Below are 72,089 nucleotides of genomic sequence, written 5' to 3'. Positions count from 1 at the left end.
GGTTATCAACCCAGGTTATATGTTGGGCATTATGACCCGTCCGGCGGTAAACCGCCAGGACACTTTAAACTTGATGTATGCAGAAACTGGTTGAATAAAGCATAATTATAAATCATCGGTGTTTATTAACCCGGCTTGGCTTTAAAACGATAAGTCGCCAGTGGATGGTGAGAAATTATCAGGTGTTTATTAACCCGGCCTAGCTTTAAGACGATAAGTCGCCAGTGTATGATGAGAAATTATCCGGTGTTTGTTAACCCGGCCTGGCTTGGGACTATAAGTCGCCAGTATATATTTGGATTGCGTCATTGGAATCATGCGCTCATAAATCATTGGATTATCTTATTCGAATCTTCAAATAGCCTACATGGCTGATTTTTATTATGGTTATCAATAACCAGTATTATGATTAAGGTTTTCAAAGTCACTTTAGCGCAATGGCTATTATATTATCAATGGATATGATTTATTCTACAATTGAAGGAATAGTCTCGAGTCGCTGCAGGCTTACGACCCGGCACTTGGGGGCTACATTATTCAAGTTGAGATTATATCAAATATGTAAGTCTCATGTCGCTGCAAGCATGCACCATGACACTTGGGGGCTAATGCAAAGTCATTTTTTGCTCACCTTATTGAAGACCCGACTCATCACTTTATAATGAGCCGGCCCTTGGGGGCTACCAATTGCTCCTGTCAACAATTCAAGGTACACAAGTCTTACTCCTTTATATTTAAGGGTCCACTACTCAGTTGGTAAAGCACAAAGCTCTTAACCTTGTGGACGTGGGTTCGAGCCCCATGGAGAGGATTACATCGTATGATATTATTGTCAATGAAGTATATATAAAGTCCCAGCTCAATATTATCTTACTGAGCCGGCCCTTGGGGGCTACACGTTGTTATTCAAGTCTACATGATCATATTTATAAAGTCCTTGCTCATTATTGCATAATGACCCGGCCCTTGGGGGTTACACAGGTTGAAAGTTTTTTATGAGTATAAGGCAAATTACAAGTCCCAGGTTACTGCAAGCATGACAACCCGGCACTTGGGGGCTACATAATATGGAATATTCAGTTGTGACTAATGACTGAGATGAACCATCTGGATTTCTTCAAGGTTGCAACATTTATATTGAAGCAAGTCTTAAGTCATCACTTTGTTCTGCTCAAGACTTGGGGGCTACAGCGTCATCAATAATCATGAACCGGCGTTGGCAACAATCATGAACCGGCGTTGGCAACAATCATGACCCGGAATTTTCAGTTTTTATAACCCGACAAAGGTGGTAATCATAAACCGGCAAGTTCTACATCTTCAAGCCGACTGAATATCAGTTGAATATTTGAAGACCAATATTTTTTAAAGTCAGCGCATTGAAGGCCGGGTCAAATGGATTCTTTGTTTACAATATTTTTTCTACAAGCAAAATGATTATGAAGCTGGTCTACTGACCCGGATTTTCTAGAAGGAGGAAATGACAAGGACTTAAGGATGATCAGGTGCCGGCTTACAAAATATTTAACCTGGAGCACAACCTGTCAAATTTGTTCTTGTGTTTGTTTTACAGGATCAGTTTAACATGGATAAATCCAAATTAAACTAGAGGCTAATGTCGGGGATATACCCCGCGGTATGAACCGGCCGGAAATATGACCCAGCCGGGCTTGGCGATTCACTAGCGACCCGCCCTGACCAGACGGTTTACAAGAACATTATGACGCACTGGTAACCCGGCAGGCGGCGGACGGATGACAAGGCCCAAGGCCCAAAAGGCCAGTTTATGTTAATGGTGGGCCGGTTTAAGAGGAAAGGCATGAGGAATATTTACCTTACAAGGAGTTAAGATCCGGACTTGTCCGGTTTGTATTAGAAGGTAGACTAGTCCTAATCCTAATAGGACTCCACATGTAACCCGCCCCTTCAACTTATATAAGGAGGGGCAGGGCTCCCCAAGAAGGGACAAGCAAGAAGAAACAATCTTAGGGCTAGACATGACTGGGAGAGCAGGTTTATGGCGAATCCCTCATGAGCATAATGAGACCTAGCCACAAACAACATGTAGGGTTGTTACCGGATGATGTTTCCCGGGGCCCACGACAGTGGCGCTCAGTGTCGAGGGGAGCATGGCAAGCGAGCCCCTTGAATCAGGCTAGCAATCGGGTCGGGTTTCACCGGGCTGACCTCTACCAAACCCATGCACGAATAGCCAATCAGGTCAACCCACGACCCTACCCTTGGGTCTGATGGACGACCCATGCGCCCACCCAACGGGTGACCCGACCCATTTGGGCACCCATCAGGTCCATGAAACATTTCCATTTTTTACTCTGCCTAGCATGTAACAAGTTCAAACAAAATCGGTCACTACCTGCTAGCTTTATAGTCATGCCGATGCTTCCTTCCTCAGTAGTTAGCCGAGGTGGTACTAAACATTACAAGGCAATGGTGCCCTGTCGGGCCAATTGTTGGACTACTTTTGAGCCTACAAAGGACTATGAAAATTGTGCACATAAATGGGCTTATTACTAGCTGGGCGTTGCTCAACCCCATGAATTTTTCAGTAGTATATTAGCAATGGTTGTTGGATGTTCGTGACATGCTAATATATGTATTGTATTTAGATAAAAGACCATATGTAATACATGATAAGTATTTTATTTCTAAATAGTAATATTAATCGGGCGACACATCGGGTAACCCACAGGTATAAACTTGTGCCCATACCCTACCCATGACTAATTGGGTTACCCATCAGTGAAGATGACGAGCATGATTGGTTTGATGCCAAAAAATAGCATGCCAAAAGTTGGCCAGTGCTTGGTTGGTTACCATGTTTACTTGCCAACCTGACAAGAAGTTGCCAATTTTTGGCAACTTCTGATATTGCCAATTGTTGACTTGTCAAGTATTTACAATGCCAAATATTGGCATCAAACCAATTATTCTCGACGACCCATACCCTACCCATTCAGGTCGGGTGCCCATCGGCGCGGCCGCCCATGGGCCGAATTGCCGGGTTGACCCTTGAGATGGTGGATGCGCGCCCAGGGGTCGGATGACGGCCTTGAGATGGTGGATGGGCACGTGGGGAGCCGATCGTGATGGGAAACCTTGACATCGGTGAGTGACCTAGCACGACGCGGCGGCAGTGGCTTCCTGGGCAGAGGTGGCCGCCGAGGAGACGCCGGCGGTGCGCAGGGAGGACAGGTTGTCCTGATTTTCCTTTTAACCGCGGGTCGTCTGGATTGGGGGAAGAAGGGTAGGGTAGTGCAATTTTTCCTGGATTTTCAGAAAATCATTTTCCGGATTGGGAAACAAGGGTCGGGTCATGCAAAAAAATTATCTGGATCTTTTGTGAATCATTCGCTAATAGCACTTATGGATGGCAATGGTGCATAATTGTTTTTCTAGATCTTCAGCAAATTGATTTCCGGATTAGGGAACAAGAGTCGAGTCGGGCAGCTTTTTTTAACCTTGATCTTTAGTGAATCATTTTCTACCACTTATGGATTGTGTTTTCCGGATCTTTAGCAAATCGTTTTCCAGATTGGGGGACAAGCGTCGGGTCAGGCAGCTCTTTTTTCCGGATCTTTAGCAAATCATTTTCTACCACTTATGGATGGCAGCGGTGGGTAATTGTTTGCAACTTCAGGGGCAAGGAAGGTCAGGACGGACCGACAAAAACATGAATCCCTTTATCAGTGTTCAAGAAAGTGTTGTTAAGCGACGCTTAAGCGCTGAGCAATGAAAAAATGCTTTCGCTTTGGCCCTAATTGGTAGATTAAGCGTATTTAAAATTTTTGGCTAGAATTTGGCTATTTTTGAAATGCTTCTGCTTAGCTGTTTGCGCAATTATGGCAGTATGTTAGTTATCTTATTATTAGGGTTTGTGTCGTGGAATAGTCATGGCAAATGCCCTTGTGAAAGGACTTAGTCGTGGAGCCATCGCAACTAGGAAGCTTAAAGGGGTTAAAACGGGACAAAGGACACGAGGGTTATACCGGTTCGGCCCCTTACGGTGAAGGTAAAAGCCTACTCCAGTTGAGGTGGAATTACTAGGGTTTCGATGACCAGGGAGCGAATCCGCTATGCCTGGCTACCGATTTGATGTTACCTCTCCTGAACCGCCGCTGGGTCGTCCCTTTATATAGAGAGGTTAACGCCCAGTGGCTCTCAGAGTCCCGGCCGGCTCATAAACAGTGTCCGGCTCAGACTCTTAACTATTCTTGCCTTACAATACAAGTCATGCCATAACGGCGGTTTATCACTACGGGCCTCAAGTCACCTATGGGCCGGAGGCCCTTACTGAACCGCCATCTTCAACCTATCCTTAGGCTTCTGAATGATGAGTTGTCGCAACGTAACCCGGCCCATCCTAGGCGGGTTACACCAGTAGCTATATCCCCAACATTAGGCCCCAGATTGATTTGAACCGGTTCATGTCAATCTTCAATACCTTAAGAAAAATCTTCTGGCTTCTGTTTGCGCAAAGGTTATAACCCGCCATGACGTCATCTCCTGGACTCTTGGTAACCCGCCGTGACGTCATCCACCATTAATGCACGTTCTGCTCAACGTATCTCAATGGATCCTTATCTTAATAACTGTCCCGAAAACCGAGGCGCCTTTGTAGCTGGATAATCATGCTTTCAGCCTCCTCGTTTCTCGCGCCCACTTATCAGCCTTCCCTTATAAATAGGCCCGACCGGGTCCTTTCTCATTCTTCCCTTTCCATCGTCTTCCTCCTCTCAACACCTCAGAACCCGAGCTCCGCCGCCGCCGCCGCGCATCTCGTCTTCCTCAGCCTCGGCCGCTGCATCAACCTGAGCTAGTCTAGAGAACGGCGGCGACTCTCCGCAGTGAATCTGCAACTGTAAGTCTTCCTCTTCTCGAACGTCAGATCCGCATTAGGTTTCTGCGTTTCTTCTGTGTTCTTCGTAGTTCATCTCGGTTTCTTCATAGTTCTTCCATCTCGGTTTCTTTTGATCCGAAAAGCAGTACAGAACTCCTGCAGTAGTTGTTTCGCGTCCTTTTTTCATACTAGCAGACCCCTTTCACTTGCAAAAAGACCTCATTGGAGCTCATGAACTCATCTGTGCCAGTTTTTAGTTCTAGAAAGTTTTCTTTCTTGCACGACCGTTTGATCCAAAATAATAGCTCCAGTTTGTGAAACTTGTTTGTGCAACACTTAGGCAAAAACTGCATCTGTCAGCCATGACAGCTCTTATCGCCGGCTTATAAAGGCAATGCACAATGAATAGTCCGGGTTACTCATAGTGGATTTGAATAACTTAATTGTTCATGATGCCCATGGCGGTTTAAACAATCTGACACAATTAGCCATATATCATTAGGCCCCTTCGTAAGCCGCCACCTTGAATATGAATTGAAATATTTTCGCCGGCTTAAAGTTGAACCGGAAATTTTATTTTGTCATAGGCTTTCATCATTCACAATGCCGCCCAAGGCACCCATTACATGCTACTGGGTTAGATCCAACGTCACTGATAGCACCTTAGCTGATTTCGTGAAAACGGGTTACCTGCCAAAGAAAGAGGTCATGTCCTATCGTGCTCCTGACCCGTCAAAAGAGAGACCTCAACCCAAGGATGGGGAAGTTGTCATATTTACCGATCACATGAACCGGGGCTTTGCTCCTCCCGGCTCAAAATTCTTCAGAGATGTCCTGCACTTTTTTGACCTGCGACCTTAAGACATTGGACCCAATTCCGTGTCAAACATCTGCAACTTCCAAGTGTTCTGTGAGGTGTACCTTGGAGAAGAACCCAGCTTGCTACTCTTTAGAGAGTTATTCTATCTGAACCGCCAAAATGAATGTGCCCATGGGCCCAGCTTGGAGCTTGGCGGAATCTCAATCCAGCGACGTAGAGACTGTCTCTTCCCTTCTGCTGAGCCGCCAAGCCACCCGAAATATTGGAACCAGACATGGTTCTATTGCCAAGACACTTCTCCGGCTAACGAGAACCCTCTGCCCGGCTTCCGCACCCTACGTCTGGAGTCAAATCACCCCTTACCAGATAAATTATCTGCGGCTGAACGTCAAACACTTACCCCCACCATAAACAAAATCAAAGCTCTTCTGGGGAACGGCCTAAACGGCATTGATTTGGTCCGGGTTTGGATTGCCTGGCGGGTGATTCCTTTAAGCCGCCACCCCGGCTTGATGTGCGATTACACGGGCCAGAAGGATGATCCTCTTCGGCACAGTCCTGACGACTTACCTGAGGACATCATTGATGACATGACCAAGTCTCTTCTGAACGAGAGCCTGGCAGATTGCGGGAGAACATGCTTAAGTCCTTTCTGCAAGGCTAACCCGGCCCCAGCGGTAAACTATTGACCTGAACACCTCACCTTCCATACTAACGATTTCGTCTTAATTCAAAAACCTTTGTTGTCTTTTACAAGCTAATGATAAATTTTGGAAAGTCAAATATGACCATGCTGCTGCAAAGAAAGCCAGAAAGGCCAAGAAAGCCGCCAGGAAAGCCGCTGCCCGTAAGAAGGGGAATAAACCTAGCGCCTCGGACCTGCTTCATCTGGAGGATACCACCGAGTCAGAGGTAGCTCTTGACTCTTTAGGCTCCTTTTTTAACCATCTTATTGACACGAATTATCAGCAGGAGGACACCGGAGCGAGTCATGAAGTGATTGAAGAGGTAACTATAATTTCCTCCGACTCCGAGCCTTTGCCGAGACAGAAAATCCGAAGGGTAACCCGGAAAGTAAGATTTTCACATCCTTTAGCTTATCAAGATCCTCAATTTCTTTTGAAGCGACAGATTCATGAGAGTCGGAGGCAGACCCGGTCCAGCAAAGATGCAGACCTCTCCTCCGGCTTACCCGATGCATCAAGGAAGCGCCGGACTGAGGTTATCTTCGACTTATATTCTTTGCACCCTTTGGCGGGCTTCACTCGTCAACCACTCAATTCTTCTGACTCAAACTACCAGGAAACTTCACCTTCCTCCGGCGACTCAATGCAGTCCAGCATGCCGGCTTTCAAAACCGCTCCCGGGTAATGATGATCAGTTTATTTTGTGCTTATCTTACTCGTTTTTGTACTAACCCTTTGACTTTCAGTGTACAAGTAAAGCCCAGCAAGAGGACAAAGAGAAGTAAGCCAGTCGAAGACCCGAGCTTGGCTGAGCCGGAACTCAGAACGGCTGCTCCTGACGCTTCTACTCGTGAGCCGCCAGCTGTACCAGCTCCTGATGCTTCTGCTTATGAGCCGCCGGCTGCACCAGCTCCTGATGCCGCCACTACTCCATCTATTGAACAAGTTATGGAAGGTTCTGAGAACCCGGAGATCCCCAGCCCGGCTCATCCAGATGATCCGGACGTTGAAATCACCCGGACTGAGTTTGTCGAACCGGGAAGACCTACCGTGCTGGCTAAGTGCTCTGCCAAGGAAGAACTTCTGAAACACCACAGGGCCAAGCTAGACATCACTGATTATGCTCATCTGAGCATTGAAGACATTGTCTCTGGCTATGTGAATCAAGTGCACAACAGTCGGGATCTGGAAATTGACATGGTGAAACAAATACAGCAAAAATCTGAGGTATGACTCTCTTGCTTACTCCCTAGTTATCCTTACCATGTCAGCCCCCAAGTCTATTACTTATGATGAAATATGTTGTAGACTTAACACCAGTTTAGTAATCACGTGTGGTAACCAAGTATTTGAGCAGCTATGCATTAGCCCCCAAGTGCCAAGTATCTTTGCCTGCAAAGTGCTTGGGACTTATTTCCATGAACCGCCACTGTAAATAGAGCTCTTTAACATACATTAGCCCCCAAGTGCCAAGTATCTTTGCTTGCAAAGTGCTTGGGACTTAATGTTGCATTATGATAACCCTACCGGTAAACCGGAATTTATGCAGGCTGCCATTAAGCAATTTGAATCGGAGATCTCTGATTTAAAGAACCGCCTGAAAACTCAAGAAAATGAAACCCAAAAGGCCAACTCCAAGTTTGAATTCAGTGTATCTGCACAAGAGAAGCTGAAGAAGAAGTTTGAAGCAGAGAGAAAAGCCTGGGCGGATGAAAAGACTGCTTTGCTCAGCCGGGCCGAACAAGCGGAGGCCACTCTTACTGAAACAACCGCCGAGCTATCCGGCTTAAAACACCATGTATCTCAGATGGTCTCCGCAATCTTTGGTAAGTTACTCTGTAAGTGTTAGCTAGTTTACATCTTTTCCAATAAGCTTACCTGACTTTGTAATGCAGGCCCCCGGAGTTCCAATCTCAATCAAAACATGCTGACAAAGCTGAAGGCTGTTTATACCCTGGTGGAACAACTCTACACCGGGTCACAACGTGCTTTAGCCGCCGTGGCTCTATCAAATGAAGTTCCCACTCATCTGGCGGATGTGTTAAGGCGGCTTGCAGTGCTACCTCAACGCTTCCAAGAATTGAGACGAGCTTCTGCAAGAGCCGGAGCCATAGCCGCTCTGAGCCGGGCCAAGGCGTTTCTACCGGAGCTAGACCCGGCCGACATCGCCCTTGGGTATCCCAGTTTGAAGGAGGACGACACCCCATTTGACTAGAAGGACTTCGCCGCTTGCGTGAAGAGCATACGCCATGTGGCCACTCTGATTGGTAATGACATAGATCTTTCCAAATATCAACCGGGCTATGACGCGGAGAATCAGAGGATCCCAACACCACGCTATGAAGCAATCAGCCTGATTCCTCCCACTCGTAAGCATACCTTCGCCCCTGAAGTTGACCCGGCCGGGTTAATTGATGATGAAGCTCAATTTGAAGCCTTGAGTGGCATTGACTGGAAATCATCAACCTTCCAGGACATGGAAACAGCCGGAGGAGCGGAGAGGAATGACCCGGAAGCCTCAGGCCCGACACACCTTTAACCCTTCAAGCAGCTCATACTTACATCTTGATGAAACAATGCTTCATTATTCGAACTCGGGGAGTTATGTAATAGAGTAGGAAAATACTTGATTTTGTCGTGCCATTGCGCACGTGTGGCGCTCAACACTGTTTAAACTGCCCTCTTATATTCTGCCGGGTTATGCTTGATCCTCTGTTTTCCTTATGTTTAAAGAGCTGTCCTTAATTGTCCTGCATAGAAAACAAATCACAAGTCCCTTGGCGGCTTACCGCATGGAGGGTCATATATATATAACCCGGAGTATGCATCAAAAAATCATAATAAATCAGTTCTTTAATTGTATCTTTGAGACAACCATAACAGCCTATCTATGATTCTTCCAGTACACTTCCGGTTTATATAACCCAAATAATGAAGGTGAAAACTCAACTCTGTAATATGATGCTTATTATGTGCAATCAACTTTATTGATCAAAGTTAAGCCGGTGGAACAGAAACCACCCGTGAATACCTAAAATATGATCAAAAGAACTTGTTTGCAAAAAAGAAACTTCAAAAATTTGGAGGCTTCTGATTCGAATACGATCAGAGAACCGTTCCAAAGGGGTTAAGCTAAGATTCGAATACGATCATACAGCCCCCAGTGGCTTTGGCGTTGCCGATCAAGAGGGTACTGACAGCTATGTTCTCTTTGGTTCGAATACGACCTATGTTTGAACAGGAAGCCCCCAAATGACCTTGAGAGTTGTTTAGCGATGCTGATTCGAATACGATCCACGTTGGTTCCCAAAGGGGGTTTGAGCTATGATTCAAATATGATCAAGAAACTCCCCAGTGAGCTCGGCAGTGTGCCAATCAAAAGGGTATCGACAGCTATGTTCTCTTTGGTTCAAATACGACCTATGTTTGAACAGGAAGCCCCCTAGTGATCATAATTTTTAGCGGCTAGATTCGAATACAATCGTAAGCCGGATCAGCCCCCAAGTGACCATGTGAGACTATAATAGAAATAGCAATGACACATTTACCTTTGAGGGGAAAAAAGGACAGAGGTCCTGCTTTATTATTTATCATAATATATACATTGTCACGGAAGTATGTACATTATAAGAGCCGGTGGCTCAAGTGTAATAAGGCTGAAGCTGAGCTATATTCCACGGCCGGCGGGTCTCCTCCTCCGACTTAAGTGAATCTTTGTGCTCTCAAACATCGATGAGGTAGTATGACCCGTTGTGCAAGTTCTTGCTGACCACAAAGGGCCCTTCCCAAGGTGGGGATAACTTGTGTGCATCTGTTTGATCCTGGATGAGCCGGAGCACCAAGTCACCTTCCTGAAAGGTTCTGGACTTAACCCGGCGGCTGTGATAGCGGCGCAGGTCTTGTTGGTAAATCGCCGAGCGAGCTGCTACTATATCACGCTGTTCATCCAACAAGTCAAGAGCATCCTGACGCGCTTGTTCATTGTCCGTCTCAACATAAGCCGCCACACGAGGCGAGTCATGACGGATGTCGCTAGGGAGAACCGCCTCGGCTCCGTAAACCATGAAGAAAGGCGTATAACCCGTAGATCTATTAGGAGTAGTATTGATACTCCATATCACAGAGGGTAACTCCTCCACCCAACAACCCGGCGTCCGCTGCAAAGGGACCAAAAGCCGGGGCTTGATACCTTTCAAGATTTCCTGATTAGCTCTCTCAGCTTGACCATTGGATTGGGGGTGAGCCACTGATGATACATCAAGTCGAATATGCTCTCGTTGACAAAATTCTTCCATGGCGCCTTTAGACAGATTGGTACCATTGTCGGTTATAATGCTGTGTGGAAAACCAAAGCGAAATATCACCTTTTTCATGAACTGCACCGCCGTGGCCGCATCACACTTACTAACTGGTTCTGCCTCAACCCACTTTGTGAACTTGTCAACCGCCACCAAGAGGTGGGTCTTCTTATCCTTGGACCTTTTGAAAGGTCCAACCATATCAAGCCCCCAGACTGCAAACGGCCAAGTGATTGGAATCATCCTCAACTCTTGAGCCGGCACGTGAGCACGTCTTGAGAACTTCTGACAACCGTCACATTTACTGACTAAATCCTCTGCATCAGCATGAGCCGTCAGCCAATAAAAACCGTGACGAAAAGCTTTGGCCACAAGGGATTTTGAGCCGACATGATGGCCACAATCCCCCTCGTGAATCTCTCGTAAAATTTCTTGCCCTTCCTCAGGGGAAACACAACGCTGAAAAGCCCCAGTGACACTGCGATGATGCAACTCGCCATTGGCAATTATCATTGACTTAGACCGCCGGGTTATTTGTCTGGCCAAAATTTCATCCTCAGGCAATTCTCCCCGGGTCATGTAAGCCAAGTATGGCACTGTCCAATCTGGGATAACATGAAGAGCCGCCACCAACTGTGCTTCAGGGTCTAGAACAGCCAAGTCTTCCTCTGTAGGTAACTTGACAGAAGGGTTATGCAGAATATCCAAGAAAATATTAGGCTGCACCGGCTTTCGCTGAGAGCCCAGCCGGCTTAAGGCATCAGCCGCCTCGTTCTTTCTACAGTCAATGTGCTCTACTTGGTAACCCTGAAAATGTCCGGCAATGGCATCAACTTCACGGCGATAAGCTGCCATGAGGGGGTCCTTGGAATCCCACTTGCCTGATACTTGTTGGGCCACCAAATCTGAGTCGCCAAAGCACCTTACCCGGCTTAAGCTCATCTCCTTGGCCATCCGAAGACCATGGAGCAAGGCCTCATACTCAGCTGCATTGTTAGTACAGGGAAACATCAACTGTAGGACATAACAAAATTTGTCACCTCGAGGGGAAGCTAACACGACTCTAGCCCCCGAGCCCTCCAATTGCCTGGACCCGTCGAAGTGAATAGTCCAGTATGTATTATCTGGTTTCTCTTCAGGCATCTGCAGCTCTGTCCAATCATTGATGAAATCTACCAATGCTTGTGATTTGATAGCCGTGCGTGGCACATACTTTAGACCATGAGGCCCAAGTTCAATGGCCCACTTAGCAACTCTTCCTGTGGCTTCTTTGTTTTGGATGATATCTCCTAAAGGAGAAGAACTAACCACAGTGATAGGGTGGCCCTGGAAATATTGCTTAAGCTTCCGGCTTGCCATGAACACCCCATAAACAAGCTTCTGCCAATGTGGATACCGTTGCTTGGACTCAATGAGTACTTCGCTGACGTAGTAAACCGGCCGCTGAACCGGATGTTCCTTACCCGCCTCCTTGCGCTCCACCACGACGGCCACACTGACGGCTCGTGTGTTAGCGGCTACATACAACAATAAGGGCTCCTTATCGACAGGAGCAGCAAGAACTGGCGGCTCAGCTAACTGTCTTTTCAAATCCTCAAAAGCAGCATTAGCAGCATCACTCCAGACAAAGTCATCTGTTTTCTTCATCATCTGATATAGTGGTATGGCCTTTTCGCCCAACCGGCTTATAAACCGACTCAAAGCAGCGATGCGACCCGCCAGACGCTGGACGTCATTTATGCACGCCGGCTTAGCCAGAGAGGTGATTGCCTTGATCTTCTCCGGGTTAGCTTCAATGCCTCTGTGAGAAACCAGAAAACCCAAGAGCTTGCCTGCAGGAACACCAAACACACACTTGGCCGGATTAAGCATCATCTTGTAGACCCGGAGATTACCAAAGGTCTCCCTCAGATCGTCTATCAAGGTCTCCTTCTCTCTGGATTTTACCACAATATCATCCACATAGGCATGAACGTTGCGCCCAATCTGATTATGAAGACAATTCTGTACACACCGCTGGTAAGTCTCCTGGGCGCTCTTGAGCCCAAACGGCATAGACACATAACAGAAGGCTCCAAAAGGGGTAATGAACGCCGTCTTCTCTTGGTCCTTAACTGCCATTTTGATCTGATGGTATCCAGAGTAAGCATCCAAAAAACTTAAACGCTCACAACCCGCCGTAGCATCAATAATTTGATCAATACGGGGGAGAGCAAAAGGATCAGCCGGACAAGCCTTGTTTAAATCCGTATAATCCACACACATACGCCAGGTGCCGTTCTTCTTGAGCACGAGCACCGGGTTAGCTAGCCATTCTGGATGAAAGACTTCAACAATGAACCCGGCCGCCAAGAGCCGGGCTACTTCCTCACCAATGGCTTTCCACCTCTCCTCATTAAACCGCCGGAGAAATTGCTTGATTGGCTTAAATTTCGGATCAATATTAAGAGTGTGCTCAGCGAGTTCTCTCAGTACACCCGGCATGTCGGAAGGTTGCCATGCAAAGATGTCCCGGTTCTCACGGATGAATTCGATGAGCGCGCTTTCCTATTTAGGATCCAGATTGGCACTGATGCTGAACTGCTTAGATGAGTCGCCTGGCACAAAGTCAATAAGCTTAGTCTCATCGGCCGACTTAAATTTCATTACCGGCTCATGCTCCGTGGTCGGCTTTTTCAAAGACGTCATATCTGCCGGGTCAACATTATCCTTGTAAAACTTTAATTCATCTGTCGCACAAACAGATTCAGCGTAAGTCGCGTCACCTTCCTCGCACTCCAAGGCTATCTTTCGGCTGCCATGAACCGTAATGGTCCCATTGTGACCCGGCATCTTGAGCTGCAAATATACGTAACACGGCCGTGCCATGAACTTGGCATACGCCGGCCGCCCAAATAAAGCATGGTACGGGCTTCTTATTTTGACCACCTCAAAGGTCAGTTTTTCCGCCCTGTAGTTGTACTCATCCCCAAAGGCTACTTCCAGCTCGATCTTACCAACTGGTACACCGACTTACCAGGCACCACACCATGGAAAACAGTATTGGACTGGTTGAGGTTTTTATCAGTTAATCCCATACGACGGAAGGTCTCATAATAGAGGATGTTGATGCTACTGCCTCCGTCCATGAGTACCTTAGTGAATTTATACACACCAACTTGAGGAGCCACCACCAAGGCCAGGTGACCTGGATTATCAACCCGGGGAGGGTGATCTTCCCTACTCCATACAATCGGCTGCTCAGACCATCGCAAGTAACGTGGAACTGCCGGCTCAACAGCGTTCACAGCCCTCTTATGAAGCTTCTGGTCTCGCTTGCACAACTGGTAGTAAACACATGATACTGTCCCCTGTTGAGCTGCTTTGGATGGGTCTGGTAACCCCCCTGCTGCTGCTGATTACCCTGGCCAGATTGCTGGTTAAAACCATCGTGATTACCTTGAGAATTCTGAAAATTGGAATTTGAACCGCCGCCCGGGCCATGAAAGCCGCCGCCACCTGAGCCGCCGCCCTGCCCATTGTTACCGTTGAACATGTTGGAATTCTTGAAGGCTTTCATGATCGCGCAGTCTTTCCATAGATGAGTGGCCGGCTTCTCCCTAGAGCCATGCCTTGGGCAGGGCTCATTTAACAATTGCTCAAGCGTCGGGCCTGACCCGCCAGACCGGGGAGGCTATCTCCCCTTACGTCGATGATTGTTACCCTGCGTGTTGGTGTTGGCCACAAACTCCATACCATCATCGGCCTTACGCTTATTACCTCCCTGACTCGCCGGGTTATGCTGAGGGCCCTTGCCGTTGCCATTCTTCCTTCCCTTCCCTGTTTTTTCCTCATCAGACGCCGGATCCTTGGTACTATCAGAGTCGGCGTACTTGACCAGAGCCGCCATCAGCGTACCCATATCATTGCAATCGCGCTTGAGCCGCCCAAGTTTCATCTTCAGGGGTGCAAAATGACAATTTTGCTCCAACATCAAAACCGTAGAGCCGGCATCGATCTTATCAGACGAGTGTATTATTTCTTTGACCCGGCGTACCCAATGGGTTGTAGACTCGCCCTCTTGCTGCTTGCAGTTAGTCAAATCCACAATTGACATAGATTGCCTACATGTATCTTTGAAGTTTTGGATGAACCGGGCTTTCAGCTCTGCCCACGACCCGATGGAGTTAGGTGGTAGTCCCTTCAACCAAGTGCGGGCAGTCCCATCCAACATCATGGTGAAGTATTTGGCCATTGCCTCTTCGCTGACCTCCAGCAACTCCATAGCCATCTCGTAGCTTTCAATCCATGCTCCGGGCTGTAAATCAGTCGTGTAATTAGGTACCTTCCTAGGTCCTTTGAAATCCTTGGGCAGACGTTCGTTTCGGGGAGCCGGCACCAGACAAGGGAGACCTCCGGTCCTCGTAGCTATGCCTGCCTCGATAGAAGCCGTCGGATAAACCCGGAGGGGTTGGTAAGCCGTCAGCTGAGCCGCCTGCTCCGCCTCTTGACGTGCTCTGTCTTGGTCTACCGCGTTAAAGGCTCCATTATGCGACGGGCCATGGCCAGCTGGCAAGTCACGGCGTCGGACGTTGCTTGAGCCGGTCGCTGAAACCATGTGTCGGCTATAACTTGGGCTCCGGCTTGGGCGAGGGGTTGAATGAATCATGTCTCGGCTATATGAATATGCCTCCTGTTGTGCCAGAGCCGTCTGAAGAAGTTCTCTGACCCTGCGGGTTTCGACCGCCGTTGGAGAGTCGCCCTCGACTGGGAGAGCCGCCAGTCGCGCCGCTGCAGCGACCATGTTTTCCAACGGATTAGAATAATGACCCGGTGGTATTGGCACGTATTGAGGTGGGGCAGTATTCACACGGGGAGGCCCCATCACTTGCGGCTGAACCGGCGTTCCAGCCCCGGGTGCCGTGATTTCTGGTGGGTTACTAGGCCCTGCACCGGGCATGCTGAAGAGGTTTCGAGGATCATAAACCAGAGGGAGCCGAGATTGAGCCTTCTGATGCCTCCTTCTCATGATCTCATTGGATGCGTTCTGATCCATCGTGAGCCGGAAAGACTGCGCCTGAATCAGTTGAGTCTGGGCGTCCAGAGCCGCCCGTTCTACAGCCATCCTGATTCCTGCCGCTGCCAGATCTTCCTTGGCTCGTGCTATATCCAGCTTTAACTGTGCCACCTCCGCATCATGTTGAGCTTGATCCGCTGGGACGACCGTGGCGGTTAGCAGGGCAGTCATCTTATCCGTGAGATCCATCAGCACCTGAGCCGGCGAGTGCGCAGGGCCTCCTGCCCCAGCGGCGGGGTTTTGAACAGGTTGCGTGCCGGCCATGAAGATACCAACCCGGCTTGGCGGCTCAAAAGGGTCCGGAATACTGTCGCCATTGGAACAACCCCTGAGCCTGCCGTCTTGAAGTTGATACAACGAGTCCGTCTCACCTGTGGATGATTCCTCATCAGAGCAGATGGCCGTCTCATCGCTAGATCTAAATCCTTCAGAGAGTTCTCCGTGGATGCATCCCACGAAAGCACGTTTCAAGGCGGGCAGAGTCCGGGCGGTTCTCGCACGCTGAGCCGTCTCGATGAGGTCGGTGCCGATGTCCGGCTCAGGGCCCGGCTCGCCGATCTTGCCAATGAAAATGTGGATTCCGCCGAAGGGGACCCGGTACCCGTACTCGATTGAGCCGGCGTCGGGGCCCCAGCCTGCGTTGTTGATGTAGAGCTTGCCGCGACGACTCTTGGTCATCCGGCCCACGGCGTATCCCTTGAGCCCTTCGAAGCTGCCCTTCAAGAACTCAAATCCACCGTGCGCTGGCCCCACGGTGGGCGCCAACTGTCGTGGAATAGTCACGGCAGATGCCCTTGTGAAAGGACTTAGTCGTGGAGCCATCACAACTAGGAAGCTTAAAGGGGTTAAAACAGGACAAAGAACACGAGGGTTATACTGGTTCGGCCCCTTACGGTGAAGGTAAAAGCCTACTCCAGTTGAGGTGGAATTACTAGGGTTTCGATGACCAGGGAGCGAATCCGCTATGCCTGGCTACCAATTTGATGTTACCTCTCCTGAACCGCCGCTGGGTCGTCCCTTTATATAGAGAGGTTAACGCCCAGCGGCTCTCAGAGTCCCTGCCGGCTCATAAACAGTGTCCGGCTCGGACTCTTAACTATTCTTGCCTTACAATACAAGTCATGCCATAACGGCGGTTTATCACTACGGGCCTCAAGTCACCTATGGGCCGGAGGCCCTTACTGAACCGCCATCTTCAACCTATCCTTGGGCTTCTGAATGATGAGTTGTCGCAACGTAACCCGGCCCATCCTGGGCGGGTTACACCAGTAGCTATATCACCAACAGTTTGTATGGGAGCTTTTCCTTCAAATTCTGGCCAAATCATGGCTATGTGATCTGCACTTGGCTATGTCTATTTGAACTGAACTGCATTTTAGTTGTCATTTTTCTTAATGTGTGAACCTGATGTGTATTTGCTATGCTGTGAAGTATATTTTAGATGCTACTTCAACTACCCATGCGCCATGTTTCCTATTTTCCTGTGCATACTATTCAAAACAGTCAAATTCTGGCCAAGTTTGAAAAAACGCTCAAGCGCGCTTTAGCGAGTTGTTTTCCGGATTGGAGTACGAGGGTCGGGTCGGGCAGTTTTTTCTGGATCTTTAGCGAAACATTTTCTTCCACTTATGGGTGGCAGTGGCGAGTAATTGTTTTTTAAATCTTTAGCAAAACATTTCCCTGATTGGGGAAGAAGGGTCAGGTCAGGCAACTCTCTTTTTTGGATGTTTATCGAAACATTTTTACCACTTATGGATGGCAGTGGTGGGTAATTGTTTGAAACTTCAGGGGCAAAGTCAGGAAGAACGGGCAGAAGCACGAATATGTTTATCAGTGTTCAAGAAAGTGTTGTGGTAGTGAAGTATATTATGGTCATTTGTGTTGTGGTAGAGACATTTTCTTTTATTAGGGTCAGGACGGACGTGCAGAAGCACGAACCACAGATCCATAAACTTATGATTATTTGTGTTGTGGTAGAGGCACTTTCTCTTATTAGGGTCATTTTCATTATTTCTATTTGTGGCGTTGGCACAATGACATGCTACAAACACCCATCATGAGCTTCATCGAGTGCGACGGCATGCTTCGACGACCGCATTGATGCTTTCAGGTGTGCTGCGAGGGCTGCAACGATGGCACCATGACATGCTTCTAATGCCCGTGCGTTGCTTTGACGGCCGCGACGATGGCGCGGCGACACGCTTCGAATGCCCGTGTGGTGCTTCCGCGACCGCGATGCTGCTATGATGGCATGGATCAACAGCCATGGTGATGCTATGATGCAACGTTGTCTTTTGAAAACCGCGGTGATGCTACTACGGAGGCCCGACTGCATCGACAATGCTGCGACAACGTGTTTGATGGTCATGGCAGTGTTGAGACAACGTGCATGACTACTTCAATGATGTTGCAACGGCCACGGCGATGGCGGCTCGTCTGCTCTGGTGATGGCGCATTGGCATGTTCAAAGGCGGCTGTCGTGGTACTAAGACTGACAGTAGAATAGGGGGGGTAGTATGGAGAGGCAAGATCCTAGCTATGGCGAAGTTGTACACACGAGTTTTACGAGTTCAGGCCCTTCTCAGCAGAAGTAACCCCTACGTCTCGGAGCCCGGAGGCGGTCGACTGGATTATGCGTATGTGTGTTTACAGGGGTGCGAACCTTTGTGCATGTGGAGGGGGTGGCTTATATAGAGTGCGTCAGGATCCCAGCCAGCCCACGTTACAAGGGATTTAAGGTACATCAAGAGGGGGGCGTTACTGGTAACGCTAGTAATAAAGAAACATAAAGCTATGATGTAATGTCCGACCGTTGCAGTGCGGAGTGGTTTAGATCTTCTGGCGGTCGAGTGACAGTCTCCATGGCCGAGTGACTTCGAGTCTTCCGAGTGGAATGCCTTATGGTCGAGTGGATGATGACTCCTCTTCGATTGCTTCTGGTTTTAGGGTGAAGTCCTAGGGGAGGGTGTCTAGGTCAGGCCTATGACCCTACCCTAGGTACATGGCTTCATCATTAGCCCCCGAATGGTTCAGGGTTCGAGTGGAGAAGGAGTTGATAATCTTTCCGACTCAACTTTTGCGCTTTGGAAATGCCTTGTCCTGGGATTAAATGAACAATCATGATGACTTCAACTTCTTGTTCAGTCGCCTTGATCCATTCTTGGTTTTGTCGAGTGAACTTTCGTTGTTAAGCTTCGAGTGTTGATATGGAGAAAATCTTCCGTCTGACAGGTTGTTCTGCTGTCAGCGAATCTCGCGGGATTCGAATTTTTGGGAAGCGCGTGGGGCGGAGGAGGTCGCAGCAATCGGGCTGGATAAGGTAGGGCTGCCTTGATTTCCATGCCGCCTTTTTCGCCATGTATCGCTCGCGCGACTGTTGCGGGATTTGATAAGATCGCCCGGGTCCACAAGTCAGTCACTCGGAAGCAACCTCATATAAGGCGTCGGTCCGGGGTTTTTGAACAGTGCGCACCCATTCTTCCTCTTCTTCTCTGTTCTCTCCATCGCATCCGCTCCTGCCCCGGCGCCGCTGCTCCATTCGAGCTTTGTCCGCTGCGATGGGGAAGGAGAAGACGGTGGCATTGGAGCGCGCGAAGAAGGCGACGGCGAAGGCGAAGGGGAAGAAGTCCAGCCGGGGCGGATCTTCCTCGAGGTCCGGTCTGCCACGCGGCTGGATCCAGGGAGATTGGATCCGGTCGACGATTCACCAGGACGGCATCGACGATCTGGCCAAGGAGGGATTGATTCCCCACGGATCCGCGCGGCTCCCGGCGGACGAGACTGAGCCCCGACCGCAGGAGGGTGAGTGTGTCCTCCTCACCACCCACGTCGACCGCGGGTTTTCTTTGCCTCCCCATCCTTTTTCCGAGCTTTCTTGAACTTCTTTGGGGCACAACTTCACCACTTTTCCCCCAACACCATCGTGTATCTTGCTGCTTTCATGTCTCTGTGTGAAAATTTCTTGGGTTGTCGACCACACTGGGGCCTCTTCAAGCACATTTTCACGTGTTGCTCCCAGTCGGTCAAAAAGGCCAATCCGAGTGACGAGAAGACAAAAGTGATCCAGATGTGTGGGGGTCTTGGAATTCAAATGAGGGGTAAGAGCTCTTTCCCAGCCATAATCCTTCCCGAGTCAGTCCGAGGGTGGCAGTCGACCTGGTTTTACTGCAAAGACTAGCCGACTACAGGACAGTCGACCGGACTTCCTCCCTTTTCTATGGCTCGTGTGGAGAAGCCCTCCGCCTTGAAAGTGACCCCGGAGGAGAAAGCGGAGGTGAAGGTGCTGGTTGAGCGACTGGTCTACCTCATTCGTGAGGGCGTGACCGGTATGGATCTGCTGGAAGTCTTCCTCAGATGACGTATTCAGCCACTTCAGGCCCGTGACCATCCGATGTGGATGTATTTGGGCATTGAAGATTCCACTCGGGTGCATCCAGAAGAAGTCGACGAGGATACGGTGGAGAAGTGGTTGAGGGGTATCACTGGCAACAAAGATAACCCCAGGGGGCCAGGAGAATCCCTCCACTCCACCAATCCTATGAACCAGACAAGGTCCAACTCTGAATTATCGAGTGTTATCTTGATTTATCATGCAACTGTTTATGGTCCACCGACTGACTTTGTCTTGCTTGTTTTCTTCTAGGCCCTTACTGAGATGTATTCGATGCCCAACAAAGAGCAGGAGTAGGACCCGGAAGGGGAGGCAAGCGAAGGTGAAAGCGGCGAGTGGCATTCTGACAGTGAAGGGGACGAGGAGAGCGACGACCCGAGTGATGAAGAAGAGATCGACTCACCTCCCCGCAGGGAAAGGCGATCCAAGCTCACCCACGATCCCGCAAGCGCCCGCGACAAGGCAACCGCTCCGACTGGGCAGTCGTCAAAACATCCTCGGACGTCTTCTCCGGCGCCGACTGAAAAGGCTCCGAAACAATCCAAGGTCGTACCGCAGAAGACCCGAAAGGCGCTGCCCAGAATCAAAATCGACATCCCTGTCGCCTCTGCGTAAGTGTCTTGTCTTCAGTTTTACCCGGAATTCTGTGTTGTCTATTTTTCCTTGGTTTGACCGATCGAATCTTGAAACTAGCAGTGCCGCTACCTCTAGGACATCTTCTTATAAAAACGAGGATGAGGACATGGAAGATGCGGTCACCTCCAACCCAGGTATAATCTTTGTGATCTTGTCTTTGCTTTGTCGATTGAACTGCGATATAACCAATCGAAGATGATCTTTTGGCGACTAATCTTTTTACAGCTCCTCTCAACGTCATTGACCTCCTCGACGACGACGACGACGAGCCACAGAGGCCCTTGGGAGAAGAAACAGGAAAAACGTCCGCTGGCAAGACGCCTCAGTCGACGCCGGTGGCGGAACCGGTAATTCAGGACACCGGCGATGCCAATCGGACTTCCGTCTCCTTCTCCATACCGCTGTCGAGTGCTCAGCCTTCAGCGTCAGCCGCGCAGACTCCCGCCGATCCACCATCACTTTTTGCTGCACATCACGTCCCAGAGGACCAGGTGGGTGCTGCAAAAGAGGCTATCCGCCAGGCAGGCATTATGATGGAGAAGATGAAGATGGTGCGGGAAGCCAGCCATGCTGCTTATGATGCCAGCTCCGCTCTCCAGAGCAACGTCCAGGTTAGCAGATTGTCGACTGACTCTTTTGGCTTGTTCTGTTAGGATATGGTACCTGAAAACTTTCTTTCAAAGAATCTTTTCATCTGTCTGCGCTTCGCATCTGTACACCCACTGGGTGTTTTGATTTGCCTCTAAGCAAACTCGCACTTTGAGCTGACTATGTTGTTGTCGATTGAATCTTTGAACCAGTGGGGGCACGCTGAGTGCACCCACTGTTGGGGAACGTAGTAATTTCAAAAAAAATCCTACGCACACGCAAGATCATGGTGATGCATAGCAACGAGAGGGGAGAGTGTTGTCCACGTACCCTCGTAGACCGAAAGCGGAAGCGTTAACACAACGCGGTTGATGTAGTCGTACGTCTTCACGATCCGACCGATCAAGTACTAAACGCACGGCACCTCCGAGTTCAGCACACGTTCAGCTCGATGACGTCCCTCGAACTCCGATCCAGCCGAGTTTTGAGGGAGAGTTTCGTCAGCACGACGGCGTAGTGACAATGATGACGTTCTACCGACGCAGGGCTTCGCCTAAGCACCGCTACAATATTATCGAGGTGTAATATGGTGGAGGGGGGCACCGCACACGGCTAAGAGATCAATGATCAATTGTTGTCACTATGGGGTGCCCCCTGCCCCCGTAGATAAAGGAGCAAGGGGGAAGGCGGCCGGCCAAGGAGGAGGGCGCGCCAAGGGGGGGGGTCCTACTCCCACCGGGAGTAGGACTCCTCCTTTCCTTGTTGGAGTAGGAGAAGGAAAGGGAGAAGGAGAAGGAAGGAAGGGGGCGCCCCCCTCCCTAGTCCAATTCGGACTAGTCCATGGGGAGGGGTGCGGCCACCCTTTGGGGCCTTTCTCTCCTTTCCCGTATGGCCCATTAAGGCCCAATACGAATTCCCGTAACTCTCCGGTACTCCGAAAAATACCCGAATCACTCGGAACCTTTCCGAAGTCCGAATATAGTCGTCCAATATATCGATCTTTACGTCTCGGCCATTTCGAGACTCCTCGTCATGTCCCTGACCTCATCCGGGACTCCGAACTCCTTCGGTACATCAAAACACATAAACTCATAATTTAACCGTCATCTAACTTTAAGCGTGCGGACCCTACGGGTTCCAGAACTATGTAGACATGACCGAGACACGTCTCCGGTCAATAACCAATAGCGGAACCTGGATGCTCATATTGGCTCCCACATATTCTACGAAGATCTTTATCGGTCAAACCGCATAACAACATACGTTGTTCCCTTTGTCACTAGTATGTTACTTGCCCGAGATTCGATCGTCGGTATCTCAATACCTAGTTCAATCTCGTTACCGGCAAGTCTCTTTACTCGTTCCGTAATACATCATCCCGCAACTAACTCATTAGTTACAATGCTTGCAAGGCTTATAGTGATGTGCATTACTGAGTGGGCCCAGAGATACCTCTCCGACAATCGGAGTGACAAATCCTAATCTCGAAATACGCCAACCCAACAAGTACCTTTGGAAGCACCTGTAGAGCACCTTTATAATCACCCAGCTATGTTGTGACGTTTGGTAGCACACAAAGTGTTCTCCGGTAAACGGGAGTTGCATAATCTCATAGTCATAGGAACATGTATAAGTCATGAAGAAAGCAATAGCAACATACTAAACGGTCGAGTGCTAAGCTAACGGAATGGGTCAAGTCAATCACATCATTCTCCTAATGATGTGATCCCATTAATCAAATGACAACTCATGTCTATGGCTAGGAAACATAACCATCTTTGATCAACGAGCTAGTCAAGTAGAGGCATACTAGTGACACTCTGTTTGTCTATGTATTCACACATGTATCATGTTTCCGGTTAATACAATTCTATCATTAATAATAAACATTTATCATGATATAAGGAAATAAATAATAACTTTATTATTGCCTCTAGGGCATATTTCCTTCAGTCTCCCACTTGCACTAGAGTCAATAATCTAGTTCACATCGCCATGTGATTTAACATCAATAGTTCACATCACCATGTGATTAACACCCATAGTTCACATCGTCATGTGATCAACACCCAAAGGGTTTACTAGAGTCAGTAATCTAGTTCACATCGCTATGTGATTAACACCCAAAGAGTACTAAGGTGTGATCATGTTTTGCTTGTGAGATAATTTGTCAACGGGTCTGTCACATTCAGATCCGTAAGTATTTTGCAAATTTCTATGTCTACAATGCTCTGCACGGAGCTACTCAAGCTAATTGCTCCCACTTTCAATATGTATCTAGACCGAGACTTAGAATCATCTAGATTAGTGTCAAAACTTGCATCGACATAACCCTTTACGATGAACCTTTTGTCACTTCCATAATCGAGAAACATATCCTTATTCCACTAAGGATAATTTTGACCGCTGTCCAGTGATCTACTCCTAGATCACTATTGTACTCCCTTGCCAAAATCAGTGTAGGGTATACAATAGATCTAGTACACAGCATGGCATACTTTATAGAACCTATGGTCGAGGCATAGGGAATGACTTTCATTCTTTTTCTATCTTCTGCCGTGGTCGGGCTTTGAGTCTTACTCAATTTCACACCTTGTAACACGGGCAAGAAACTCTTTCTTTGAGTGTTCCATTTTGAACCACTTCAAAATCTTGTTAAGGAATGTACTCATTGAAAAAACTTATCAAGCGTCTTGATCTATCTCTATAGATCTTGATGCTCAATATGTAAGCAGCTTCACCGAGGTCTTTCTTTGAAAAACTCCTTTCAAACACTCCTTTATGATTTGCAGAATAATTCTACATTATTTCCGATCAACAATATGTCATTCACATATACTTATCAGAAATGTTGTAGTGCTCCCACTCACTTTCTTGTAAATACAGGCTTCACCGCAAGTCTGTATAAAACTATATCCTTTGATCAACTTATCAAAGCGTATATTCCAACTCCGAGATGCTTGCACCAGTCCATAGATGGATCGCTGGAGCTTGCATATTTTTTTAGCACCTTTAGGATTGACAAAACCTTCTGGTTGCATCATATACAACTCTTCTTTAATAAATCCATTAAGGAATGCAGTTTTGTTTATCCATTTGCCAGATTTCATAAAATGCGGCAATTGCTAACATGATTCGGACAGACTTAAGCATAGATACGAATGAGAAAATCTCATCGTAGTCAACACTTTGAACTTGTCAAAAACCTTTTTGCGACAATTCTAGCTTTGTAGATAGTAACACTACTATCAGCGTCCGTCTTCCTCTTGAAGATCCATTTATTTTCTATGGCTTGCCGATCATCGGGCAAGTCAACCAAAGTCCATACTTTGTTCTCATACATGGATCTCATCTCAGATTTCATGGCCTCAAGCCATTTTGCGGAATCTGGGCTCACCATCGCTTCTTCATAGTTCGTAGGTTCGTCATGGTCTAGTAACATAACCTCCAGAACATGATTACCATACCACTCTGGTGCGGATCTTACGCTGGTTGACCTACGAGGTTCAATAATAACTTGATCTGAAGTTCCATGATCATCATCATTAACTTCCTCACTAATTGGTATAGGCGTCACAGAAACTGGTTTCTGCGATGAACTACTTTCCAATAAGGGAGCAGGTACAATTACCTCATCAAGTTCTACTTTCCTCCCACTCACTTCTTTCGAGAGAAACTCCTTCTCTAGAAAGGATCCATACTTAGCAACGAATGTCTTGCCTTCGGATCTGTGATAGAAGGTGTACCCAACTGTCTCCTTTGGGTATCCTATGAAGACACATTTCTCCGATTTGGGTTTGAGCTTACCAGGATGAAACTTTTTCACATAAGCATCGCAACCCCAAACTTTAAGAAACGACAACTTTGGTTTCTTGCCAAACCACAGTTCATAAGATGTCGTCTCAACAGATTTAGATGGTACCCTATTTGACGTGAATGTAGCTGTCTCTAATGCATAACCCCAAAACGATAGTGGTAGATCGGTAAGAGACATCATATATTGCACCATATCTAATAAAGTACGGTTACGATGTTCGGACACACCATTACACTGTGGTGTTCCAGGTGGCGTGAGTAGTGAAACTATTTCACATTGTTTTTACTGAAGGCCAAACTCGTAACTCAAATACTCTTCTCCACGATCAGATCGTAGAAACTTTATTTTTTTGTTACGATGATTTTCCACTTCACTCTGAAATTATATGAACTTTTCAAGTGTTTCAGACTTCTGTTTCATTAAGTAGATATACCCATATCTGCTCAAATCATCTGTGAAGGTCAGAAATTAATGATACCTGCTACGAGCCTCAATATTCATCGGACCACATACATCTGTATGTATGATTTCCAACAAATCTGTTGCTCTCTCCATAGTTCCGGAGAACGGCGTATTAGTCATCTTGCCCATGAGGCATGGTTCGCAAGCATCAACTGATTCATAATCAAGTGATCCAAAATCCCATCAGTATGGAGTTTCTTCATGCGCTTTACACCAATATGACCTAAACCGCAGTGCCACAAATAAGTTGCACTATCATTATTAACTTTGCATCTTTTGGCTTCATTATTATGAATATGTGTATCACTACGATCGAGATCCAACAAACCATTTTATTGGGTCTATGACCATAGAAGGTTTTATTCATGTAAACAGAACAACAATTATTCTCTAATTTAAATGAATAACCGTATTGCAACAAACATGATCAAATCATATTCATGCTCAACACAAACACCAAATAACACTTATTTAGTTTCAACACTAATCCCGAAAGTATAGGGAGTGTGCGATGATGATCATATCAATCTTGGAACTACTTCCAACACACATCGTCACCTCGCCTTTTACTAGTCTCTGTTTATTCTGCAACTCCCGTTTCGAGTTACTACTCTTAGCAACTGAACCAGTATCAAATGCCGAGGGGTTGCTATAAACACTAGTAAAGTACACATCAATAACATGTATATCCAATATACCTTTGTTCACTTTGCCATCCTTCTTATCCACCAAATACTTGGGGTAGTTCCGCTTCCAGTGACCAGTCCCTTTGCAGTAGAAGCACTTAGTCTCAGGCTTAGGACCAGACTTAGGCTTCTTTACTTGAGCAGCAACTTGCTTGCTGTTCTTCTTGAAGTTCCCCTTCTTCCCTTTGCCCTTTTCATGAAACTAGTGGTCTCGTTAACCATCAACACTTGATGTTTTTCTTGATTTCTACCTTCGTCGATTTCAGCATCACGAAGAGCTCGGGAATTACTTTCGTCATCCCTTGCATACTATAGTTCATCACGAAGTTCTACTAACTTGGTGATGGTGACTAGAGAATTCTGTCAATCACTATTTTATCTGGAAGATTAACTCCCACTTGATTCAAGCGATTGTAGTACCCAGACAATCTGAGCACATGCTCACTGCTTGAGCTATTCTCCTCCATCTTTTAGCTATAGAACTTGTTGGAGACTTCATATCTCTCAACTCGGGTATTTGCTTGAAATATTAACTTCAACTCCTGGAACATCTCATATGGTCCATGACGTTCAAAACCTCTTTGAAGTCCCGATTCTAAGCCGTTAAGCATGGTGCACTAAACTATCAAGTAGTCATCATATTGAGCTAGCCAAACATTCATAACGTCTGCATCTGCTCCTGCAATAGGTCTGTCACCTAGCGGTGCATCAAGGACATAATTCTTCTGTGCAGCAATGAGGATAATCCTCAGATCACGGATCCAATCCGCATCATTGCTACTAACATCTTTCAACATAATTTTTCTCTAGGAACATATCAAAATAAACATAGGGAAGCAACAACGCGAGCTATTGATCTACAACATAATTTGCAAAATACTATCAGGACTAAGTTCATGATAAATTTAAGTTCAATTAATCATAGTACTTAAGAACTCCCACTTAGATAGACATCCCTCTAATCCTCTAAGTGATCACGTGATCCAAATCAACTAAACCATAACCGATCATCACGTGAAATGGAGTAGTTTTCAATGGTGAACATCACTATGTTGATCATATCTACTATATGATTCACGCTCGACCTTTCGGTCTCAGTGTTCCGAGGCCATATCTGCATATGCTAGGCTCATCAAGTTTAACCTGAGTATTCTGCGTGTGCAAAACTGGCTTGCACCCGTTGTAGATGGACGTAGAGCTTATCACACCCGATCATCACATGGTGTCTGGGCACGACGAACTTTGGCAACGGTGCATACTCAGGGAGAACACTTTTATCTTGAAATTTAGTGAGAGATCATCTTATAATGCTACCGTCAATCAAAGCAAGATAAGATGTATAAAAGATAAACATCACATGCAATCAATATAAGTGATATCATATGGCCATCATCATCTTGTGCTTGTGATCTCCATCTCCGAAGCACTGTCATGATCACCATCGTCACCGGCGCGACACCTTGATCTCCATCGTAGCATCGTTGTCGTCTCGCCAACTATTGCTTCTACGACTATCGCTACGGTTAGTGATAAAGTAAAACAATTACATGGCGATTGCATTGCATACAATAAAGCGACAACCATATAGCTCTTGCCAGTTGCCGATAACTCGGTTACCAAACATGATCATCTCATACAATAAAATTTAGCATCATGTCTTGACCATATCACATCAGAACATGCCCTGCAAAAACAAGTTAGACGTCCTCTACTTTGTTGTTGCAAGTTTTACGTGGCTGCTACGGGCTTAGCAAAAACCGTTCTTACCTACGCATCAAAACCACAACGATAGTTGTCAAGTTGGTGTTGTTTTAACCTTCACAAGGACCGGGCGTAGCCACACTCGGTTCAACTAAAGTGAGAGAGACAGACACCCGCCAGTCACCTTTAAGCAACGAGTGCTCGCAACGGCGAAACCAGGCTCGCGTAAGCGTACGCGTAATGTCGGTCCGGGCAGCTTCATCTCACAATACCGCCGAACCAAAGTATGACATGCTGGTAAGCAGTATGACTTATATCGCCCACAACTCACTTGTGTTCTACTCGTGCATATGACATCTACGCATAAAACCAGGCTCTGATACCACTGTTGGGGAACGTAGTAATTTCAAAAAAATTCCTACGCACACGCAAGATCATGGTGATGCATAGCAACAAGAGGGGAGAGTGTTGTCCACGTACCCTCGTAGACCGAAAGCAGAAGCGTTAACACAACGCGGTTGATGTAGTCGTACGTCTTCACGATCCGACCGATCAAGTACCGAATGCACGGCACCTCCGAGTTCAGCACACGTTCAGCTCGATGACATCCCTCGAACTCCGATCCAGCCGAGTGTTGAGGGAGAGTTTCGTCAGCACGACGGCGTGGTGACAATGATGATGTTCTACCGACGCAGGACTTCGCCTAAGCACCACTACGATATTATCGTGGTGTAATATGGTGGAGGGGGGCACCGCACATGGCTAAGAGATCAATGATCAATTGTTGTCACTATGGGGTGCCCCCCTGCCCCCGTGTATAAAGGAGCAAGGGGGAAGGCGGCCGGCCAAGGAGGAGGGCGCGCCAAGGGGGGAGTCCTACTCCCACCAGGAGTAGGACTCCTCCTTTCCTTGTTGGAGTAGGAGAAGGGAAGGGAGAAGGAGAAGGAAGGAAGGGGGCGCCCCCTCTCCCTAGTCCAATTCGGACTAGTCCATGGGGAGGGGTGCGGCCACCCTTTGGGGCCTTTCTCTCCTTTCCCGTATGGCCCATTAAGGCCCAATAGGAATTCCCGTAACTCTCCGGTACTCCGAAAAATACCCGAATCACTCGGAACCTTTCCGAAGTCCGAATATAGTCGTCCAATATATCGATCTTTACGTCTCGGCCATTTCGAGACTCCTCGTCATGTCCCTGACCTCATCCAGGACTCCGAACTCCTTCGGTACATCAAAACACATAAACTCGTAATTTAACCGTCATCTAACTTTAAGCGTGCGGACCCTACGGGTTCGAGAACTATGTAGACATGATCGAGACACGTCTCCGGTCAATAACCAATAGCAGAACCTGGATGCTCATATTGGCTCCCACATATTCTACGAAGATCTTTATCGGTCAAACCACATAACAACTTACGTTGTTCCCTTTGTCACTGGTATGTTACTTGCCCGAGATTCGATCGTCGGTATCTCAATACCTAGTTCAATCTCGTTACCGGCAAGTCTCTTTACTCGTTCCGTAATACATCATCCTGCAACTAACTCATTAGTTACAATGCTTGCAAGGCTTATAGTGATGTGCATTACTGAGTGGGCCCAGAGATACCTCTCCGACAATCGGAGTGACAAATCCTAATCTCGAAATACGCCAACCCAACAAGTACCTTTGGAAGCACCTGTAGAGCACCTTTATAATCACCCAGTTACGTTGTGATGTTTGGTAGCACACAAAGTGTTCCTCCGGTAAACGGGAGTTGCATAATCTCATAGTCATAGGAACATGTATAAGTCATGAAGAAAGCAATAGCAACATACTAAACGATCGAGTGCTAAGCTAACGGAATGGGTCAAGTCAATCACATCATTCTCCTAATGATGTGATCCCGTTAATCAAATGACAACTCATGTCTATGGCTAGGAAACATAACCATCTTTGATCAACGAGCTAGTCAAGTAGAGGCATACTGGTGACACTCTGTTTGTCAATGTATTCACACATGTATCATGTTTCCGGTTAATACAATTCTAGCATGAATAATAAACATTTATCATGATATAAGGAAATAAATAATAACTTTATTATTGCCTCTAGGGCATATTTCCTTCACCCACTGGGTGTAGTCCTCGAGACCATAGTTGACTACGGGCAGTCGACTGTGGTCTGAGAATCGGAATTTTCCACTCGGTCTGGACGGACCACGTCGAGTGGAAACTGGATCAGTGGGGCCACGCTAAGTGCACCCACTGGGTGTAGTCCCCGAGACCGAGGTCGACTACGGGCAGTCGACTATGGTCATAGATCTTATTCTCTCTCTTTTTTTGCATTCGGCCTGGACATTCCACGTCGGGTGGAAACTGGATCAGTGGGGGCACGCTAAGTGCACCCACTGGGTGTAGTCCCTGAGACCGTGGTTGACTGCGGGCAGTCGACTACAGTCTGAAAACAACTTTAATTTATCGAACTATTGTTCTGAAGTAACTGACCTTTCCATCTGTCGATTGACTGTCCCTTGATTACAGAAATCTTGTGAACTCGGAGTTCATTTTGCTGAATTGGAGAAAAAACAGATTCAGCTCAACCTCGATCTGGAACTGGCCAAGACAAATCTGCAGAAGGCCAAGGATGAAGCTGCTGGTAAGAGAAAGCTTGCCGACTGGTTTGTCTTTGTACCAGGTTCTATTTTACTTTTTCTGAACCGAGCGTTGTTTCCTTCAGAGAAAATGAATCAAGCTTTGGTGAAAAAGGACCAAGATCTTGCGGCTGCCCAGAAAGCAGCCGACGAGAACACTGCACTCGCCGAACAGAAGCTAGCTTCAATCGGCAAACTGGAGGAAGAAAACGCCAAGTAGAAAACTGCCCTTGATGAAGCCAACAAGGAAGCGACCCGTTTGAAGAAGGACAAGAACAATCTGAACAATAAAATGGAAGGCATTGCTCGCAAGAGGGACGATCTGGAGAATTATCTGGGAGGTCTTGCCAAGAAGCTGTTCGTCATGCTTGAAGGTATTTTCTTTGAACCGACTGACTTGTCATTGTCGACTCGATATACAACCGCTGACTCATCTTTGAATTGTACGTGTAGAATTTTGCCGGAACTTCGAGGAAGAGACTGGGCGAGTTGAGACAAGCTTGGACCCCATCCATTCTCCGGTGAAGGACGAGGCTGCCATGAATGTACTCCGATTGGAATCTTGTGTTGCTGGTGTTGTTGATTACCTTGCTCGACTGAAGGTCGCGATGTCGCGGATCGACACAGCACTCTGGCCAGGGGCAACACTCCAGAATGACCTCAAGTCTCTGATGACTCAACTTAATGAGATTCCCGGTCGAGTGCAAGAATGGAAGAAGTCTTCTGCCCGGTGCGGCGCTGATGTGGCCCTGTCTTTGGTTCGTCACTCGGATTGCCGACGGAATTGACCTGGACGAATTCGTCGAGCCTGCCAGCCCTCCTCCTGCGGAGTGAACAAACTTTTATGCTCCACCTTAAATATGCCTCGGGATGCCGAGTGATTTTTGTAACCGTTAAACTCCTTCGGGCTTGATGCCCGAGTACTTTAATCCGCGGTCGGAACCTTAGGATTCATCTGGATTTGGTTTATCTCCGAATATGCTTGTGCTTGCCTTCGAGTGGAATTTATTCTTCACTCGGAACATTTTTGTACTTGCGATGCAACTCTGAGGAGGAGGTTCTAGTCGACCTGCACCTCATCGTCCTTGCGGATCGAGATGGAGCACACGTTGTACTTGTGGCACAGCTCCGAAGGAGAAGGTTGCAGTCGACCTGCACCTCGTCGTCCTTGCGGATCGGGATGGAGCGCACGTTGTACTTGTGGCGCGGCTCCGAAGGAGAAGGTTGCAGTCGACCTGCACCTCGTCGTCCTTCCGGATCGGGATGGAGCGCACATTGTACTTGTGGTGCGGCTCCGAAGGAGAAGGTTGCAATCGACCTGCACCTCGTCGTCCTTGCGAATCGGGATGGAGCGCACGTTGTACTTGTGGCGCAGCTCCAAAGGAGAAGGTTGCAGTCGACCTGCACCTCGTCGTCCTTGCAGATATGGGTGTGTTACAAACTTAGGCGAGTGCTGGACTGCAGCTAAGCCCCCGAGTGAGAGGCTTGCTCACCACTCGGTAGGATTTTTTAAACTTAGGCGAGTACTGGACTGCAGCTAAGCCCCCGAGTGAGAGGCTTGCTCACCACTCGGTAGGATTTTTTAAACTTAGGCGAGTATTGGACTGCAGCTAAGCCCCCGAGTGGGAGGGTTGCTCACCACTCGGTAGGATTTTTTAAACTTAGGCGAGTACTGGACTGCAGCTAAGCCCCCAGTGGGAGGCTTGCTCACCACTCGGTAGGATTTTTTAAACTTAGGCGAGTATTGGACTGCAGCTAAGCCCCCGAGTGGGAGGGTTGCTCACCACTCGGTAGGATTTTTTAAACTTAGGCGAGTACTGGACTGCAGCTAAGCCCCCGAGTGGGAGGGTTGCTCACCACTCGGTAGGATTTTTTAAACTTAGGCGAGTACTGGACTGCAACTAAGCCCCCGAGTGGGAGGGTTTTCTCCACTCGGTAGGATTTTTTAAACTTAGGCGAGTACTGGACTGCAGCTAAGCCCTCGAGTGGGAGGGTTTTCTCCACTCGTAGGATTTTTTAAACTTAGGCGAGTACTGGACTGCAGCTAAGCCCCCGAGTGAGAGGCTTGCTCACGACTCAGTAGGGTTTTTTAAACTTAGGCGAGTACTGGACTGCAGCTAAGCCCCCGAGTGAGAGGGTTGCTCTCCACTCGGTAGGATTTTTTAAACTTAGGCGAGTACTGGACTGCAGCTAAGCCCCCGGGTGAGAGGGTTGCTCTCCACTCGGTAGGATTTTTTAAACTTAGGCGAGTACTGGACTGCAGCTAAGCCCCCGAGTGAGAGGGTTGCTCTCCACTCGGTAGGATTTTTTTAACTTAGGCGAAACGGATTCGCAGCTAAGCCCCCGAGTGGGAGGCTTGCTCACCACTCGGTAGGATTTTTTTAAACTTAGGCGAAACGGATTCGCAGCTAAGCCACCCACTGGGGGATTTCAGACACAAATATAAGCAATGACAATCATTTTTAGAAGACTATAAAACTCTTGTCTTTGATAAACAAACTACTAAGGTACTTCTTATTACATTTCAACAGACTGAGTGCTTAAGTATAAAAGGGACGGAGCAGTTCCGCATTCCAAGCGAGCGGCTCATCTTTCTGATGTTTGACATTGTAAAGATGGTATGCCCCATTGTGGAGCACTCTGGTGACGATGAAGGGACCTTTCGAATCAGGGGCGAGCTTGTGTGGTTTCCGCTGATCCACTCGAAGAACCAAGTCTCCCTCTTGAAATTCTCGACCTCTCACGTTTCTGGCATGGAATCGACGCAAGTCTTGCTGATAAATTGTCGACCGGATTAAGGCCATCTCTCTTTCCTCTTCTAGGAGATCAACTGCGTCTTGCCGGGCCTGTTCTGCTTCATCTTCAGAGAAAAGCTCGACTCGGGGTGCATTGTGAAGCAAGTCACTCGGTAGAACAGCTTCAGCTCCATAGACCAAGAAGAATGGAGTTCGGCCAGTCGACCGATTGGGAGTTGTCCTCAATCCCCAAAGAACTGATAGAAGTTCATCGACCCAGGCGCCTGCTGCATGCTTGAGATCACGCATCAATCGAGGTTTCAGTCCTTTGAGAATCAAGCCATTTGCTCTTTCTGCTTGTCCATTCGACTGGGGGTGGGCGACTGAAGCATAGTCGACTCGAGTGCCTTGGGAAGCACAGAAGGCTCTGAACTCATCAGAATCGAAGTTCGACCCGTTGTCAGTGATGATGCTGTGCGGAACCCCATATCTGAATGTTAACTCTTTGATGAAGCTGACGGCAGTACTGGCTTCAAGATTCTTGATGGGCTTGGCTTCAATCCATTTGGTAAACTTGTCGACTGCTACAAGCACATGAGTGAAGCCGCTCCTACCAGTCCTCAGGGGTCCAACCATATCTAACCCCCAAACAGCAAAGGGCCGGACGAGTGGAATGGTTTTCAGGGTTGATGCAGGCTTGTGGGACATGTTGGAGTAAAACTGGCAGCCTTCACATTTGTCGACTATATCTTTTGCCATTTCATTTGCTCGTGGCCAATAAAATCCATCTCGGTATGCTTTGGCCACAATGGTCCGAGAGGACGCATGGTGGCCACAGGTCCCCAAGTGGATGTCGTTGAGGATCACTCGACCTTCTTCTGGTGTTATGCATTTCTGGCTGACTCCAGTTACACTTTCTCTGAATAGTTGTCCTCTTATCACAGTAAAGGCTTTGGATCGAGGACGATCTATCGAGCCTCCTCTTCATCCTCTGGGAGTTCTCTCCTAAGGATATACGTGATGTATGGCACTGTCCAGTCGGGGGTGATGACCAAAACCTCCATGATCAAGTCGACCACGGCTGGGACTTCGACTTCAGTCGGATCTGTGGCACTCTTAGGCTGCGGGGGCTCTTTAGTGAAAGGATCTTCTTGAACTGAAGGTGTATGAATGTGTTCCAAAAACACATTGTTGGGAATGGCTTCCCTCTTGGAACCTATCTTTGCCAAATCATCAGCTGCTTGATTTTTCAGTCGGGGTATATGATGGAGTTCTAACCCCTCAAACTTATTTTCCAACTTCCTCACTGCATTACAGTAACCAGTCATAGCTGGGCTTCTGACGTCCCACTCTTTCATCACTTGATTGACTACCAAATCTGAGTCGCCGTAGACCATGAGGCGACGGACACCGAGTGAAATGGCCATACATAACCCATATAAGAGTGCTTCATATTCAGCTTCGTTATTGGAGGAATCAAAGTGAATATGGAGAACATATCTGAGCTTGTCTCCTCGGGGGGATATCAGTACTACCCCAGCGCCGGAACCATTCAGCATCTTGGAGCCATCAAAGAACATGGTCCAGTGCTCCGAATGGACTTGAGTCGGCAGTTGCTGTTTGATCCACTCGCGAGGAAATCTGCTATTGCTTGGGACTTGATAGATTTCTTTGCCTCAAACTTGATATCCAAGGGAAGGAGTTCAATCACCCACTTTGCCACTCGACCAGTTGCATCTCTGTTGTTCAGAATCTCTGATAATGGAGCGTTGCTGACGACTGTAATGGAGTGGTCAGAGAAATAGTGTGCAACCTTCTTCGTGGTCATGTAAATCCCATAAACAAGCTTCTGATAATGTGGATATCTTTGCTTTGATGGAGTCAGAACTTCAGAAACATAATATACTGGGTGCTGAACTTTATAAGCTTTTCCTTCTTCTTCCCGCTCGACCGTAAGTACTGTACTCACAACTTGTCCAGTGGCTGCAATGTAAAGCAGTAAAGGCTCTTTGCTGATTGGGGCAGCAAGCACCGGCTGGGTGGAAAGCAGGGCTTTGAGCTCTACAAACGCTGCATCAGCTTCAGGAGTCCACTCGAACTTATCAGACTTCTTCATCAGTCGGTAAAGAGGCAATGCCTTTTCACCGAGGCGAGAAATGAATCGACTTAAGGCGGCTAAACAACCAGTAAGCTTCTGGACATCGTGCACACGCATAGGGCGTTTCATCCGGAGTATAGCAGCAACTTTCTCTGGGTTAGCGTCGATCCCTCATTCGGGAACGAGGAAGCCGAGTAATTTTCCGCCAGGAACTCCGAATGTGCACTTTGATGGATTAAGCTTGATATCATACCTTCTGAAGTTGGCAAAAGTTTCAGCAAGGTCAGCCAGCAGGTCGGAACCCTTACTTGACTTGACCACAATCTCATCCATGCATGCTTCCATATTCCGACTTATTTGAGTGAGCAAACACTTCTGAATCATCCTCATGAATGTGGCTCCAGCGTTCTTCAGGCCGAATGCCATGGTGACATAACAGAAGCACCCGAATGGAGTGATGAAAGCTGTTTTTATCTCATCGGGTCCATACAGTCGGATCTGATGATACCCGGAATAGGCGTCCAAAAAGGACAAGCGCTCACACCCCACAGTCGAGTCAGCTATTTGGTCGATGCGGGGGAGAGGAAAATGATCTTTCGGGCAGGCCCGATTGATATGTTTGAAGTCAATGCACATGCGAAGTGAGTCGTCCTTCTTAGGGACCGTGACAACATTGGCGAGCCACTCGGAGTGGTAAATCTCTCGGATAAACTCAGCTGCCAGGAGCCGAGCCACTTCTTCACCAATTGCTTTTCTCTTATGTACAGCGGACCGTCGAAGATGTTCCTTGACTGGTTTCACTTTTGGGTCGACTCGCAAACGGTGCTCAGCCAGCCCCCTGGGAACACCCGGCATGTCAGAAGGTTTACATGCAAAGATGTCCCAGTTCTCACGGAGGAACTGGATGAGCGCTTCTTCCTATTTGGATTCGAGTGTTGTCGAAATGTGAGTCGGAGCAGCATTGGGATCGGTCGGGTGAATATGAATCGGCTTCGTTTCACCAGACGACTGAAATGCAGAGTCTGTGGCAGGCTTCTTGGCTCGTAGCAAATCACTCGGATCTGCATTTTTCTGATACTCTTGCAATTCTACTACTGCCATTTGTGCATCAGCGATGTTTGAGCCCTTCTGGAAGCACTCTTCTGCCTTCTGCCGATTGCCAGTGATAGTGATCACTCCTCTGGGACCAGGCATCTTCAATTTGAGGTACACATAACATGGTCGAGCCATAAAACGTGCATAAGCAGGCCTACCCAGAATAGCATGATAAGCACTCTGGAAATCCACGACTTCAAACGTCAACTTTTCCTTGCGGTAATTCTTGGGATCACCGAAAACCACATCGAGGGCGATCTGGCCGAGTGATTCAGCCTTCTTGCTAGGTATAACCCCATGGAAACTCATATTGCTTTCACTGAGTTTGGACATCGGAATGCCCATCCCTTTCAGGGTTTCAGCATAAAGTATATTCAGGCCACTGCTACCATCCATCAACACCTTAGTCAGCCGAGTGCCTTCAACAACTGGGTCGACCACCAACGCTTGCCTCCCAGGGGTGGCTATACGCGCTGGGTGATCAGACTGGTCGAACGTAATAGCAGTCTGAGACCACTTCAAATAACTGGGTGTCGCCGGAGCGACCATGTTCACTTCTCTGTTAATGACTTTCAGTCGACTTTTGCTCTCGACATCAGCAAAAATCATCAAAGTGGAATTGACGTTGGGAAAACCATCATCATCTTCTTCCTTATCCTCACCCTTGTCCGACTCCTTTTCCTTTTCCTTGGGCTGTTTCTCTCAGAACTGCTGGATCAGGAGCCGACACTGTCGAGTGGTATGTTTAGGGTAAATGAGATTACCCTCTTCATCTTTTTTGGTGTGAATGTGGCATGGTAAATCCAACACATCATTTCCATCTTGATCTTTCACTTTCTTGGGATTCCACGGCCCTTTGGGCTTCCCCTTGAACTTTCCTTGAGTCACGGCTAAGGCTTCACCAGGAGCAGCTGGCTCGGCTTTGCGCTTCTGCTTCCGACTGGAGTTCCCTCCTTCGGTTTCTTGGGCGACTGTTTTGTGCTTGCCACTCCGGAGCCAATCCTCCTCTTCACCATTAGCATACTTGGTGGCAATTTCCATCATCCGACTCAGAGACATATCCCCGGTCCGACCGAACTTCAGGTTCAATTCTCGATACTTGACACCTTCCTTGAAGGCACAAACTGCTTGGTGATCTGACACATTCTCCACCGTGTGGTGCAACGTGATCCATCTCTGGATATAATCCCTCAAGGTTTCATTCGGCTTCTGCACGCAGGATTGCAGCTCTGTTAACCCTGCTGGTCGTTTGCATGTACCTTCAAAGGTTCTAACAAACACTCGGGCAAATTCCTCCCAACTATATATGCCGCCAGGTGCTAACTGATTCAACCACGCTCTGGCCGAGCCCTGCAACATCAGAGGAAGGTGCTTCATGGCCACTTCGTCATTGCCGCCACCGATCTGAACAGCCACTTGGTAGTCCTCAAGCCAAGTGTCAGGCTTGGACTCACTAGTGAACTTGCTGACTCCAGTCGCCAACCTGAAGTTGGGAGGAATCACTGCAGCCCTGATGGCTCTGTTGAAACACTCTGGACCTGAGACATGCACTCTGCTGCCGGTCGGATAATCTCTATCATGACCTTCTCTGTGAGCTCTGTTCCTGTCAACCAGACCCTGAACGAGAATAGATCTCGCATCAAAGCCCAGCTCTCGGGGGTCGACTGGAATCCTTCGCCCACCACTGTGAGGGTGTCTGTCATCGTGCTGCCGAGGCACGTATGACCCACTCCTTGGGGAGGCGTGGGCACTTGATGACGATCATCGTGGTCGAGTCGGTGATCCTACTGCTCACGGTTTCTGTACTGATCTCGTTGGTCTCCACGTCCCTCACGCCTCGGGGGCGATCTTAGGCTGTGAGCCGACTGGACTGTGTCTGCTATCACAGATCTGCTATGGATCCTATTCCGCGACTGAGATACTGTTGTGTTTTGTTCTCCCGCTTCCCGGAGTAAAGCCCGGATCTGCATCAAACCTCTGCCAGCTTCTGACTAGGAGGGCTGAATCGACTCTGCTATTCGGGCCGCAGCTGTGAGATTCTGAATCGGAGTTCGGTATACCTGAGTTGGAGGCGGAAAAAGTTGTCATCGACTGGACTCGGGAATCCGCTGCCGAGCACGCTCGTCGAGTGCATGCTGGAGGTTCTCCAGTCGAGTGCGCTCAGCCAAGTTGGCCAGGCGCGCCTCCTCCAAGGCCCGGGCCTCGGGGATTTCTCCAACCATAGGAGTGTGAAGCGCATCCATGTTACGGCGACGAAGTTCCTCCCTCTGCTGCGAAGAGAGGGGCTCGGGGCGGTACTCCTCATCGACATGCGACGGATCGCCTCCGCCATCGCCACCGTCGTCGCGGGGGAAGCCAGGAGGACTGCGCGGTCCGTTGACCATCAAGACTTCCGCCGCGGGGTCGCTGTTGTCGCACTCAGATGCAGTCTCGACGGAGCCAGCCGACAGGTCGAACAGGCCGTAGAGAGTTTCGTCGGGCTCGATTGCCGCAACTTGTGGGGTGGCCGACTGGCGAGCCACCGCGTGCCTCACCCACCGCTGGAGTCGCGACCGACCGGAACGCTTGCGCCGGCGAGCAGCAGGGAGCGAGGACGCCACATGAGCCGACCGATACTGAGTCGACGGCTGCCGCAGAAGGACGCCGCGGACGCACGCGCGAAAGTGCGTTGGCCCGCGGACGGGGAGCGCCTCGACGTCGAGTGGAGCCTCTTGGAGCCAAGCGGAGTGGTCAGCGACGAACACGAGCGCGCCGAGACGGATTTCGCAGCCCTCGGCCAATCCTCCGCCAGAAACCATGATGATGGGGATCGGAAAAATTGCAACTTCTCCAACAAGTCGCTAAGACACCTGCCCCACATAGGGCGCCAACTGTCGTGGTACTAAGACTGGCAGTAGAATAGGGGGTAGTATGGAGAGGCAAGATCCTAGCTATGGCGAAGTTGTACACACGAGTTTTACGAGTTCAGGCCCTTCTCAGAAGAAGTAATAGCCCTACGTCTCGGAGCCCGGAGGCGGTCGACTGGATTATGCGTATGTGTGTTTACAGGGGTGCGAACCTTTGTGCATGTGGAGGGGATGGCTTATATAGAGTGCGCCAGGACCCCAGCCAGCCCACGTTACAAGGAATTTAAGGTACATCAAGAGGGGGGCGTTACTGGTAATGCTAGTAATAAAGAGACATAATGACCATTAAAGCTATGATGTAATGTCCGACCGTTGCAGTGCGGAGTTGCTTTAGATCTTCTGGCGGTCGAGTGACAGTCTCCATGGCCGAGTGACTTCGAGTCTTCCGAATGGAATGCCTTATGGTCGAGTGGATGATGACTCCTCTTCAATTGCTTTTCGTTTTAGGGTGAAGTCCTAGGGGAGGGTATCTAGGTCAGGCCTATGACCCTACCCTAGATACATGGCTTCATCAGCGGCAGCGTCAAGGATTGCATGTGAGGAGGCGTGGTGTGGTGTGCGCAACATTGACTTCATCAACTTCCTAATACCAAATGAAAGCAGCACCCATGATCAACCGTACGACGTTCTAGTATTTGTACAATCGCACGTATAACTACCTGGGAAATCATTGCGTGTGAAGTAAGTGTAAGAAGGATCCTTTAGAAAAAGGCAGTCACGGGGACGCAAGCACAAATCACGAACTCGACTATAGATGGGCTAGCTTCGCGTGCGGACACACAGGCTCTCCCGTCACACGATCGCGTAAGATCGGACGGGGCCGACTACGGCATACAAAGTCAATAAATCATCCGACTATTTTGAAACATTTTCCTTTTTTGAGCGGTGATGGGAATAGGTGCCTTGCTGGATGATATACTGAAGCAGGGATAAAATCGGTGTGCAGCCGTCCCTGCCCCGCCCGCAGTATATACGGTCCGACCTGCGGGCCGGTTCCCCATACCCCATTTCATTCCCCATCCCAGACAGCCCGAATCCCCACATCCAGAACCTAGCTCCTGGCGATCTCTCCCTGCCCTAGTCCCCGCCACCACCGATTTCGTTGGACCCGCCGCCCGCGGGGCCCTCTGAGGCCGCGAGGCTGTCGGCCTCCCCGTCGAAGGAGTCGAAGCCTTCCGGCACTAGGGCGCCGCCGGCGCCGTGCTAGGGGCCGCCCACGAGAAGAACGCCTTGTGGGTCGACATCCTGCCCACGCACACAAGCGAGGAAGACGTCATGGCGGCCTTCGCAACGCACGAGGCACTCGATTGTGTCACCACACGCGCCGGCTCCCGCAGCTACGTGTTCGTCGTTTTCCGCTTTGTCGCCGAGCCCCGAGCCGCCCTCGAGGCGCTCCGCGGGTCCAAGGTCAAGAGCGCATTCATCTGGGTCGAGTACACATGGTCAGTAACTTCTCACCCCCTCCTTCTCCCCACTAGGTTCCACTCCCACCTTGGATCCCCCCCGGGATCTAGCTGCAGTTCGCGATGTCAATTTTTCGGTAATTAGGACTTCAATGCTTTTGATTTGTAGTTTCTTTAGGCGGTGTGGGATGAGGCCTCCAGCAGCTTTGATATATGTAATTATTCGAGCGGCGGCACACGAGATCTGCGGTGACGGGGTGGCCTAGAAGAGGCATGAGGTGGCTGGGGGATGGCGGCGCTCAAGGTCCACGGGAGCGCGGCGGGCGAGGCCCTTGAGTCAGGCTGGTAATCGGGTCGGGTTTTAGCGGGCCGACCTCTACCAAACACATGCCCGAATAGCTAACCGGGTCAACCACGACCCATGACCCAACCCCTGGGTTTGATGGATGACCCATGCCCACACCCGATGGGTGACCCGGCCCATTCGAACACCCATCGAATCCATGTAAACATTTCCATTTTTAACCCGCCTAGCATGCAACAAGTTCAAACAAAATCGGTAAATGACCTAGAACGAAGCGGTGGCAGTGGGTTCCTCGGCGAAGGTGGCCGCCAGGGAAACGCCGGCGGTGCACAGGGAGGTCGGGTTGTCCGGATTTTCTTTCTAACCGTGGGTCATCTAGATTGGGGGAAGAAGAGTTGGGTTGGGCATTTTTTCCAGATCTTTAGCAAATCGTTTTCCAGATTGGGGAACAACGGTCAGTTCGTGCAACTCTTTTTTTCATGATCTTTAGCGAATCGTTCTCTACTACCACTTATGGATGGCATTGGTGGGTAATTGTTCTTCCGGATCTTCAGCGGATCGTTTTCCGGATTGGGGAACAAGGGTCAGGCAGGCAGCTTTTTTTTAAACCTTGATCTTTAGCGAATCATTTTCTACCACTTATGGATTGTTTTTTCGGTTAGCAAATCATTTTTCGAATTGGGGAACAAGGGTCAGTTCGGGCAACTATTTTTTTCCTGGATCTTTAGCAAATCATTCTCTACCACTTATGGATGGCAGTGGTGGGTAATTGATTGCAACTTCAGGGCAAGGAAGGTCTGGACAGACATGTAGAAACACAAATATCTCTATCAGTGTTCAAGAAAAGCATTGCTAAGCGACTATTAAGCGCTGAGCAATGGAAAAACGCTTCGCTTTGGCCCTAAGTGGTAGATTAAGCATATTTGATAATTTTGGCCAGAATTTGGCTATTTTTGAACTGCTTCTGCTTAGCTGCTTGCGCAATAATGGCAGTATGCCATTTATGTTATTATTAGGGTCTGTACGGGAGTTGTTTCCTTTAGATTCTGGGCAAATCATGGAAAGATGATCTGAATTTGGCTATGTCTATTTGAACTGAACAACATTTTAGTTGTCATTTTGCTTGCTGTGTGAACCTGATGTGTATTTGCTATGTCATGAAGGTCATTTTAGATGCTACTTCAACTACCCGTGTGCCATGTTTCATATTTTCCTGTGCATACTAATCAAAACAGTCAAATTCTTGACAAGTTTGAAAAATCACTCAAGCGCGCTTAAGCGCCCATTGTTCTATGTTGTGGCCTTCCATTTTTTGAACATTATCCTTTATTAATAGGTATAGAAATACTCCTAGATTGGTGATTGTTCCTTGTTCTAGGGTGAAATTGCTATGTTGGTGTTGTCTAAAGATTTATGCCCTCATGATGTTTACTTTTGTTTGTTGATTGGTTATTACAAGCCAGAGATGTTAGGAACCTATGGGTTGGAGGAATTAGTCCGTCTATCTCAACGCAGGATGTAGAGGGGGAGTTTCAAAAATTTGGAAAGATTTAGGGGGCAAGGAATTGTGTGTTGATTTCCGAAGGTCCAGAGGGAGAGCGGTATGCATCTATTATTGTTGACTGAGTTTGTGGAGAGCTTCTAGGCTGCAGTTTTTCAAGGGACGATGTCTTATTATTTAGTTATTTGTATTGATTTTGATAGGAAAGGTCAGAAGCAGGCAACTTCAACAGTAGAGGATCATAGCCACCTGGTGAAACGTGAGTTGGCATGCAAAGGTACTGCTATTTACTTCTCTTGGTTCTTGTAGTTGTACTGTCCTCTTTGATCTGTGGGTTGCTTACTATCATATCATGTTCTGTTTGTCAGGGTTCTGCTAGAGTACGAATGAGAGAGGCAAAAATTCCTACCAATGTTCTCCAGGTGGGCTTACCCAATACACATAAAGTTAACGAGGAGGCACTAAGGCGGGGTATGGTAGCACAAGGTTTGGTTACAGACATCAAAGCTTTTCCAGAAAGGCTGTATGCTTTTGTGGAGTTTGCAACCATTGAAGGAGCTTCTAATGCTAAGAATCTTCTAGATGGGCGTCTTTTCAATAATACAAGGATTCATGTTCTTTTCTCCAGCAGTGGGCTTTATAACATAACATCGCTTGTTGAGTTCCCTAGATCGGAGATGTACAATGATAGTCCACATGCCGCATGTGATTATTTGGGTGCTGGTCGCAGTAGTCATGGCACATCACAAGGGTATGATCCTCGACGTGGAAGGTCAAGATAAGTGGACTATGGTGCAATGCCAATCACTGGGAGTATCCTTCCAGCACCTGAAGCTGGCTCATCTTTGTTGTCTGGACATTCTGCTCATAGTGCACTTGATCCGAGAGAAGATAAAAGGGTGAGGCTAGATGCTGGCATCGACCCTTATACCATGTAAGGGCAGGCACTGAGGGTCTTCTGCCGGGTCGGGTAGCTTTTTTTAACCTTGATCTTTAGTGAATCATTTTCTACGACTTATGGATTGTTTTTCCGGACATGTAGCAAATAGTTTTTCGGATTGGGGAAAAAGGGTCAGTTCGGGGAGCTCTTTTTTTCTTCGGATCTTTAGCGCATCATTTTCTACCACTTATGGATGGTAGTGGTGGGTAATTGTTTGCAACTTCAGGGGCAAAGTCAGGACGAACAGCAGAAGCACAGATCCATTTATCAGTGTTCAAGAATGTGTTGTGGTAGTGAAGTATATTGTGGTCATTTGTGTTGTGGTAGAGACACTTTCTTTTATTAGGGTCGGGACGGACGGGCAGAAGCATGAACCACAGATACATAAACTTATGATTATTTGTGTTGTGGTAGAGACACTTTCTTTTATTAGGGTCATTTAAAGTATTTCTATGTTTTGTAGTGAAGTATATTATGCCACTGAGATATTGTATGCATTCCTTCTTTTTTAAACGTATTTAAGAGGGAAAGTTATTACTAACCAACTCCTTGAATTAAATTAAAAGGTGTATATGAAGGCCATGTTTTGCGATTATTTTTCTCATGGTGGCATAATCAGATGGCCCACCCACACGGCAAGGCCATCCCTGCCCCACTCACGACATATAGAGATGCATACAATATCTAGTAACTATGGTACGCTCTGATTTAAGTTTGAATGATTTACTAATTAGGAATGATGCACTAATACAGAATAATCCTTGGTTAGTCATAGTTGTTTATTTCTTGAGTGAAATTGCTCCATTCATGTGCTAATGTTGTGTAATGAGTTGTGCACAAGTGACACAATTTGCTGTTATTCAGGCTGTGATTTGATATAAATATGAAGTGCATTTTATCTTTGATCTATTTCACTTTAAGTTAGACCATTCATAGCTATCTCATAGTTTTTTGTTGCTAGGACTACTTGTATGAGGATTATATTCATCTATTTCACTACAGAAATAGTATCCCTCCTTATGGCATTTGTTCTTTGATTGGGTTTTACATGATAAAGCTATTAGGAACCTAAGTGTTGGAGGAATTAGTTCATCTATTTCAAAGCAGGAGGCAGACGAAGAGTTTCAAAGGATTGAAGATTGAAGGTGTTGAATTCTCCATTGGTCAAACTTTTGCATACATCGACTCTGAGTAGCTGGAAGATGCCATTTCTACCTATAAAGTCGTGAATGGGACATATTTTATATTCCTCTTCGCCATATAGTTTGGAGGGATACTGTTCAAATCCATATGGGTTGATGAAATATGAGTAATAAAACAATAACATAAACAACAATGTGCCTGCTTGTATGATGTATAGAAATGTTGTAACCACACTTACATAAACTTATGATTATTTGTGTTTCTGTAGAGACACTCTCTTTCATAAGGGTCATTTACTTTATTCTATTTTTGGTAGTGAAGTATATTATGCAAATGAGATATTGTATGCATTCCTTCTTTTTGAGATGTATTTAAGTCGGAAAGTAATTACTAACTAACTCCACGAAATAAATTAAAAGGTTTCTATGAAGTTCATGTTGTGAGTATTTTTCCCAAGCGAAGGATAATCGGGTTCGAGCCGACTATGATCGTCCCTCTGCCCCCACCCCACCCCTCACGGTAATACGTATGAGTGCGGCCCCATATGGAACACGTGGACAAGAATATGTCATGGGGAGAGGATATGGTTGCGAGAGGTTGCGGTGGGCGGGCCCCAAAGTCATGTCTCCCGAGAAATAAGATAACGACTAACTACATATGTTTCTATTTCTTTGTGTTTATTTTGCTAGATAGATTGAGGCGATGCAACCTTGGATTATGAATAAGATATTTTCCCTTGGTTATTAAGGCGTAATGAAAAGTTTGAACTATGTGCTGGGTAAACTTGCTTGTTTTGAGAAGGTCACACTTAACAATTCTTGGTGATGGGATTGTTTTTTTTTTGTGTTCCGGTGATGGGAATAGGTGTCTGGATGATGTTGAAGCGCGGATAGAAAAGGTGCCGCCCACGGACTCAGCGTAGCCCCGCCCGTAGTATATACAGTCCGGCGCACGGGATAGTTTCCTCACTCGGTTCCATTCCCCGTGACAGACAGCCTAAATCCCCACATACTAACCCTAGCTCCTGCTGACCTCTCCCTACCCTTATCCCCTCTACCATGGATGTCATTGGATCCACTGTCTACAGAGCCCTCCAGGGCCATGGAGGCCACCAGGCCATTGGCCTCACCCTTGAAGGAATCGGAGCCCGCCGGTGTTAGGGGTGCAGCCGCCGTCGCTGCCACGCAAGTTGCCACCCACTAGAAGAACGCGTTGTGGGTCGGCAACCTGCCTACGCACGCGGGCGAGGACGGCGTCGTGGTGTCCTTTGCCCCGCACAAGGCACTCAACTGCGTCATCATGTGCGTCGGGTACCGCAGCTACGCCTTCATCATTTTCCGCTCCATCACCAAGTGTCGGACTGCCCTCGAGGCACTCCGCGGGTCCAAGGTCAAGGGCGCCTTCTTATGATTGAGTTCACCCAACCGGTAATATCTCAACCCCCTGCCCCCCACTCGTATCCACTCCAACCTTGGATCCGCCTGGGATCTGGCTGCATTTTGTGATGTAAATTTTTCAATAATTAGGACTTTGGTGTTTGTCATTTATGGTTTATTTAGGCGGTGTGGACTGAAGCCTCCAGCAGCTTTGATATATGTAGTTATTCTAGTGGAGGCACAATGGATCAGCAGCGACGGGGTGGTCTGGTGGAGGCTCGCAGGTGGCTGGAGGCAGCAGCGCTCAGAGTCCAGGGAAGCTCGGCGCATGAGGCCCTTGATATGGTGGATGGGCACGTGTGAGCCGATAGCGACGGGAAAGCTTGACACCAGTGAATGGCCTAGCAGGAAGCGGTGGCAATGGGTTCCTGGGCGCCAGAGGCGGTACCCGCAGGGAGGTTTGTGTGGTGGGAGACGTCGGTAGCGCGCGGGAAGGCCAGGTCGTCCGGATTTTCTTTATAACTGCAGGTCATCTGGATTGGGTGAGGAAGGGTCGGTTTGGGCAATTTTTTTCTGGATCAAACAGTTTTCTGGATTGGGGAACAAGGGTCGGGTCGGGCAGCTCTTTGTTGTATGGCAGTGGTGCATAATTGTTTTTCGGTTCTTTAGCAAATTGTTTTCAGGATTAGCGACCAATGAGCTGGTCGGTCAGCTCTTTTTTGGATCTTTAGCGATGGATCCCAAAGAAGAAGAACTAGAGAGTTCTTGAGGGTGACTCCACCAACATACATCACTCATATTCTTTTTGGCAAGGACAAGTGCAATAAACTTCCACATCTTGCACTAGTTCATGGAGTCACAAACCCTCTTGTTGGTAAGACAAGGGAATGTAACCTAATGCTTTAATGGACAACATCATGTGTGTTTTCACTCTATGTCTATGGATATCCTTGTATGTTCCTTGTGGGACTAACCCATGTAGGTATTGAAAGTGCAACTCACTCCAATGGATTGCTCCAAATGATCTACATCAACATTGAGCATCTACATCTTCAACACCTACATGAAGTCATCATCGACAAAACCCAAGGTTAGTTCATCCCTCTTAGGGGGGATATCACATCTAGGGGGAGCTTTGCTCTAAGAATTGTGCTAAAGCAACTCTAATGGTGTGAACACAACAATGCTTTATGTAAAAGTGATAACCCCACTTGTGCTTAAACGATGAGTATGACCTATGATCAAATGTTCTCATTTGACTCCTCAGTCAATATACTCATATATAGATGACCTAGTCATCGCCAATTGCTTGATAGATGCTAGAGTGTTTGTGCATGCTTTATCACATATTTTATTTGCTATCTTATTGTGTGAGCATGTTGGTTGCATATTTTTTCCATTCGAGGACATCCATTTGTTGCTTTGTTTGTTTGGCTTTTCTTTTTGCCAAATGGATGGGCAAGAAGGCCTAAGAACTCCCTCTAGCTATCTATGCTTTTCTCGTCTCAAACTCTATTCATGCTACATCACAAAGTTTGAACAAGTCAAATTCGGACCCTCCGGGTGAGGAGCACTCGGAGTCACCGATCCGTCAAGGGCTAAATTTCCAAAACCTCTTAGTGCATTTCGGTCTGACCGATCCATCCCATTCGTTCATACCGAGTTCATTAAGTTGATCTAGGTTTTAATCTTGGTGCAACCGATTTGAACCCTTCGGTTACATCGAGTTATAGCAACCGCTTGCGATTCTGCATCTCGGTGCCATCGAGTCGTTCCACTCGGTCACACCGACAGTGTCTGGATATATATACCCGGGCTAAAAATTTGGAAATTTCTCCAAACCCTTCGCCCGCGCCTGTCCAACTCTGCTGACTCGTAGTCTCCGAATCGTCTCCTCGTCGCCCGCGACCTCCTGCCACTGGTGTTCGCCGCCGTCAACGGGAATCTTTGCCGGCGTTGTCGCCATAGCGGGTTCATCACCAAGCTAGGGTATGAACTCGACCTTTCGTGCTTTCTTTAGTCCTATTCTTAGCACAAAGACAATGCCATGATTCCTGCCATGATTGAAATTGTCCTTTCCAATTAAAACTTCCTTTAGATTAGTTTTGATCCAAAAAACTTAGGGTTAGGTTTCCGCCGATCTCATCTCGGACTGGCCGATCTGAAAGATTCGGTCTCACCGATTTGGCCCAAGCCATTGCACATGTACTACTCGGTCTGACCGAAGTGTACAAATCGGTGTGACCGAGTTTACTTTCTCACTAAAACCATAGCATCTCGGAGTCACCGAACGGTGGCTCGATCTAACCGATTTCACCAGTTTATACTCAAAAGCTGCTTCGGTGTCACCGAGTTTGTCATATCGGTAGCTCTGAAATGCTTTCTGCAGAAAACTAAAATTAAGTTTTTGAGTCATTCTTTTTGCCAAAACAGCTACACTTTGTGATGCTCATCCACTCTACCTATACCCATCTATTCACAGGGTCAGTTTCAGCTATGTCAGACCAGATTGACAGTCAGAACAGGTCAGAGGAGCACCAGAATCTCGGTGAGGGCACTAGTCCCTCAAGCAGCTCTGATGATGGAAGCAGAAGCACACCTAGCAATCTGCTTAAGGCTGCTACTAGGCATAGGAAGAAGAGAACCTCAGAATCTGAAGATGAGGATTATATTGCTGATGAGGAGGTCACTTCCAAGAAGAAGTTGATCAAGAAAGAGCAAGCTGCTGCTACTGCTGCTGGCATCAAGCCAGGCATGAAGAAGAAGGCTCCAGCTCAGAGGAAGCCTATGTCAAAAGTTAGAGCTTCAACTCAGGAAACAATGGAATTCTCTCTTGAACCAAGAGAACAAGAAGCTGCTGGAGGAAAGAAGAGAAAGGAAAGGGTCAAGAAGACCATTGTCAGGTGATGTCTGCTAGGACTACGTCGGTATTTCCCCAAAGAGGAAGGGATGATGCAGCACAGCGACGGTAGGTATTTCCCTCAGTGAAGAAACCAAGGTTATCGAACCAGTAGAAGAACCAAGCAACACAACGTAAACAGCCCCTACACACAGATAACAAATCCTTGCAACCAGACATGTTAAAGGGGTTGTCAATCCCTTTCGGGTAACGGCACCAGAAATTGGTGCGTGGACAGAAGAAAGTTGTAATAGATTGAATAAATAGATCGCAAATAAAATAAAGTGCGGCAAAGTATTTTTGTATTTTTGGTTTAATAGAACTGGAAATAAATGCAAAGGGAAAGTAGATCCCAAAGGCAAATGTATGAGAAAGAGACCCAGGGGCCGTAGGTTTCACTAGTGGCTTCTCTTGAGAAAAATAGCAAACGGAGGGTAAACAAATTACTGTTGGGCAATTAATAGAACTTCAAATAATCATGACGATATCCAGGCAATGATCATTATATAGGCATCCAGTCCAAGATTAGTAGACCGACTCCTGCCTGCATCTACTACTATTACTCCACACAACTACTGCTATCCAGCATGCATCTAGTATATTAAGTTCATGGAAAAACGGAGTAATGCAATAAGAACGATGACATGATGTAGACAAGATCTATCTATGTAGAGATAGACCCCATCGTTTTATCCTTAGTAGCAACGATGCATACGTGTCGCTTCCCCTTCTGTCACTGGGATCAAGCACCGTAAGATCGAACCCACTACAAAGCACCTCTTCCCATTGCAAGATAAATAGATCAAGTTGGCCAAACAAAACCCAAATATCGGAGAAGAAATACGAGGCTATAAGAGATCATGCATAAAAGAGATCAAAGAAACTCAAATACTTTCATGGATATAAAAAGATATAACTGATCATAAACTCAAAGTTCATCAGATCCCAACAAACACACCGCAAAAAGAGTTACATCATATGGATCTCCAAGAGACCATTGTATTGAGAATTCAGCGAGAGAGAGGACACCATCTAGCTACTAACTACGGACCTGAAGGTCTACAACGAACTACTCACGCATCATCGGAGAGGCACCAATGGAGGTGGTGAACCCCATCCGTGATGGTGTCTAGATTGGATCTGGTGGTTCTGGACTCTACAGCGGCTGGATCAATATTTCAGACTGGTGTCTAGATTGGATCTGGTGTCTAGATTGGTACTTGGCACTATGTCAATAGGTTAGTACCAAAAATGATATAAAATGACTATAAAATAATTTAAAACATCCAAGATTGATAATATAACAGCATGGAACAATCTAAAATTATAGATACGTTGGAGACGTATCAGCATCCCCAAGCTTAACTCCTACTCGTCGTCGAATAGGTAAGTGATAAAAACAGAATTTTTGATGTGGAATGTTGTCTAACATGTCATATCATATTCATTTCTTTATAGCATGGACATTTGGACTTTTATGTCATTCAAAGCAATAGTCTAGTTTTGACATGATAATTTAAATACTCAAGCATATCAACAAGCAACCATGTCTTTCAATATATCAACGCTAAAATAAGTTCCCTAGCCCATCATGCTCAACCATTGATCCATTCATGAAACACACTCGCATATTAACTACACCCAATACTCAAGTACGATCATAATGCCTCCTAGTTGGTGCTTTTATAAGAGAAGATGGAGACTCAAATTCAAAATAAAAATTGCATAAAGTAAAAGAAAGGCCCTTCGCAGAGGGAAGTATCGATTTGTAGAGGTGCCAGAGCTCAAAGCGGAAAAATTAGAGATAAAAACATTTTGGGAGGTGTATCCTTCCCATCAACGAAAACGACTTAGAGTTCCCAACACTTTTCATACTAGATATATCATAGGCGGTTCCTAGATAGAAAATAAAGTTTATTCCTTTTTCAACCATACTTTCACTTTCCATGGCTAGCCGTATCCACGGTTGCCCTCCATACCAACACTTTCCAAGGAATTTATTATTTGACAACATAAAGTAAATTCATTTTTCATTTCGGGACTGGGCATCCCTAATACCTTTGTCTTACTCTCGTGCAATGACAAGTGAATAAACACTCATCGTGAGAATAACACATCTAGCATGGAAAATATTAGCCACCCCTCACCGCTCCGCGAGCGGAACGAACACACAAAAGAGAAGTTTATTTTGAAAACTAGAGATGGCACATACAAATTTGCTTAGAACGGCAAAGGAATACCGCATATAGGTAGATATAGTGGACTCATGTGGCAAAACTGGTTTAAAGGTTTCTGGATGCACAAGTAGAGATCATACTTAGTGCAAAATGAAGGCTAACAAAAGATTGATAAGCAACCAACCAAGAAACGAATAATCTCATAAGCAAGCATTAAGCATAATTAACACCGAATAATGCACCACAAGTAGGATATAATTTCATTGCATGAGTATTGACTTCCGTGCTTGCATAGGGAATCACAAACCTTAACACCAATATTCTTACTAAAGCATAATTACTCATCAACATAACTCACATATCACATCATCATATCTCAAAACTATTACAAGGAATCAAGTTTATTTTGTCCAATGATCTTCATGAAAGTTTTTATTATATCCTTCTTGGATATCTATCACTTTGGAACTAATTTTCATATGTTGCTTTTGATAAGCTCAAACAAATATAAGTGAAGATCATGAGCATAATTTTTCTTTCTTTCTCTCAAAATAATTTAAGTGAAGCAAGAGAGAATTTCTTGAAAATTTTACTCTAAGTGAAGCAACTGAGCATTTCTTCAAAAATAACTAAGCACATCGTGCTCAAAAAGATATAAGTGAAGCACTAGAGCAAGTCCATAGCTCATAAAAGATTTAACTGAAGCATAGAGAGCAATTCTAACAAGTCATGACATAATTTTGGCTCTCTCAAATAGGTGTGTCCAGCAAGGAATAAGGACTTCAAACACAAAATAAAACAAGCAAAGACTCATATCATACAAGACGCTCCAAGCAAAACACATAGTATGTGACGAATAAAAATATAGCTTCGAGTAAAATACCGATGTCGTTAGAAGAAAGAGGGGATGCCACTCGGGGCATCCCCAAGCTTAGTTGCTTGCTCACTTTGAGGTAATAGCTTGGGATGTCGGGGCATCCCCAAGCTTAGGATCTTCTTACTCCTTATTCCTTCATCCATCGTAAGATAACCCAAAACTTGAAAACTTCAATCACACAAAACTCAACAAAACCTTCGTGAGATCCGTTAGTGTAAGAAAAATAAATTACTACTATGTCAAACCAATTCATATTTTATTCTTGCATTATATCTACTGTATTCCAACTTTTCTATGGCAAAAACTCATCAAAGAAAACCATAGAGCCATCAAAATAAGCACACAACACAAAGAAAACAGAATCTGTGAAAACAGAACAGTCTGTAGCAATCTGATTTGTTCGAATACTTCTGGAACTCCAAAAATTCTGAAACATTGGGACGACCTGGGTAATTTGTATATTAATCTACTGCAAAAAACATTGGTATTATATCACGCTCTGGTTAAAAATAAGAATTGTTTTCGTGAGCGCAAAAGTTTCTGTTTTCAGCAAGATCAAACAACTATCACCCAAGAAGATCATAAAGGCTTTACTTGGCACAAACACTAATTAAAACACAAAAAACACAATCATAACAGTAGCATAATTGTGCAAACACTCAAGAACATAAAGCAAAAAGCAAAAATAAATTTTATTCATTGGGTTGCCTCCCAACAAGCGCTATAGTTTTACGCCCTTGGCTAGGCATAAAGCGGGGATCTAAGTTTTGTCATCTTTGGTTCGAGATCCATAAGATGCCCTCATGATTAATTCATAAAGTGGTCTAATTCTTGTTCTAAGAAAGTGTTCCATACCCTTTCTCAAAGGAAATTGGAACTTAATATTGCCTTCTTTCATATCAATCACGGCACCGGTAGTGCGTAAAAACGGTCTACCAAGAATAATTGGACAAGACGGATTGCAATCAATATCAAGAACAATAAAATCTATGGGCACATAATTCCTATTCGCAAGAATAAGAACATCATTAATTCTTCCCATAGTCTTTTTAATAGTAGAATCAGCCAAGTGCAAATTTAAAGAGCATTCTTCAAGATCGGTAAGACCAAGCACATCACATAAAGATTTTGGAATTGTAGAAACACTAGCACCCAAGTCACACAAAGCAAAACACTCATAATTTTTAATCTTGACTTTGATAGTAGGTTCCCATCCATCATGCAATTTTCTAGGAATCGATACTTCTAATTCCAATTTTTCTTCAAAAGCTTTCATCATAGCATCAACAATATGTTTAGTAAAAGCTTTATTTTGTTCATAAGCATGGGGTGAATTTATCATGGATTGCAACAAAGGAATACAATCAATCAAAGAGCAACTATCATAATTAAAGTCTTTGTAATCCAAAAGAGTGGGCACATCACTAGCTAAAGTTTTGACCTCTTCAAACCCACTTTCATCAATTTTCTCAACAAGATTTTCACCCTCTGAATTATCGGGATGCCTTCTAGCTAAAGTTGACTCTTCTTCAGTCCCTTTTTCATCAATCTTAACTTTACTAAACAAGGAATCAATAGAAGAAACACCAATCATTTTAAGATCTTCATCACTTTTGCGAAAGTAATCACTAGAAAACGCTTTTTTCTAAAAATTCTCTTTTAGCTCTAAGCATAGCGGTTCTTTTCTTACTTTCATCCATAGAAACATAAAGAGCTTTAATTGATTCATCAACCTTAGGCACAAAAAAATTCATCTTGAGATTTTCCACATCATGAGAAATTCTATCAACACTTCTAGACAAATCATCAATCTTACTCAACTTTTCTTCTATGGAAGTGTTGAAAACCTTTTGCGTGCTGATAAATTCTTTAATATTATTCTCAAGATCAGAGGTGTTCCTATTATTATTATAAGATTGATTTCCATAGGAATTACTATAATTATTAGATGAATCACTAGGAAAAGGCCTAGAATTAAAATTACCTCTCACTACTAGGAAAATGCCTATACGTAGAACTTTATCAGTAGCGCTTGTTTATGACCCCACGCTACTGGTAATACCAGTAGCGCTTGGTACAAAATGCGCTGCTGGTATTAGGTAGCAGCAGCGTGGGCTTTTTTGGGCAGCGCTACTAGTAAATGTGCCACACCACACCCCTAGGTTAATACATAGTAGCAGCGTGGGTGATCAACCACTACTGCTAAAGAGGTAGCTGTCGCGCCTGATGTGCAAAAGGCACTACTGCTATTTCTTGTGTGTGTAAACTAGTGGACCAATTTAGTAGTAGGGGGTGTTTGCTAAGCCACCTGCCACTCACGGGCACACCCATCCGTCTATCTCGCACCGCTCGGATAAAATCCCCCTCCTCTTTCTCTCTCTCTGCTGCGCCCAAAACATCGCCGGGATGCGCCGCAACCAGCAACGGTGAGGTGAGAGGTGGCCGGATCCAGCTCAGGTTGGTCTCTCCCCTCCTTCTTCGCCCACCCTCTCCTCCTCACCTCATCTTGTCTTCCTTTTTCTGCAGGTCGCCATGGCGCAGACGGCGACGACGGCAGGAGGGGCGCCATCCGTGGGGCAGGACGCTGCCATGGAGATGGAGCTCCTCCCCCCCACGACGCAGAGGCCCCATGGAGCCTCCCTCCTTCTCCGGTGACTTCTTCTCAGGCCCCACCCCCTACCTCTGACCTGCGCCGCCGCCGCCATGGACGTCGCCATCTCAAGGTAAGAAATCCTTTGCGTTACTCCTCATATTCCAGCCTACGACCTGGACCACCCTCATGTCGTTCCCCACTTTGTCCACGCAGCCGCCTCCGCGCCTTCGAGAGCTGGATGCGGAAGCACGGCGTCGTCTGCAGCGACGTGCTCCGCCTCGACGCCAGCGAGGCCGGCGGCGTCAACGTGCGCGCGCTCGCCGCGCTCCGGGAGGGCGACGTTGTTGCCACCATCCCGCGTCGCGCCTGCGTGACGCCGCGCACGTCCGGGGCCGCGGCGGCCATCAAGGACGCGCAGCTCGGTGGCACGCTCGCTCTCGCCGTCGCCGTCATGTACGAGCGCGCGTGGGGCGCCGAATCGCCGTGGTACGACTACCTCCGCCTGATCCCGGACTGCGAGCCCGTGCTGCTCGTCTGGTCAGAGGACGAGGTCGCGCGCCTCCTTGCCGGCACCGAACTCGATAAGGTGAAACCTTCTCTTGTAGTAAGTCGTGGTGTGTATGTATCTTAGTCTGTGATTCATGTTGCAATGCAGTAAATTCTGTGAATTTTGCGTTTATGGAGTGGATTCCTCTATGGTATACTGTATCTTGCACTAGTTTGGTTAGTTTGAGTTGCGTGAATCTGTGGTTTGTTTGCTCAAATTATTTGTACCGTCAGCTAATTGGTCCGTGTCTAATAATGTATTCCATCATACTGTGAAATCGTATCAGCCAAATTTATCCTACCATGTTTCATATCGAGCTTGTCCAAGCTTCTCTAAAAATGGCAAATTTCTAGGCAGACAGTGAAGCAAGACAGGGAATTCCTTCGTGAGGATTGGAAGAATGTATGGAGCCACTCATTTCTTCTGGAGAATTGGGTGTCAAGCCAGATGATCTTAGCCTGGAGAAATATTTTGCTGCTAAAAGTCTTCTTTCGTCAAGGTCCTTCCGTATAGATAAATATCATGGTTCTGGATTGGTTCCCCTGGCTGACCTCTAAGCTACAATCTACCTATGTAATTTGATTCATTTTATCTGCTTATGTTGCAAATACTGCATCTGTTACGTTGTGGTGACTGGTGAGTTATAGTGGTTTGAATATTAACAAGGATATGTGCCCTTCACTGTATTTGGTTATCAGTTTTAATCACAAGACTGATGGTGAACATGTCCACTTCACTAAGTCAGAAGCCTCAGACTCTGATGAAGAAGAATATGATGATGATCAAAGCAATGCAGAAGAAATCGACATGGGGCTGCGGAGGCGACTACGATGACATCATCACGGTGCTGCGGCGGCGGCGACGACGACGGCATCGTCACGGTGCTGCTGCGGCGGCGACGACGACGGCATCATCACGGTGCTGCCGCGGCGGCGGCGACGACGACAACGACATCAACACCATCAAACACGGGCTTGTGGAGGCGCCGACTCCGACGGCCTATACGCGTGCATATATTGTGTGTGTGTGTATTAATTATCTATATCAGATATGTATGATTGTCTGTACACATGTAATGTACATATTATTAAATGCATGTATGTGAGTACTATGAAATGTATGTCTAAACTCGAGGTAGATTTTTATTTTTTTAAATCCTAATTAGTTACTAGTGGTGTGGGTGTATCATATATGTGCTACCACTATTCCATTAGTAGTAGCGCTGGTGTGAACTAGTAGTAGCGTAGGGCACCGGCGCTACTGGTATGTCTGGTTATCAGTAGCGTGGGGTAAAACACACGCTACTGTTAAAAAATAGCTGTGGCGTCGTAGTAGTAGCGCGGGAACCCACGCTACTGGTAATGTTTTTCCTAGTAGTGTCTATAAGCATTGTTGTTGAAATTATTTCGAGAAATAAAATTCACATCTATGGCATCACTATTTTGCCCAATCAAAGTAGACAAAGGCGTATCATTAAAATCAATAAGAGCACTTTTACTAGCAATCAATTTCATAAGAGCATCAACTTTTTCACTCAAAGAAGAAATTTCTTCAACCGAATTAACTTTTTACTTGTAGGAGCTCTTTCGGTATGCCATTGCGAATAATTTGCCATGATGTTATCAAGCAATTTGGTGGCTTCACCCAAAGTAATTTCCATAAAAGTACCACCCGCGGCGGAATCTAAAAGATTACGAGAAACAAAATTCAATCCCGCATAAAAAATTTGTATGATCATCCAAAGATTTAACCCATGAGTTGGGCAATTCCTTAGCATCATTTTCATCCTTTCCCGAGATTGTGCAACATGCACATGTTCAAGTTTCTTGAAATTCATGATCCGGGTTCTAAGGGAAATAATTTTTGCGTGCGGAAAATACTTAGTGATAAAAGCATCTTTCACTATTTCCAAGAATCGATACTATTGCGAGGCAAAGAAGAAAACCAAATTTTTGCAGAATCACGCAAAGAAAACGGAAATAATTTCATCTTCACCACATCATTGTCCACATCTTTTTACTTTTGCATATCACATAACTCCACGAAAGGTATTAAGATGGGACGCGGCATCCTCATTAGGAGTACCGGAAAATTGATCTTTCATAACGAGATTTAGCAAAGCAGTATTAATATCACAAGACTCCGCACCAGTGGTGGGAGGAGCAATCGGAGTGCCGATAAAATCATTGTTGTTGGTATTTGAGAAATCACATAATTTGGTGTTCACTTGAGTCAAGATGACTACACAACAAGATTGCACTCAAAAACAGATCCAGAAAGAAAACGGTGAACGGAAAAGATGGGCGAATAAAACGACAAATTTTTGTGAAGTGAGGGAGAGGAAAACGAGAGGCAAATGGCAAATAATGTAAATTGCAAGGAGATGAGATTTGTGATTAGGAACCTGGTAAATGATGAAGATCCTCCCCGGCAACGGCGCCAGAAATTCCTTTTGATGTCTGCTAGGACTACGTTGGTATTTTCCCAAAGAGGAAGGGATGATGCAGCACAGCGACGGTAGGTATTTTCCTTAGTGAAGAAACCAAGGTTATCGAACCAGTAGGAGAACCAAGCAACACAACGTAAACAACCCCTGCACACAGATAACAAATCCTCGCAACTCGACGTGTTAAAAGGGTTGTCAATCCCTTTCGGGTAATGGCCCCAGAAATTGGTGCGTGGACGGAAGAAATTTGTAATATATTGAATAAATAGATCGCAAAGAAAATAAAGTGCAGCAAAGTATTTTTTGTATTTTTGGTTTAATAGAACTGAAAATAAATGCAAAGGAAAAGTAGATCGCAAAGGCAAATATATGAGAAAGAGACCCGGGGGCCGTAGGTTTCACTAATGGCTTCTCTCGAGAAAAATAGCAAAGGGTGGGTAAACAAATTACTGTTGGGCAATTGATAGAACTTCAAATAATCATTAATGTTGGGCAATGATCATTATATAGACATCACGTCCAAGATTAGTAGACTGACTCCTGCCTGCATCTACTACTATTACTCCACACATCGAGCGCTATCCAGCATGCATCTATTGTATTAAGTTCATGGAAAAACCGAGTAATGCAATAAGAACGATGACATGATGTAGACAAGATATATCTATGTAGAGATAGACCCCATCGTTTTATCCTTAGTAGCAACGATACATACGTGTCGGTTCCCCTTCTGTCACTGGGATCAAGCACCGTAAGATCGAACCCACTACAAAACACCTCTTCCCATTGCAAGATAAATAGATCAAGTTGGCCAAACAAAACCCAAATATCGGAGAAGAAATACGAGGCTATAAGAGATCATGCATAAAAGAGATCAAAGAAACTCAAATACTTTCATGGATATAAAAAGATATAACTGATCATAAACTAAAAGTTCATCAGATCCCAACAAACACACCGTAAAAAGAGTTACATCATATGGATCTCCAAGAGACCATTGTATTGAGAATTCAGCGAGAGAGAGGAAGCCATCTAGCTACTAACTACGGACCCGAAGGTCTACAAAGAACTACTCACGCATCATCGGAGAGGCACCAATGGAGGTGGTGAACCCCATCCATGATGGTGTCTAGATTGGATCTGGTGGTTCTGGACTCTGCGGCGGCTGGATCAATATTCCGTCGACTCCCCTAGGGTTTTGGGAATATTGGGGTATTTATAGAGCAAAGAGGCGGTTCGGGGGGCACCCTGGCGCGCCCTGGTGGGTTGTGCTCTCCTCGGAGCACCCCCCCCCAGGCGCAGCCAGGGCCCATTAGGTGTTTTCTGGTCCATAAAAAATATTCGTAAAGTTTCATTGCATTTGGACTCCGTCTGATATTGATTTCCCGTGATGTAAAAAACATGCAGAAAATAGCAATTGGCACTTGGCACTATGTCAATAGGTTAGTACCAAAAAATGATATAAAATGACTATAAAATGATTGTAAAACATCCAAGATTGATAATATAATAGCATGGAACAATCTAAAATTATAGATACGTTGGAGACGTATCAACATCCCCAAGCTTAACTCCTACTCGTCGTCGAATAGGTAAGTGATAAAAAAAGAATTTTTGATGTGGAATGCTGTCTAACATGTCATATCATATTCATTTCTTTATAGCAAGGACATTTGAACTTTTATGTGATTCAAAGCAATAGTCTAGTGGGGCACCCGAGGTGGGCACAACCCACCAGGGCGCGCCTGGGCCTCCTAGCGCGCCCTGGTGGGTTGTGCTCTCCTCGGAGCACCCCCTAGGCGCAGCCAGGGCCCATTATGTGTCTTCTGGTCCATAAAAAATCTCCGCGAAGTTTCGTTGCATTTGGACTCCGTCTGATATTGATTTCCTGCGATGTAAAAAACATGCAGAAAACAGCAACTGGCACTTGGCACTATGTCAATAGGTTAGTACCAAATAATGATATAAAATGATTATAAAACATCCAAGGTTGATAATATAACAACATGGAACAATAAAAAATTATAGATACGTTGGAGACGTATCACCAGGGTGATTGGCAGATCCTCAATGATGAAAGACCCAGCTAAAGATGAGGAAGAGGATGAAGAAGATGCTACACCAGCTCCCAAGTCACAGAAAAATGATGGGAGATGCAATCAAGTCAGGGGCTGCTCCTTCTAAGCCCAAGACTGCTCGTAAGCAATATGTGAAGGAAATATGCCCTAGAGGAATAATAAAGTTGTTATTTATATTTCCTTATATCATGATAAATGTTTATTATTCATGCTAGAATTGTATTAACCGAAAACTTGATACATGTGTGAATACATAGACAAAACAAAGTGTCCCTAGTATGCCTCTACTTGACTAGCTCATTAATCAAAGATGGTTAAGTTTCATGACCATAGACATGTGTTGTCATTTGATGAACGGGATCACATCATTAGGAGAATGATGTGATGGACCAGACCCATCCGTTAGCTTAGCATAATGATCGTTAAGTTTTATTGCTATTATTTTGTTCATGACTTATACATATTCCTTTGACTATGAGATTATGCAACTCCCGAATACCGGAGGAACACCTTGTGCGCTATGAAATGTCAAAACGTAACTGGGTGATTATAAAGATGATCTACAGATGTCTCCGAAGGTGTTTGTTGGGTTGGCATAGATCGAGATTACGATTTGTCACTCCGAGTATCGCAGAGGTATCTCTGGGCCCTCTCGGTAATGCACATCACGATAAGCCTTGCAAGCAATGTGACTAATGAGTTAGTTGCGGGATGATGTATTACGGAACGAGTAAAGAGACTTGCCGGTAATGAGATTGAACTAGGTATGAAGATACCGACGATCGAATCTCGGGCAAGTAACATACCGATGACAAAGGGAATGACGTATGTTGTTATTGCGGTTTGACCGATAAAGATCTTCATAGAACATGTAGGAACCAATATGAGCATCGAGGTTCCGCTATTGGTTATTGAGCGGAGATGTGTCTCGGTCATGTCTACATAGTTCTCGAACCCGTAGGGTCCGCACGCTTAACGTTCGATGACGATTTGTATTATGAGTTATGTGTCTTGGTGACCGAAGATTATTCGGAGTCCCGGATGAGACCACGTACATGATGAGGAGTCTCGAAATGGTCGAGAGGTAAAGATTAATATATTAGATGATAGTATTCAGACACTAGAATGGTTTCGGAGCGTTTCGGATATTTATCGGAGTACCGAGGGGTTACCGGAACCCCCCGGGGAAAGTAATGGGCCACTATGGGCCATAGGGGAGAGAAAGGGTAACCCACAAGGGGTGGCACGCCCCTCCCCCCATGGGCAGTCCGAATTGGACAAGGGGAGGGGGCGCGGCCCCCCTTTCCTTCCCCCTCTCCCTCTCCTTCCCTCTTTCCCCCTCCATGAGAAGGAAGGGGGAAACCAACTAGGACTAGGAGTCCTAGTGGGTTTCCCCCCACTTGGGTGCGCCCCCCAGGGCCGGCCTCCTCCCTCTCCTCCTTTATATACGGGGGCAAGGGGGCACCCCAAAGCGCATCAATTATTCTCTTAGCCGTGTGCGGTCCCCCCCCCCATAGTTTACTCCTCCGGTCATATTGTCGTAGTGCTTAGGCAAAGCCCTGCGCGGATCACATCACCATCACCGTCACCATGCCGTCGTGCTGATAAAACTCTCCCTCGACACTTTGCTGGATCAAGAGTTCGAGGGACGTCATCGAGCTTAACGTGTGCAGAACTCGGAGGTGCCGTACGTTCGGTGCTTGATCGGTTGGATCGCGAAGATGTTCGACTACATCAACCGCGTTAAGCTAACGCTTCCGCTTTCGGTCTACGAGAGTACGTGGACACACTCTCCCCTCTCGTTGCTATGCATCTCCTAGATAGATCTTGCGTGATCGTAGGATTTTTTTTGAAATTGCATGCTACGTTCCCCAACAATCTGCACCTAAGAGAAGCACAAGAAACATCCGAGCTGCTGAGAAGAACAAGGCCCTAGTGCCTGAAGTTCAAGAAGATGATGAGGCCCAAGTGCTCAGAAAGCTCAAGCCCAAGATACCTGATCATGATGACAATCATCCTATTGCTGAAAACATGAAGTTAAGGAAAGATGCAGGTCTCAGATTGTGGAGGCAAACTGATCCTTATGCTATAAGGAGAAGGACTGTTGTAGATTACATGTTCCACACTAAGGAACAACAAGACTTCTATGAGACAGTCCTCCTGGACAAGAAGCCCATTGTCAGTGATATGACATGGGTTGACTGGACATTTATTGATGAGAATGAAGATCACTTTCCTGGAGTTCATGAGAGCTTCAGAATGAATGGAGTTCATGCTTTTGTGCGTCAGAAGTTGACAAAATGGAATGATGAGATGGTGATGCGGTTCTATTCTACACCTCATTTTTACCCAGATGGCAAGATTGTCTGGATGACAGAGGGTACTAGGTACCAATCTTCTATAGTTGAGTGGGCTGAGCTGATCATGCTCCTGAAGAGGCTGATGACGACACTAATGTCTATGCCAAGCCCAGGAAGGACCACAACTCCATGGCACACATGTACAAGGAGATACCAGATGCTGCCTTGGACACACATAAGTTTGGCTCTGTGCACTATCTTCTGTCAGGGCTGCCAAAAATCAACACAATCCTGAGACACACATTGTTGCCCAAGTCTGGAGATGATAGAATGAGCAGAGGGCATTCAATCAATTTGCTACACATGTTTGATGTGCCAGAGAAATTCAAGGTGATGACCTTGATAGTTGAGACTGTTAAGAGGACTGCAGCTGAACAGAAGAGATCATGTGGCTATGCCTCATAGATTCAGATGCTCATTAATTCCAAAGTGGGCACATGCACATATTTGCTAGATAGAGAGCACCTTCCCTTGAGGCCAGATTTTGAGGGTAACACAATTGACATGGGTGCTTTGTTGGAAATATGCCCTAGAGGCAATAATAAATAGGTTATTATTATATTTCCTTGTTCATGATAATCGTTTATTATCCATGCTAAAATTGTATTGATAGGAAACTCAGATACATGTGTGGATACATAGACAACACCATGTCCCTAGTAAGCCTCTAGTTGACTAGCTCGTTGATCAATAGATGGTTACGGTTTCCTGACCATGGACATTGGATGTCGTTGATAACGGGATCACATCATTAGGAGAATGATGTGATGGACAAGACCCAATCCTAAGCCTAGCACAAGATCGTGTAGTTCGTTTGCTCAGAGCTTTTCTAATGTCAAGTATCATTTCCTTCGACCATGAGATTGTGCAACTCCCGGATACCGTAGGAATGCTTTGGGTGTACCAAACGTCACAACGTAACTGGGTGGCTATAAAGGTGCACTACAGGTATCTCCGAAAGTGTCTGTTGGGTTGGCACGAATCGAGACTGGGATTTGTCACTCCGTGTAAACGGAGAGGTATCTCTGGGCCCACTCGGTAGGACATCATCATAATGTGCACAATGTGACCAAGGAGTTGATCACGGGATGATGTGAGTTACGGAACGAGTAAAGAGACTTGCCGGTAACGAGATTGAACAAGGTATAGGGATACCGACGATCGAATCTCGGGCAAGTAACATACCGATAGACAAAGGGAATTGTATACGGGATTGATTGAATCCCCGACATCGTGGTTCATCCGATGAGATCATCGTGGAACATGTGGGAGCCAACATGGGTATCCAGATCCCGCTGTTGGTTATTGACCGGAGAACGTCTCGGTCATGTCTGCATGGTTCCCGAACCCGTAGGGTCTACACACTTAAGGTTCGATGACGCTAGGGTTATAGGGAAAGTATGTACGTGGTTACCGAATGTTGTTCGGAGTCCCGGATGAGATCCCGGACGTCACGAGGAGTTCCGGAATGGTCCGGAGGTAAAGATTTATATATGGGAAGTCCTGTTTTGGTCACCGGAAAAGTTTCGGGTGATATCGGTAATGTACCGGGACCACCGGGAGGGTCCCGGGGGTCCACCAAGTGGGGCCACCAGCCCCAGAAGGCTGCGTGGGCCAAGTGTGGGAGGGGACCAGCCCCAGGTGGGCTGGTGCGCCCCCCCACCAAGGCCCAAGGCGCATGGGAGAGTGGGAGGGGGCAAACCCTAGGTCCAGATGGGCCTTAAGGCCCACCCTAGTGGCGCCCCCTCTCCTCCCCTTGGCCGCCCCCCTTGGATGGGATCTAGGGCTGGCCGCCTCCCTTGGGGTGGGAACCCTAGAGGGGGCGCAGCCCCCTCCCCCCTATATATAGTTGAGGTTTGGGCTGCCCAAGACACGAGAACGTCTCTCTTTCGGCGCAGCCCTACCCCTCTCCCTCCTCCTCCTCTCCCGCGGTGCTTGGCGAAGCCCTGCGGGATTGCCACGCTCCTCCATCACCACCACGCCGTCGTGCTGCTGCTGGACGGAGTCTTCCCCAACCTCTCCCTCTCTCCTTGCTGGATCAAGGCGTGGGAGACGTCACCGGGCTGCACGTGTGTTGAACGCGGAGGCACCGTTCTTCGGTGCTTAGATCGGAATCAACCGCGATCTGAATCGCTACGAGTACGACTCCCTCATCCGCGTTCTTGCAACGCTTCCGCATCGCGATCTACAATGGTATGTAGATGCACTCCCCTTCCCCTCGTTGCTAGATTACTCCATAGATTGATCTTGGTGATGCGTAGAAAATTTTGAATTTCTGCTACGTTCCCCAACAGTGGCATCATGAGCTAGGTCTATGCGTAGTTTCTATGCACGAGTAGAACACAAAGTAGTTGTGGGCGTAGATGTTGCCAATTCTTCTTGCCGCTACTAGTCTTATCTTGTTTCGGCGGCATTGTGGGATGAAGCGGCCCGGACCGACCTTACACGTACGCTTACGTGAGACAGGTTCCACCGACTGACATGCACTAGTTGCATAAGGTGGCTAGCGGGTGTCTGTCTCTCCCACTTTAGTCGGAACGGATTCGATGAAAAGGGTCCTTATGAAGGGTAAATAGAAATTGGCATATCACGTTGTGGTTTTACGTAGGTAAGAAACGTTCTTGCTAGAAACCTATACAAGCCACGTAAAAACTTGCAACAACAATTAGAGGACGTCTAACTTGTTTTTGCAGCATGTGCTATGTGATGTGATATGGCCAGAAGATGTGATGAATGATATATGTGATGTATGAGATTGATCATATTCTTGTAATAGGAATCACGACTTGCATGTCGATGAGTATGACAACCGGCAGGAGCCATAGGAGTTGTCTTTATTTTTTGTATGACCTGCGTGTCATTGAATAACGCCATGTAAATTACTTTACTTTATTGCTAAGCGCGTTAGCCATAGAAGTAGAAGTAATCGTTGGCGTGACAACTTCATGAAGACACAATGATGGAGATCATGATGATGGAGATCATGGTGTCATGCCGGTGACAAAGATGATCATGGTGCCCCGAAGATGGAGATCAAAGGAGCAAAATGATATTGGCCATATCATGTCACTATTTGATTGCATGTGATGTTTATCATGTTATGCATCTTATTTGCTTAGAACGACGGTAGTAAGTAAGATGATCCCTCACTAAAATTTCAAGAGACGTGTTCCCCCTAACTGTGCACCGTTGCGAAGGTTCGTTGTTTCGAAGCACCACGTGATGATCGGGTGTGATAGATTCTAACGTTCGAATACAACGGGTGTTGACGAGCCTAGCATGTACAGACATGGCCTCGGAACACATGCGAAACACTTAGGTTGACTTGACGAGCCTAGCATGTACAGACATGGCCTCGGAACACAAGAGACCGAAAGGTCGAACATGAGTCGTATAGCAGATACGATCAACATGGAGATGTTCACCGATGATGACTAGTCCGTCTCACGTGATGATCGGACACGGCCTAGTTTGACTCGGATCATGTATCACTTAGATGACTAGAGGGATGTCTATCTGAGTGGGAGTTCAATAATCAGATGAACTTCATTATCATGAACATAGTCAAAAGGTCTTTGCAAATTATGTCATACGCTTTAGTTCTACTGTTTAAGATATGTTCCTAGAGAAAATTTAGTTGAAAGTTGGTAGTAGCAATTATGCGGACTGGGTCCGTAAACTGAGGATTGTCCTCATTGCTGCACAGAAGGCTTATGTCCTTAATGCACCGCTCGGTGTGCTGAACCTCAGCGTCGTCTGTAGATGTTGCGAAACATCTGACATACACGTTTTGATGACTACGTGATAGTTCAGTGCGTAATGCTAACGGTTTAGAATTGTGGCACCAAAGACGTTTTTGAAACGTCGCAGAACATATGAGATGTTCCGAAGACTGAAATTGGGATTTCAGACTAGTGCCCACGTCAAGAGGTATGAGACCTCTGACAAGTTTCTTAAGCCTGCAAACTAAGGGAGAAAAGCTCAATCGTTGAGCATGTGCTCAGATTGTCTGAGTACCACAATCGCTTGAATCGAGTGGGAGTTAATCTCCCAGATGAGATAGTGATGGTTCTCCATAGTCACTGCCACCAAGCTAGTAGAGCTTCGTGATGAACTATAACATATCAGGGATAGTTATGATGATCCTTGAGCAACTCGCGATGTTTGACACCGCGAAAGTAGAAATCAAGAAGGAGCATCAATTGTTGATGGTTAGTAAAACCACTAGTTTCTAGAAGGGCAAGGGCAAAAGGGATACTTCATGAAACAGCAAGTCATTTGCTGCTCTAGTGAAGAATCCCAAGGTTGAACCCAAACCCGAGACTAAGTGCTTCTGTAATGAGGGGAACGGTCACTGAAGCAGTACTACCCTAGATACTTGGTAGATGAGAAGGCAGGCAAGGTCGACAGAAGTATATTGGATATACGTTATATGAATGTGTACTTTACTAGTACTCCTAGCAGCACCAGGGTATTAGATACCGGTTCGGTTGCTAAGTGTTAGTAACTCGAAATAAAAGCTGCGGAATAAACGGAGACTAGCTAAAGGTGAGATGACGATATGTGTTGGAAGTGTTTCCAAGGTTGATGTGATCAAGCATCGCATGCTCCCTCTACCATCGAGATTTGGTGTTTGCGTTGAGCATGATTGGATTATGTTTATCGCAATACGGTTATTCATTTAAGGAGAATAATGGTTACTCTGTTTATTTGAATAATACCTTCAATGGTCTTGCACCTAAAATGAATCTCGATCGTAGTGATACACATGTTCGTGCCAAAAGATATAAATAGTAATGATAGTACCACATACTTGTGGCACTGCCATTTGAGTCATATTGGTATAGAACGCATGAAGAAGCTCCATGTAGATGGATCTTTGGACTCACTCGTTTTTGAAAAGATTGAGACATGCGAACCATGTCTATTGGTATATATGCATGAAGAAACTCCATGCAGATGGATCGTTTGGACTCACTTGATTTTGAATCACTTGAGACATGCAAATCATACCACATGGGCAAGATGACTGAAAGTCCTCGTTTTCAGTAAGATGGAACAAGAGAGCAACTTATTGGAAGTAATACATTTTGATGTATGCAGTCCAATGAGTGCTGAGGCATGCAGTGGATATCGTTATGTTCTTACTTCACAGATGATTTGAGTAGATGCTGAGTGTATTTACTTGATGAAACACAAGTCTGAATTATTGAAAGGTTCAAGTAATTTCAGAGTGAAGTTGAAGATCGTCGTGACAAGAGGATAAAATGTCTGTGATATGATCATAGAGATGAGTATCTGAGTTACGAGTTTGGCACACAATTAAGACATTGTGGAAAGTGTTTCACAATTAATACCGCCTGGAACACCATAGTGTGATGGTGTGTCCGAACATCATAACTGCACCCTATTGGATATGGTGCATACCATGATGTCTCTTATCGAATTACCACTATCGTTTATGGGTTAGGCATTAGAGACAACCGCATTCACTTTAAAAGGGGCACCACGCAATTCCGTTGAGACGACACCGTTTAGAGAAACCTAAGTTGTCGTTTCTTAAAAGTTTGGGGCTGCGATGCTTATGTGAAAAAGTTTCAGGCTGATAAGCTCGAACCCAAAGCGGATAAATGCATCTTCATAGAATACCCAAAACAGTTGGGTATACCTCCTATTTCAGATCTGGAAGCAAAAGTAATTGCTTCTAGAAACAGGTCCTTTCTCGAGGAAAAGTTTCTCTCGAAAGAATTGAGTGGGAGGATGGTGGAGACTTGATAAGGTTATTGAACCGTCACTTCAACTAGTGTGTAGCAGGGCACAGGAAGTTGTTCCTGTGGCACCTACACCAATTGAAGTGGAAGCTTATGATAGTGATCATGAAACTTCGGATCAAGTCACTACCAAACCTCGTAGGACGACGAGGATGCGTGCTACTTCAGAGTGGTACGTGATCCTGTCTTGAAAGTCATGTTGTTGGACAACAATGAACCTACGAGCTATGGAGAAGCGATGGTGGGCCCATATTCCGACAAATGGTTAGAAGCCATGAAATCCGAGATAAATGGATCTTTAAGAAGAAGACGGACGTGGACGGTAATGTTACCGTCTATGAAGCTCGACTTGTGGCAAAGAGTATTTCCACAAGTTCAAGGAGTTGACTACGATGAGATTTTCTCATCCGTAGCGATGCTTAAGTCCGTCGGAATCATGTTAGCATTAGCTGCATTTATGAAATCTGGCAGATGGATGTCAAAACAAGTTTCCTTACCAGTTTTCGTAAGGAAAGGTTGTATGTGATACAATCAGAAAGGTTTTGTCGATCCTAAGGATGCTAAAAGGTATGCTAGCTCCAGCGATCCTTCCATGGACTAGAGCAAGCATCTCGGAGTCAGAATATACGCTTTGATGGAGTGATCAAAGTTTTTGGGTTTATACAAAGTTTGTTAGAAACTTGTATTTACAATAAAGTGAGTGGGAGCGCTACAACATTTCTGATAAGTATATGTGAATGACATATTGTTGATCCGAAATGATGTAAAATTTCTGGAAAGCATAAAGGGTTGTTTGAAAGGAGTTTTTCAAAGGAAGACCTGGATAAAGCTGCTTACATATTGGGCATCAAGATCTATAGAGATAGATCAAGACGCCCGATGATACTTTCAAAGAACGCACACCTTGACATGATTTTGAAAGAGTTCAAAATAGATCAGCAAAGAAGGAGTTCTTGGCTGTGTTACAAGGTGTGAGTATTGAGTAAGACTCAAGACCTGACCACAGCAGAAGAGAGAGAAAGGACGAAGGTCGTCCCCTATGCTTTAGACGTAGGCTCTACAGTATGCTATGCTGTGTACCGCACATGAAGTGTGCCTTGCCATGAGTTGGTCAAGGGGTACAATAGTGATCCGGGAATGGATCACATGACAGCGGTCGAACTTATCCTTAGTATCTAGTGGACTAAGGAATTTTCTCGATTATGGAGGTGAAAAGGAGTTCGTCGTAAAGGGTTACGTCGATGCGAACTTTGACACTAATCCGGATGACTCTGAGTAGTAAACCGGATTCGTATAGTAGAGCAATTATTTGAAATGGCTCCAAATAGCGCGTGGTAGCATCCACAAGATGACATAGATATTCGTAAAGCACACACGGATCTGAAAGGTTCAGACCCGTTGACTAATAACCTCTCTCACAAGCATAACATGATCAAACCAGAACTCATTGAGTGTTAATCACATAGTGATGTGAACTAGATTGTTGACTCTAGTAAACTCTTTGGATGTTGGTCACATGGTGATGTGACCTATGAGTGTTAATCACATGGTGATGTGAACTAGATTATTGACTCTAGTGCAAGTGGGAGACTGTTGGAAATATGCCCTAGAGGCAATAATAAATAGGTTATTATTATATTTCCTTGTTCATGATAATCGTTTATTATCCATGCTAGAATTGTATTGATAGGAAACTCAGATACATGTGTGGATACATAGACAACACCATGTCCCTAGTAAGCCTCTAGTTGACTAGCTCGTTGATCAATAGATGGTTACGGTTTCCTGACCATGGACATTGGATGTCGTTGATAACGGGATCACATCATTAGGAGAATGATGTGATGGACAAGACCCAATCCTAAGCCTAGCACAAGATCGTGTAGTTCGTTTGCTCAGAGCTTTTCTAATGTCAAGTATCATTTCCTTAGACCATGAGATTGTGCAACTCCCGGATACCGTAGGAATGCTTTGGGTGTACCAAACGTCACAACGTAACTGGGTGGCTATAAAGGTGCACTACAGGTATCTCCGAAAGTGTCTGTTGGGTTGGCACGAATCGAGACTGGGATTTGTCACTCCGTGTAAACGGAGAGGTATCTCTGGGCCCACTCGGTAGGACATCATCATAATGTGCACAATGTGACCAAGGAGTTGATCACGGGATGATGTGAGTTACGGAACGAGTAAAGAGACTTGCCGGTAACGAGATTGAACAAGGTATAGGGATACCGACGATCGAATCTCGGGCAAGTAACATACCGATAGACAAAGGGAATTGTATACGGGATTGATTGAATCCCCGACATCGTGGTTCATCCGATGAGATCATCGTGGAACATGTGGGAGCCAACATGGGTATCCAGATCCCGCTGTTGGTTATTGACCGGAGAACGTCTCGGTCATGTCTGCATGGTTCCCGAACCCGTAGGGTCTACACACTTAAGGTTCGATGACGCTAGGGTTATAGGGAAAGTATGTACGTGGTTACCGAATGTTGTTCGGAGTCCCGGATGAGATCCCGGACGTCACGAGGAGTTCCGGAATGGTCCGGAGGTAAAGATTTATATATGGGAAGTCCTGTTTTGGTCACCGGAAAAGTTTCGGGTGATATCGGTAATGTACCGGGACCACCGGGAGGGTCCCGGGGGTCCACCAAGTGGGGCCACCAGCCCCAGAAGGCTGCGTGGGCCAAGTGTGGGAGGGGACCAGCCCCAGGTGGGCTGGTGCGCCCCCCCACCAAGGCCCAAGCGCATGGGAGAGTGGGAGGGGGCAAACCCTAGGTCCAGATGGGCCTTAAGGCCCACCCTAGTGGCGCCCCCCCTCTCCTCCCCTTGGCCGCCCCCCTTGGATGGGATCTAGGGCTGGCCGCCTCCCCTTGGGGTGGGAACCCTAGGGGGGCGCAGCCCCCTCCCCCCTATATATAGTTGAGGTTTGGGCTGCCCAAGACACAGGAGAACGTCTCTCTTTCGGCGCAGCCCTACCCCTCTTCCTCCTCCTCCTCTCCCGCGGTGCTTGGCGAAGCCCTGCGGGATTGCCACGCTCCTCCACCACCACCATGCCGTCGTGCTGCTGCTGGACGGAGTCTTCCCCAACCTCTCCCTCTCTCCTTGCTGGATCAAGGCGTGGGAGACGTCACCGGGCTGCACGTGTGTTGAACGCGGAGGCACCGTTTTTCGGTGCTTAGATCGGAATCAACCGCGATCTGAATCGCTATGAGTACGACTCCCTCGTCCGCGTTCTTGCAACGCTTCCGCATCGCGATCTACAATGGTATGTAGATGCACTCCCCTTCCCCTCGTTGCTAGATTACTCCATAGATTGATCTTGGTGATGCGTAGAAAATTTTGAATTTCTGCTACGTTACCCAACATGCTTCACATCCTACATCTGTTGAGGCTCGGGAGAAGAGAGAGAAGGCTAAGGCAGAAAAAGCTTCCAAGATTCCAGATCCCTCAGCTGCAAATCTCAAGACCAAGCAGGACCAGCTCAGCTATCTGCTTGAAGCTACAGTGAGAATTCAGAAAGGACTAACCACCCTGACTCAAGACCAAGAGAGTCTTGAGAGAATCATTGAGACAAAATTTTATGATCTAGACTTGAAGGTCACAGAGATTCAGACTGCAGTTGAGCAACTCCAAGAAGAAGCAGAGGAGAGGAAAGGAAGATCTACTACAGATGCTTATCAGAGGGTGCCTAGAGCACAAAGGTATGCAGCTGTGCCAGTCAGTGACACAAGGGCCAACTTCTGCACCTGCAGTCACAACCTCAGTTGCCCCTCTAGTGGCAACCCCTCCAGTTCCTCAGACGTCAGCCGAAGTCTTTGCAGATGTTGTTATCTCCACGCCATCTTCGCACTTCGGAGCTCTCGGAGATCGTGCTTAGAGTGTCGGTAGCACTATGCATTTTCGAGCTTTTTGGCAACTTGTTGCCAAAGGGGGAGAAAGTGTATAGATCATAGGTTTCGAGAGAGAAAGAGAGTTTTGCTTCTTTTTGTCTCTCTTGCTACTTATTTGCTTGTGTTTGCTACAATATTTGTGCTTGTGTGAGAGATACTCTTATGATCATGTGGTTGATCATATTATGCCTTATTATATGTGCTTGAATGATGCTATCTTATCACTTGTGTATGATCAATCATATTTGTCTTGGTGATGAGTGCGTGTCATTTATATTCTATCATTTTGAGCGCTCCACCAAGATGTATGTGACCTG

General features: G+C 46.5%; 1 protein-coding gene and 1 long non-coding RNA gene across 7 annotated transcripts; both read left to right on the top strand.

The window, feature by feature from the left end:
• Positions 1-42,497: 42,497 nt before the first annotated feature.
• Positions 42,498-44,001, top strand: LOC123125165 (uncharacterized). The gene is made up of 3 exons (XR_006461316.1): positions 42,498-42,767; positions 42,871-42,944; positions 43,036-44,001. It is a non-coding gene; the product is annotated as an uncharacterized lncRNA (long non-coding RNA).
• A 10,368-nt stretch (positions 44,002-54,369) lies between these two features.
• On the top strand, positions 54,370-56,653 carry LOC123125164 (fructose-bisphosphate aldolase-lysine N-methyltransferase, chloroplastic). Of its 6 annotated transcripts, none has more exons than XR_006461313.1 (5): positions 54,370-54,536; positions 54,606-54,802; positions 54,886-55,258; positions 55,577-55,792; positions 55,918-56,653. XR_006461313.1 is itself a non-coding variant. In XM_044545697.1 (4 exons), the coding sequence occupies exons 2-4, from the start codon at positions 54,783-54,785 to the stop codon at positions 55,921-55,923; spliced, it is 399 nt and encodes a 132-aa protein (XP_044401632.1). In that variant the 5' UTR covers positions 54,370-54,536; positions 54,606-54,782; the 3' UTR covers positions 55,924-56,653. The 6 variants fall into 6 exon arrangements, 4 of the variants coding, with proteins under 4 accessions (XP_044401632.1, XP_044401629.1, XP_044401631.1 ...); XR_006461315.1 differs by having other exon boundaries at positions 55,573-55,792; XM_044545697.1 differs by lacking the exon at positions 55,577-55,792.
• Positions 56,654-72,089: the final 15,436 nt, after the last annotated feature.

This window comes from Triticum aestivum, chromosome 5D (genome assembly GCF_018294505.1).
Source record: "Triticum aestivum cultivar Chinese Spring chromosome 5D, IWGSC CS RefSeq v2.1, whole genome shotgun sequence".
Classification (NCBI taxonomy): domain Eukaryota; kingdom Viridiplantae; phylum Streptophyta; class Magnoliopsida; order Poales; family Poaceae; genus Triticum; species Triticum aestivum.
Note: the sequence above shows the minus strand (reverse complement) of the source record. Positions and strands in the feature narration are given on the sequence as shown.

Excerpts from the sequence above, each read along its gene's own strand:
- LOC123125164 (XM_044545694.1), top strand. The coding sequence starts at position 54,783 with ATGGACGTCGCCATCTCAAG. Across the intron at positions 54,803-54,885 it reads ATGGACGTCGCCATCTCAAG|CCGCCTCCGCGCCTTCGAGA; the intron begins GTAAGAAATCCT and ends TTGTCCACGCAG. Across the intron at positions 55,259-55,576 it reads CCGGCACCGAACTCGATAAG|ACAGTGAAGCAAGACAGGGA; the intron begins GTGAAACCTTCT and ends ATTTCTAGGCAG.